General features: G+C 41.0%; 1 protein-coding gene across 3 annotated transcripts; it reads right to left on the reverse strand.

Annotated features, from left to right (window-relative positions):
* Positions 1-19,958: 19,958 nt before the first annotated feature.
* ets1 (v-ets avian erythroblastosis virus E26 oncogene homolog 1) lies at positions 19,959-57,035 on the reverse strand. Of its 3 annotated transcripts, XM_063907740.1 has the most exons (10): positions 56,979-57,035; positions 55,448-55,651; positions 51,531-51,678; positions 31,425-31,544; positions 30,587-30,787; positions 30,194-30,271; positions 29,516-29,713; positions 28,048-28,308; positions 23,521-23,639; positions 19,959-23,181 (listed from the first exon to the last, which is right to left on the reverse strand). In XM_063907740.1, the coding sequence occupies exons 2-10, from the start codon at positions 55,514-55,516 to the stop codon at positions 22,966-22,968; spliced, it is 1,410 nt and encodes a 469-aa protein (XP_063763810.1). In that variant the 5' UTR covers positions 55,517-55,651; positions 56,979-57,035; the 3' UTR covers positions 19,959-22,965. The 3 variants fall into 3 exon arrangements, with proteins under 3 accessions (XP_063763810.1, XP_063763809.1, XP_063763811.1); XM_063907739.1 differs by lacking the exon at positions 56,979-57,035 and having other exon boundaries at positions 29,516-29,761; positions 55,448-55,659; XM_063907741.1 differs by lacking the exons at positions 51,531-51,678; positions 55,448-55,651; positions 56,979-57,035 and adding an exon at positions 43,122-43,449 and having other exon boundaries at positions 29,516-29,761.
* Between the last annotated feature and the right edge of the window lie 15,054 nt (positions 57,036-72,089).

Raw genomic sequence — 72,089 nt, forward strand, 5'->3', positions numbered from 1 at the left:
AGGGGGGGAAATAAGCGTCATGTCTGTATGATGTGTCCAAATATGGTCATAATATCCTGTTGGACCAAAATGAAGTAACGTACATTACATTGAATTAGAAGTGAAATTACTAAAAACAATATAAAATCGTAACAACTCAATGGGTAAAATCTACAATTGAGATACGATAATCCTTATCCTAAACCCAACTATAACCAAATGCATGACTTCTATCATTTAAATGTATATTGCGCTATTTAGAACAATAACAAATTCACCAGCATTTACTGCAATCTACTTTACCAATCAAACCTGACAAACTTAAAATGGCAAATTGAAAAAGTCCTTTTTTTTTTTTACATTTGCTGTTGTTAACAGTTGTTGTTATGTAGACTCAAAAGGATTAACCACACATTCTAGCTTCTGCTTCAATTATATTTCCATTCTCACTCAAACCAACTTTTCTCTAACTTTTCCCTGCCACCAAGGACCCATTATTCATCAATTTAAGAAGATCCAGGCTGGTGGTGTGCAGTCGCCTCTGATTGCAGAACAATCTGTGAGTTCCACTTCAGATCTCATGTCCCAAGAGAGACCTTTTTATAGTTTAACAGAAACCAACCCTCCCATGTGGCATCTACTCATCTGTGCGAATGACATAGTTTTCTTCAGAATTTATCTCTGTTTTTTTCTCTTCTGCTTTATGTTCCTCACGCAAAGTAATCAGCAGTCATGAGGGAAAACTGAATATGTTTCTTTTTGGAAAAAGAGAGAGGCAAAGGGTTAAAACTAGGACACAATGATACTTAACAGTTTAAATTCCAAATTATAATCACATGCATTCACAGTTTTACCAGTTTTTTTCAGTCACTACGGGCTGAAGTGTTTAGATGAGCAATTGAAAATAAAAAATAGAGTTGACGCTGCAATTCAATATCAAACAATCTCCAGTACAACAATGAACTGAGGCATTGGCAATATGACTGAATGGCCTACCATTGAGACATACTTCATTTGTTGCCCAGCCGAAGTTGAAACTATGGCAGGAAATGATGTAAATGGTGACCTGGAGAAGCAAAAACATTGTATAACGGGAGTCTCATGAGAGTCTGGCTGACAATGGATCAAAATGAGACGAGGAACAATGGAACACAAGTTACTGACAACATTCGCAGCCCCGACCAGATGCGAGTGTGAGAAAAAAAACTCTGTAGTTTGATTATTTGGACCTTTGAGCTGTTGGAGCCAAGGCTACAGCCCACCTGGATGTTACAAAGTCTCATCATACAGAGATGGAAGGCTGAACTCCAACTCACAGGCTCTTATCTCATTCCGACATCTGTTTGCACTGGGTCTTCCAGATGTTTCCTGCTTGGCTTCTGCTGATTTTTTGCGGGGCCAAGGGCCTGCGCACTTGCCTCTCCTCCCAGCCCAGTGTTGGTGCTAGACCTTTGAGTCCCATCAAATGTGTTTATCTTAGGCCCCACATTGATAGTAACTTGGCGACAAGGCTAAATCATATTCCAAATGTCATCATATGTGGGAGAGACAAGTTATTTTTGATACAGTGTAATTGCTTTGGCCTTCAAGAGGCACAAATTGGGAGGAGAACTTTGTTATCCAAAGGACATTATGTAACTTTACTCTTTCTACCCGCCAAGCTAAGGCAAAGCTAATTTAGTCAATCAAATGTGATAATCAGCCAACTGCGTTTTAGTCATTTAGGCCTACGTGCCTCTATTGACTGCTCAATTCAGTACCTAATAAATCCCTTTGTTTCATTTAAGAGACAGTTTGGATGAGAGCCAAGGTCACCTTTCCGCTAAATACTTTTCCAGACTGAAAGGTAAACAATCACTTCATCATTACCTTAATATCTGATGTAATTTTTGATTAACATTCAGGATTCTAGACACGTACACAGCATTGAAGCATGAGTCAATATAGAATAATGTCTTGAGCATTCTGCTTTTGAGAAGGAAATATTTTCCACACATTGAGGGCAGTGAGAAAATGAAATGGCCGTGACTGTAAATGAGAATTTCAGGTTTTCCCATTGTCATGTTTGAAACTCCGGACAAGTAAGCGCACATAGCGGATATTGCACTTGGGATAAAAGCGTTCAACAAAATGTATCTTTTACCCATGAAGAAAAGCCTATATAGTAGATTTATTGGTGGATCACTTGGTAGTCCAACAATACATTTAGATTCATTAAGTTTATCTCATTCCCTGTGTTAGGAGCTGTTCATGAAGGTTTTGTATCTTATGAACCCATGTATGGTCTTTGATCTTCTGCTTGAACGGAGACGCTGCGATCCACTAGGTCTGTATCTGAGCAATCCAGGGATCAGTGTTTTACTGCGGCTTCATAATAGTTGGAGACAGTGTCTTAAAAGATGCTGAGTTACTCTATCATCTTTGACAGCAGTGGAGACTGCCTGCCTATCTTCTGTCTCATCCTTTTCTTCCTGATATCCTTCTTCTACACATTCCCAATCCTAAAGTCCTACTTGCTAAACCACCCTTTATCCTTATCCACCCCCTAACCCCATTTCTCCTGTACTTCCTACTTCCTGTTACCCCTCTGTCCTAATCCTCCTGCTGCCTGAACCAACATAATTGTTGCCATAGGAAAAAAGCTATAATTAAGTTAGAAATTGTACATAGTTTAAACCATAATTTCTTGCACAGAAATTAGATTAAATGTTTGTAGCTAATAACAAATTAAAAATGTTTGATTATATTTTACCAACAGTTGATTTGTGTAGCCCAAAAAACAAAAAATGTGCAAGGACATTCTTTTGAATTCTATTTTGGTGTTCTATGATACACCAAAATAACATACAACTTGTTCTATGTTCGGAAAATAACATCTGCTGAAATGCAGGGTCGGCTGCTGCGCTGCGAGCGAGACATAGTCTGAAGACGAGAAGCTGTAGCGCATATTACATCATGAAACACGCGTCTGAAGCCTGCGGACAGATCAGAGAGACATTGTTTGATGGTTTGGCAAATGCGTAAGCGCCACTTCTTTTCACCCACACATACAAACACACTGAAAACCCAAAATCACCTCAGAGACACGGTGGTTCAGTTTTATCTCTGCTGTTGCAGATCACAAACACTTTTGGGAAGGAATGAATGCCTTGAGAAGAAGTAGAAGAATACATGCTGTTTTTTCTTGTGAATCAACATTCACTAGGTTTTACTGTTTTGAATCAGGTGATAATTCAATCGGGTTTCACACTTTGTTGCTGTATATGGCATTGTGGTTTTTCATTCCTGCGTCAGTGCGACTCAACATATATGTCATTGTTCCCGCATATTCATTTGAAGCTATTTCCAGAGAACAGAGACTTAAACAACAAAGTTCAACCACCTGGAAATGTACTGACAAACACAGAACATTTAACAAACAGACAAGTATCTTGTATGTACTGTGTCTGTTGATTTAATGCGACAAAGATGTGAGATTCACTACAGTATGGATTTAGAAAGGGAAATTGTAGCCTGTCGAAGCTCTCTATGTAAATCTGTTATCAATTTTGGGTTATTTCTAGTAGGCATTTATTCCTGGTGAAGAACTGTACTCACACCACTGGCACTGATATAAAATGGCTTTCAGGCAATGGGATCTATTTAATATCCTCCTACGTTTCATTTGAATTATAAGGATCAGAGCATATTTATAGGATGTACTGCCAGAATGTGTGATTCTTTCCAGACCATTTGGCACAAAGCTTTGCAGAGTGCCCTGCAGATGGTTCTTTTATTCACCTTATCTGCCTTTTTTTTCTCATTTTCTTTCATAAAATGCCCTGGCTCAGTCTTTTTTGGAGAACGAAAGAGGAAATCCATCAGATCTGCAGTGGTGCACCGTACCTCAGGGCTCATAAATTGTACATGCCTCAAAGTAGCAGGAAGTACAGGCCTAATAGGGTGTATCCTCCAGGTTTCCTGTTAGGTTAACCCATTGGGTCTGGGGTATTCTGGCCTGCCATTGGATCATGAGACATGACCCCCTCTTGCCCTAACACTTAAAAATGAATGGGCCCATAATGCAGTCAAGCTGCAAAGTCACCACTGAATATATGTTTGTATTATATTTTTTCAGTGTGCTTTTTATGGAAACATAAACCACGAAACCGCAAGCAAATGTAATGCCATGATTATGATTGGAGAATTGGACAACCTTATTCAGAGCTGTATCAGATTATGTCTTGTTTGCATGGTAGATAATAATACAAACATGTCACACATTATTTAATTTCCATACAATAATAGGAATCACACTCAGTCAGGTGCACAAATGCAGACACTATTTCACCCCCTAATTCAATTCCCAGCTCTTCACTCAGTCTCTAGGGAATAAAGTGTGACCAGCAATGAAAGGGTTAGATCTGATCGCAAGAAAACTCCAACCGAGAGCAGACAGAAAGAGAGGCGATCAGGTGCCCCATCTGGATCCAATCCCACCTGGGCCCAGATAAAAATATAGGCTGGGTGATGGGCCATTGGCATACCAGTCCTTTTTCTTCAAAGGTGTTAGGGGAAAAGAGTGCAGTGTGCATCTATTTATGTCCTTGGTGCTGACTCACATTGTTCTCACCCTTTTTAAATAATCAAATGAGTTTTATTTTACATAACCGCTCAAATGATAAAACAAGTGTTGTAGTGCGGCTGTGAATTGCCTTCTAAATGTCTCCCTCTTGGTTTTCTCACACTTCATCTCCGTCCTTTCAATGGGTTGCAGGTGTTGGGAGTGGACTCTGCGCCACACTCGGCAGTTGAAGAGTTAGCCACAGTTTCTTCACAGAATTGAGTTAGGCCCTTGAACCGTGGGGGTCATCCCCCTTGTGACTCTTTTCACAGATAAAATGCTAAGACAGGACATGTTGAAAGGATATGTTTCCAATTTGGCTCGTGCCAACCTTATCCTTCCCAGCCTCCCCCCACCATCATCTTTCTTCCTATCTCCCTCCCCCTGTCTGCCTCCCTGTCTGCCTTGGTGCATGTGTCAGACAACTGATTAATTCCCCAGATGAGGAGAGGGGGGAGGATGTGGTGAAAGAGAGTGGGGAACACAAGAGGTGAATTGATAAATCATCTCTTTATTCATCCACAGGTAAATAAAAAAGCATGGCTGTGCTCAGAAAGACATATCTGCCCCCTGACACCCACAGATGCTCTGCATTAATGTCTTCCTGGCCTCAATGTTGTAATTTATAAACTGCTTTTACATGCAGACCCCAGGGATGACGCTTATCTCAGCCGCTCTCTTATGCATGTGTCTCTAGTTGCATCAAGGGGGATTGTGTGCATTAAGAGAATCATCTCATTTTAACATGCGTGTGTATGAATAGTAAAGTGCATGGCCACAAGCATATGGCAATAAGGACTCCCTTTAGGCCTTTACAAAATAGGTGTGAAAAAAATACAGAATCAGATTCAATGTTTCTGACTAGGCTTTTCACATTGAAGTTGTTTCCCTCCATGTGTTTGTGCATAACATTTTATATTAAAGCACTAAAATCTGTCCAGGGACTACAGATGAAAAGTAGCCTCTTGGGTAACTCTGGCACATTTACGGAAGTGGATTAATGTGCATTGTCCTTGTAAAATAAATGACATGTAATCATGTAACATGTAATCAAAATAAACAACGATCAAGTATCAACACAAATATTCATTAACGAAGGACATGTAGCTTCTTACAGACACCCTTTTTTTTACAACTGCTATCAACACATTGAATATGAAACATCACACTTTTTATAAACATTAACTTGCCAAGGTCTGGATTCACTTTGTTGCTTATTTTCCATAAAGTGAAGTATTCTGTTATTTCGATCAATGTTTTTTTATTCCCAACACCTGTTCTATCTTTTTAGCCTGGGATGTTCATTCTTTCTCGCTCACTTCACCATTTTACTCAAACACACACACACACACACACACACACACACACACACACACACACACACACACACACACACACACACACACACACACACACACACACACACACACACACACACACACACACACACACACACACACTTATTTGCACAATTCTTGGGAACTATGCATGTGCATTCTGTATATACAGTAAATGCAAGACAAGCCGGGATTTGATTGTTTGAGTCACTAACTGGAGACCATGCAATGTTGATGTCACACAACCCACCAAACAAACAGACAGTACTGGAAACTATGACCCCCGGTTGTTCCCGCTACGGTATAGGTCTCCACATGTTGCCACGATGACATATATCAACACACAAGGTGACAAAAAAAAAAAAACTTAATTGTTATTGTGAGTTATTTTGAAGAACCAGCTTATTTAATGCCTGCAGTCTACAACGCTGCAACACAATTATTAGGAAATGCCAATTCAGAAACTATAAACCACATTCACTAAGCCATCATAGGCTTACGTGAGTTATGGGGAGTTTTTATCAGTCACTTAAGTTCAATCAAAACAAAACAGGTATTGAATTTGGTTTTTTATTTCATTTCTGTGGAAACTGCTGACATTGTGGTTAAAGCGAGTTGACAGCATTCAGCTTTGCGGGTGCAGCTAAAAACATCTTCTTGGGTGGAGTTACTGATAAAGGTGGTTTCCTGAATTTGATTCTCTGAGCAAGGGAGTGTGTTTGTGTGTTTGTGTGTGTGTGTTCATGCTAGAAAGACAGCAAGAAAAATATTGGGACAAGCAGTAGAAGATTGTCAAATCAGCAGTTTGTGGTGTGGTGTCGTGTTTGTGTGTGTGTGTGTGTGTGTGTGTGTGTGTGTGTGTGTGTGCGCACGCGTGCGTGTGTGTGTGTGTGTGTGTGTGTGTGTGTGTGTGTGTGTGTGTGTGTGTTTGAATAGAGAGACATATGCGTGTTGCTATGCATGTGTGACTGCTCTGCTTCTAATGCACTATTTACAACAAAGCAAGTTGCTAATGGTTGCATGGCCAATGACCCTCAAAACAGCCCCCCCCACCTCTCCTCCTGATCATGAGGCATTATCTCTGCTGCCACCCCCGCCCACCCATTCTCATCTGCTGACAGGGAGGGGAAACTGTGCTGAAGCTGCGTTAGTTACTTTGCACACCCAATGAGTTACACTTCAAGATTTGAAATAGTAAATGTGTTCTCCTTGTGAATTTTCACAAGCATGTACTACTTTAGATGGAGTATTTTTAGCATTGAGTCACGCCACACCACCAATATTTAGTCGAGACATTCTGTTGGCCTTTTGATCATCACAGGAAACTTCTAAAGAAATCTATTTTTGAACACTGGCAATGTCTATTTCAGAGTAAATTCAGATGTGTACAGATGTGTGAACTTGATGCACATGTCTGCCTTCACTTTGACAAAAGTCAAAATGAAGGCAACTTATACACAACATTGGTTTACGTAACTCCACCAGTTGCAATAGTTCCCAAAGTATTGTTTCACAATTGTAAAATGATGAAAGATTGCTGATGTATTTACCAGTAAAAGGCAAATTGAACATGATATTGCAAGGTCGAAAAAGAGGTCAATTTAGCTGGTTCACTTCTTTGTCTGTTTGATGACATGCAGGTAGAGAAATAAATAATACAAAACCTAAGAATAATAGATAAGACACATTTTAAATTAAAAACCATATTCTTTATAAATTGCAAAGTTTATAACAAACCAAGAGTGAGATAAGGCACAAGTACTATACAGAGACATGTACGAGACCAGTCATATTTTTTGGAATACACTTTTAAGTCGATTTAAGTAACTCACTTTTTTATCAAAAAGATCAAACTAGATTGTATTCAGTTAATTGCCACTTAATCTATTTCAACCTTCAAGTAATGAATTGATTCAAATCTATTTATACCTTAGTCATCACATGCTCTCACAGCCAATACCTCGAGATTATTAAGTGCTTAAACAAAATGAAGAGCTGTGAAAAAAAAGAAAATCACTTCTCTATCAATGCGTGCAGAAATGTAAGCATGAGGTCCACATGTTGCGTAGGCACTCGGAGTTGTTAATGTTATGCAGTTGTCCGATGAGTCATTGGAAAAGGAAGGCTACAGTTTAGCTCTGGATCTGGGAACAGACATAAACACAACTTCTACGGCAGGAAAACATTGACGTTAATCTAATTTTGTTACTATCCCTTCAGGATCAAAATAAAGAGCCTACATCTAAGAGCCGTGTCACTTTTGTCAACTTTCTGCTCTGCTTTGTTGCAATACGTTATCACCTGACAGCTAGTCCCTTGTCACCACACACTCATTACTATGATTTCCTTACTACATAATTTCCTTGTGTATCTCTCTTTCTCTCTCTCCCTCTCTCTGCTGGGTTATTGACTACAGGGGGGAGATGGTGAGAACAGTGGGCCGTAGCCTTTCCCAGCCACAGCCCAGAAGATTGCTGTGGAGCGAGGAGCCCACCTCTTGCCTCAGCCCCTGGCCCCCCGGCCCCCAGTGTGGTGGGAAAAGCCTGGGAGGGTGTCCCACTGAGCATGCTCAGGCGGTCGTCCCAGGCTCCAAATCTATCACTGCGGCCCTCTCGGTCACAGTGGCATTCAGGCCCAGGCAGAGCTTGTTAAAGTCGCCTTGCTTCATGAGTTGTTTTCTTTAACGTTGTTGTTTCACCTTGCCTCAGACCAAACAGAAAGTGCCACACAAGTTGCAGTGGGATTCGGAGAGGGTGAAATGCGCCAGTGAGTCGTGACTTCTTGTTACCACTTAAAAAGATCTATGTCAACATCTGTTTGGCTTGCCTGGGACAGTCACGAGAGGGCTCTTGATTGACATAGCTTTGACAGTTCCAGCTTGAATTTTGGCTTTCTTGCTTTTTTCAAACTTGTCACAGGATTTTTTTATTTTTTAACTGCTTTTGCAACAAGCAAGTGTTGAAACAACTATAGAAAACATTAAAAGTGTTATAAATGTATCCAGCTGCGTCGCTAAAATCTGAGAGTTACACAACCTCAATGCTGAGCAAAAGGGACTGCATGATGGCTTGGTGAGTAATCTCTGGCTGGTCCTCGTGTGTTAAACTGATAAAGAGCAGGGGGATCTGTGCAGTGTCAAATCCTATAACAAGCCAAACAAACGTTCGCGCACACACATGCGCAGATAAAATAACTTTGCAGAGGATAAGAGTGCCAAAACAAGAAGAAACAAAAGAATAAAGAGAGATCATTGACCTTCATCTAGACTTAGAGAGCATCATCATCCTGCATGTCTCCAGCACCAGTTCCTGCCATGGGAATGTGTATTGTTCCACCCCGATTATTGCAATGCTTTAGATATGAGAAGAGGAGGTCAAGCAAAGCAAAACTGCTCCGAAAGTCCAGTGATTTCTTTTCTTTTTTTTTTCTTCACGAAATACACAAAAAGGCATAAATCATGACAGCTATATGTTCACATGCACACCCCTCTCTAAGTGGAGAGTTTTATACTCAACCCGATCCACTGATTCAGCGTCCATAAGTGAGGGAGCAGATCTTTTTATGGGAAACTCTGTGACCTGAAAAGCGGTCGTCTCCTCCACAGCGTGTGAACAGCCACTATCCTCCCTCTTTTTTCCCCACGCCCCCACCTTCCAACCCTTCCACCACCTCTTGCTAAACATGGTTTTATTTTTTCTCTCTTGTCGTTTTTGGGTTTTATTGTCTCTGTGAAGGGGTGTGAAGTTGGCACATTACCATCACGTACTGTTTTACGTTAGGTTTAAGTCACAAGGGGATCTTAGCTTATAGGAACACTCGGAAAGACTGCCAAGATATGACAAGTCTTATTTTCTTTTATTGGCCTCAACATTGTATCACTGTCAGAGTTGATGTGGGGTGGGGCATAGTAATAGTTTGTGGTTTTGTGAGCAAGAGCTTCTTGGCGCATCATAATACCACTTTATAGTCTCTCACGGTGAGACAAAAGGGGATCCAAACACACAGATTGTTTTATAGCATAAAAAATATTACAGTTGCAGTGTCATAGCAAACACGTGTTTACATAGTCACCACAGAAAGCTCTGAGCCAGTTTTTTGGAAATATGTGAGATACTTTTACACTTTGTGGGCTTAATATATATAGAAGGATATGTACTTTAAATTTGAAATATAGTGATGGTGTTGTCTTGTGGTCATGATTGTGCAAAACATATTCTGCTGATCTCGCTTATGGTACACCTGAAACACAAACAAAGTGTCCCACTGTGAGTTTTAATTTTGGCCTTTTTAAATTTAGAATCTTAGATGGACTTTTATTTTAAAAATGTTCAAATGTATTTTTCAAGAAATAAGACAAAACACAAAAACCCTAGTACATTTCTAGTGCATGCTTCATACCTGCTTTAAACTTTGTAACATCTATTGAAACAGACATGCAGGTAAAAATCAAAGATTGTTTTAAACTAAAAAGGAATTATATATAAAGTATATAATAATTACACAAGAACTACTAAAGTAGGACAACTTAAGGGAAATGTACTTTACTTTGAAAGGCTTTTGTGTGGAAAAAATTGTTTTACCCCACAATTGGTGTGTAAACACATGTTTAAACAATATATCATGTCATATTCTGAAACCATATATGAAATAAAATCTGGAGGCTGATGATTGTTGACAGTAATTTAAAAAGCAAAGACACAAAGTCACATATTCTACAAACAAACTAAGTAAACTCTGGCTTTTCCAAGAAAAGTTCAAATTCAATTAAAAAATATTTCATAATCAAGACTCCTCTGGGAACTCCCCTTTAAAGGAACAGTCTTCCTATATCCTCAAGCTCCTTCTGTCCCTTTCAGCTGCCCAGCAGAAACACATTTCTAGAAACAAAAACTCTTTACCACTGCAGACAAAGTTTTCCTGAACTGTATGGGGCTGACCATGGTGCTGCACAGGTAACCTCCATGACACATCGGCTTGGCTCTATCCCACCTCCAACTCCGTGGTGAAACAAAACTACAGTTATTAATTAAGTTTGTGAGTGAAGATTATTGTTTTTTCAACAAACGTAGGATATCAACCACTAGAACAGGATCAGACTGAGTCAGGATAAAACAGGCAATTTAACACAGATATTATCAGCTTGGGAAAGTTTCATATTTATTATTTTAACAGGATCTGAATGATTTAATCTCCTTATTATTGCAAATATGACTTTATGGTACTTAACCAATAAACATCAAGATCAAAGACTGAGAGTCTAGATCCACGCAAGCCATTCCCTGAGGCTGTTTGGCACAGTGGAGCTAAATGCTAATATCAGCATGCTACAATGCTTACAATGGCGAGGAAGTGAGGAACATGCTGATATTGAACACGTTTATTGTTTCCCATATTCTCCAGTTCAACATGCTGTGCTTAATCTGCTTTTCACAGCATTAAGGAAGAAAAAGGTATGGTTAATAATCAAAACTAATGTTAACCTGATTTTAGAATTGTATTTGGTTTAGGGTTAGGGTTAAGTTTGATAGATTCATCACCCTGTACTTTACTTTTCACTCATCTGTAATGCAAATACTACAGTATTTTTACATAAGGTTTTACTTTATAAAAGTATTTCAGTGTGCACCAATGAGGAGATCGAGCAGCAGACATAAGTTGTTTTTTGTTGCAACACAAAAAAAGGAGGTGCTTGAATGTATTTAACTTGTTTGATAACTAAAAGAAACTGTAATATGCATTTTACATGTTTCCTCCGTCATTGTTCTGTCAATTTAACCTCTACTGACCGTTCCATACCTCTGGAGACTCCTCCGGTCTCAGTGGCCTCTTGCCTCGGAGAAGGGAGCTGGCCTCCTCTCTCCCCTCCTCTACTCTCTGCTATCATTCTGTAGCTCGTAGCTCAAAATCGAGCAAAAGTACTTACTGTGTTATTGTTACAAAAATAGTTCATTCATGTTGTATACATATGCCTTCACACAAACCCTGGGTGTTTCTGTCCTTTCCCACAAAACTTTAACCTCTGAAGTGCCAAAGGTCAAAACAGCTTACTCCACTCACTGTGGTCTTTGCAGAAGGGGGTAAATTTCTCATGGGGACAAGATATGTAGTCATTCTAATCAGAAAGAATTTAACTGGAATTTTACCAAATCACTCAATGAATAAGGAATTTTGGTTACAATCCAAACTATCATTCCCTTATTTCCAATCCTTTCATTCAAAATTATTTGGAAAAAAATCATCGTCTAAGCTCTTCTGTTAGAAGGCAATTCATCAGCCAAAGGTAAGCCAAAAGAGAGTATGCAACATGTCAAGAAGCACATCATCAGCCAGTTCTCATGACTCACTGCAAACAGTGGGATAGCAGGTGCTGAGATTTGACTTTCCACAGCCGCCTTGTGCATCTCACTGAACCATATTTGCACTGAAAAGTTTTGTCTGAATAAGCAAGTAAAAAAGAGAGTCAACCTCGAGTGCCAGTGATAAGCCAGCCTGCAGCAGAAAAAAAGGGTAAACAAAGGCAGTGCCAGGGATGAAAAACCTTGCACAGCAGCTGGATTCTCGCCATGTCACGAGAGAATTGCAGCATCGTGAGATCACACAAAAATCCATCTTTCCGGGCCATTGGTTTGAATCAATCATCTTCTTGATAGGAACTTTTGGCAGCTACAAGCATGGTTAAGATGTACATCATGCTTTCGCTCGACTCCAGACTAACTATGCCTAAAATCCAATTTACTAATTGTCTTCGCTGGTAGTAAAGACAATGGCATCGAGGGATCGACTTGGTAGCATCGGTCTGTTATAGTCGTTGATTGACATACAGTTTATCTGATAATCTCACAAGTGTATTATTAAAAGTCCAATGTATGTTTATTTTCCAATGAAATAAACATACATGGCTCAGTGTTGCAAACCATATGCCGTGTCAGGTGATTATAAAACCAAAATATCCATGGAATCAGACCCTTGACTTACAATCAACACTGTAAAATAAGAAGTGAGAAACTTAAACAACACCATGCCATATATATTTTTTTATCCATTTATCCTCCATCATCAATCCTAATGATCTTTGAGGTTGTTGGAAAAGAAAAAGCCTGGCACAAGCTAAATGTAGTGAATATTCATAATGCACAGAAAGAGTGACAGAGTTATGTAAAGGCTGGGTGAAATATGATGTGTAATTGGTGTGATTATATGATATTCCATAAAGCAAGCACTCAGCTGGAATGAGAAAAAATGTTCCAGGCAGTGTTACAAGGTTAGATTGGCATTGATTGACACCTATTTAATACATTGGGCAATATACAACTACAACTGACATCTATATTTCTCCTTAACATCAATTGCATCATCGTCTCCGTAATATTGTATATAACATTTTGGATTTTAAAAGAGGGTCGTTCTGAAGCGCAACAAAGACTTTAAAAGCAGAAAGTGCAAGTGAAATATGTTTTGCAGATACAAAGTAGAAACAAGAATGAAGGAGAGACAGAACATCCATTTCAGAAACCGATAACCGCAGCAGTTTGAGCCTCTCCTGAAGTGACACACTACGGATTTATGATCACGGTCTGACCCGGGATTACTCTTGAAGAGCAGTCAGCACTACTGAGCTGTAAATCAGGCCTTACCCAGCAGGAGCGGGACCACTAAACCCACGGTGATGAGGGTCAAAGTTGAATGGGAAGGAAGTTTAAAATCAGGAAGCTACTGGTGATATCTTCATCTACTCTGGGGCCTGCAGTTTCTTTCATCAGGAACAGATTGTGGGTGTTTTGGAAGTTCAGAAGGGTTAAGTATTATAAGTATTATCACACAGGTAACCATGGTGTGTAGCCATTATGTTTCTTTTTGCTTTCGGTGAAAGATTAGTAAAGTTGTCGAGGAATAGCCCCAACAGAACTGTAAGTAATAACGTTGACCTACCTTATAGCCCCAATTTTTCTCCCATATTATTGTTTAACCAAGAGGGCCAAAGCCTGTTAAACAGTTCACAGGCAGAAACAACACAGTCAGCCTTACTGATAATAGCGAGCTAATGCTAAGAGCTGGAGTAACTGCTGCTTACATTGTGTGTTTCTCTTTGGCTACAGTGAATCACCACTCTTAATTCTGAATATCTGTGGAAAGTACCTGCTATAATAAGCAGATTTTGAGCAGTTTGTTGACATGTTGTAGTTGAAAGTCACGCAATACGGCTAACAGTAATGGCCACACAGGAGGGGAGAGCTGTGAATGAAAGGAAGAAAGGTGGAAGAAGAGAAAGAACAGCAGAAACTGATGCTTGTGGTCAAGGAAGTTGACCCTTACTGCTATTTTTATTTCATGAAAAGGGTGGGATGGAGTGCTTTAGGCAGCCGTTAAAAGGGTGTTCAGTGTGTGTTTGACTAAGTGCCTGTGAAAATAGTTTTTCTCTTTGCCAATGTTTGCCCCTTTTGCTCCTGATCAGTTCTGTCAGAGCTGAGTCATGCCATTATTCACGAATAAAGATGTATCATGGTTTCCAGTTGAACGTTTCTAAAGGTGTTCATATATATGCTGTAAAGCCCCATTTATTAAAGCAATTGAATAAAGTTGTTTCTGTAAGTTAACGCACATAATACATGGTGCTTAAAGTGATCCCTGACAGTTACAACAAAAAAGTTGCAAATGTGTGTGTATGTGTGTGTGTGTGTGTATGTGTGTGTGTGTGTGTGTGTGTGTGTGTGTGTGTGTGTGTGTGTGTGTGTGTCACCCAGACAGCAGGGAGAAAGAGAAGCGGCCTTTTCACTAGCGTTGATTGGAAGCAGATGTTGGCGTAAGCGAAGACAGAGGAGAAAATGTTTCGGAAAATTCTCAGGGCTCAGCCTTCTCTTTCTGGGCCCTGGCCCGGGCAGCCAATCGCTGTGCAGCAACCGCTGGTCTTAGGGGTTAAAGAAGCGCTCCTATTGGATGACGATTGAAACGTGGGCGTTGGGAGCAGATGTCCTGGGAAAGTTGCTGAATCCCAGTCGGCTCACAGTAAAATAAAAGGAAAAACATTTGCTTGTTCAACTGGACGCCGACCAAAACCTGTTTCAGTCCAGCTGCACTCTCTCTCCCTCTCTTTCTCTCTTGTGGTGCTTGAACAAACACTATTACAATGTCTCAGTATGCCACAGATATGTATGTAGACTTATACATTTCAAATCAATTGGCTTTGAAATGGTCAGTTATTCAATTGCCTTACAAAAGAAAAACTAAGCATAATCTTTTGTTATAATAGAAAGCTGACTCAAAGACCTCTTTCTTTTCTGCTCTTTTCTTTTGTTTGGTTTAGAGCCGATGTTTGAAATAAATGCAGTTGAGAGCTTTCACACCTTTGCCGTCTCCCACCACTCATCTCCCCATGCCTTTGTACCTCAAGAAACTCCACTCCTCATAACCTTCACCCTCCTTTTTTCAACCTTCCATTCCCTTTCTTATATATCTTCATCTCCATCCCTTAACCCCCCTCTTCTCTCTTCTCACCTCTCCTCTCCCTCCATCATCGGCACCATGATTCAGTCACACTCTAGTTCACACAAGGCCTCACCTGCACACAAAGCCCCATCTCACTCTTTTATTGTGCCAGTCTATTGCCTATTCACAGCAACAGCACAGCACAAATCAATCATCTTTCCTAATGGAAAGTCCACATTAACATGAGAGGACACTCCATTTCCGTCCCAGAATGCCAGGTCGACTGGTACCTGAGCTTCAGCCAATGCAGATCCGAGGGCCAGGAGGCACTCTCATTTCAGGTGGGATAGCAGGGTGAGGCCGTCGGGTCCAGGGGTGGCTCGGGAAGTCAATGGTGTATTAACTGAGGATGCGACAACAGCAATAAAAATGCAAATTACAAGCCAAAGCAGGGGATGGCCTGGATCTGCCCTTCATAAGCCGGGATAATACAGTCACCACACCTGCCAAGACATGCGGTTCAACACATCTCAGATACAACAATACAATGAATGAAAGGAGGGAGGAACAGGAGGGGTACTGAGTGAGTGACATCCAAACCATAGGTGCTAAGGGGGGTGCAATTTAATCTGTGACAGCCATTATAAGTTTATCAAATAGCCTGTTTAATTTGTATTCTATTTAATAAGAAAGTTAATGTATGCTGTCATTTTCATTAAACAGAATTCTCAAACCACAAGTGTGCACCATTATTAGAAGTGTAAAACAGTGTGCTGGTGTTTCTTGATAACAAACAGGCAGAAAAAAGTGTTATGAAGCAAAAGCCAAGGACAAACCACAGTCTAGGACAGCCTATACAATGCTCCTGATGTTATAAAACAAACATGACTGAAAACACTAGCTGCTTTTAATGATTTTTACAGAGTTTTTAAAAATGTGTTTAATTGGATTCACAGTCATCCAAAAAGGCTCATAAGAAGGTTTTAATATCAGTCAAGATACTTTAAAAGCACTTGGATGTGACTATGATAATACTATAAAAACTCATTCTCTGCTTGAGCGTGACGATTGAAACCGCAGTGCCGCAGCCCAGTCTGCTCTGATTGGTTAGCTGACCGGCTCTGTTGTGAGTGGTCAGCTGATTTGGAATGTCCTTTCACGTTCAATGCTTTGGAGCGCTAGCCAACAAAAGTGTAACATAGTGATGACATTATGTTAAGGAAGTGAACAAAGGAGTCTAATAAAGGCGTTTCAGGCATGGGGGAGTGTGTGGGAGAGAAACTCGCTATGGTTTGAACTTAGGGATTTAAGCATTTACAGACCATTTACATGCACTTAGCTAAACAACACAGTACAGAAAAGGTAAACCCATAAAAGGATGATAGTGCCCCTTTAAGCCAAATGTATTAATGTCCCGAGAGTCATGAAATTAGACCGAAGACCTCGATCAACTCTCTGCCTATCTGTTTGTTTCTCTGTCCCGGAAATCCATGAGAAGGGTCATATTTGAGAGGACACGGCAGATCTAACTCTGTTTATGTTCGTCCCTGGACAATCCTAATCAGCCCGACCATGAAGGACAGTAGGACACAAATACATCCCAAGACCACTGGGTCTTAAGTAGGCCCATCAAGGCCCTTGGGGACACATTGGTCATATTTTACAACTTCTCTGCGTAATGGAACCACTGAGTTGGTCTTTTCTGCGTCACAGGGATTCTCTTTGAGAAGACGTTTATTCAAGGCAATGAGAATAGATGTAGTTGTTCCTATACATAGCAGAAGGTCCATTAGGTCTTAAATCCCCAAAAATGTATTCTGTTATAGCATTATGGCTAAATATATGGCTAAAGCTGATTGACATGTTGCTGTTATAGTCTGTATACTGCATGATAGAATAGTAGCTTTTAATGTCCTTCAAATCCACAATTTCCTTTGGAGCTAGAGAGAGGTCAAGCTTGAATCATTGTCGTTTAAATACCAGTTGTGTTGTGCTAATCTTCACAATTAATTTGGATGTACCTTTTCATTATTATCCAGATCTTTGTGTTACTGTCTTTGGAGATTAATGGTTAACACACACTGTACTACAAAACATTGTGCTGCTAGCTGTGTGCCTTATTTTTTAATTAAATGTTTAATTTTTAACATAACAACAGTGAATATTGTGTCTTTAAATGTTAGGCTGCTAATTAAGACTTGAACCAAGGACACATGCACGTCTGAAAGCAATGGAGCACAACTAAAAGATGTGCTGAGCTTGACATAATTAGTTTCAGAGACTGCTCTCGGTTAGACACAAAGTAAGTTATTTAACAAAAAGAATATTTAATTACTGGTGATTCCATCCCCTTTTGTATTTTGCACTCACAGTATGTGATGAATTGACTCATTATCATCTCAAAAGTGCTTACTAGGGAACCCGATGATTTATTTCTGTTTCAAAAACCCCAATAGTAAAGTAGTCACTTAAAAAGTATACTTGACATTGCAAACCCAAATCTCTCCTTTAATGATAAAAAAAACTAAAAACAACTTTATTGATTTGAGAGTGGGTTGTCTAGAGTCGCAACAGAGAAGCAGGTACAGAAAAGCTAAAAATGACTTGCATGCAGTGTTAAAATGGTAATTACCACAGCCAAAAATGGGGTTGTGTGCCAGTATGGGGAATCCTACGACACCAGTAGCATTTAATTGAAGTGCTAGGCAAGAAACATCCTCCAATGCTACAGACTGAAATGTTGAATTCAGAGGGCAGATGTGATGACGTGTTTTTATTTTATTTTTGCAATAGAGCCAGTATTTCAAATCTTCATAGATTTACTAAATCTACACAAGAATCATTTAGTACTTCATCTTTCTCCATCATGTTAAGACTACATGCAGGAGACAGATGTAGCTTGGTAAGCCCCCTTAGATAAATATTTAGATTTGAAATCTGAAAAACGGGCTGCATTCCAGTGTCAAGAGAGCTGTAAGCTGCTGGTCATACTTTTTATCAGGAGAAGCAGAAATCTACTGACATCTCTCTTGCGACTGCCAGGTGTGACAGTTCTCGCTTTCTGCATAGACTTCCTCTTCTCCTTATGTCTCTCTCTGCTGTCTTTTACTTTTAAACACCTCTTTAAATCAGTGGAAGCTTTCTTTCAAGGATGCACAAAGGAATAAAAAGGGGGTAAAGTGTGTCTGCAGGAGCCAGCTTTGTGTCTGGGATACGGCATGAGTGGTATCATAATGGTTTGGATTTTGTTCCAGGTCTGTTGTAACATGCACCGTCCTGGCAAGTATTTAAAAACCTACCTAGCGATCACGTCTGGTCTGGATCATCAGCCCAGTCGGAGCAAAGGGAGGTGGAACAGGAGAAGAACCACCTGTGTAACCTCTGCCTGCCCTCTGCCAAGAACACCACCCACAGGTCCAACAGGACAATATGGGTCTGATTTAGACAGGGGAGGGATCTATCCTGTTTTCTTTGGGTCACATGTTTAGTGTGTAAAAAGTCAGTCATGTATGTACATTCTGTTCCATGCAATCTATGCAGTATGTGTATCTTATTTGATCAGCATTATTGTCATTTCTGCATAGATTTGGATATTGCGAATGTGTCATTCAAGTAAATGTATGAATCCCAAATAAAATGGACATTTCTTAAATTGCAAAAGGCTTGCAATTATAAAGCACTTACCGAGAATAGCGAGTGTCCTAGCGACCCTCTAATCAGTTAAGACTAACATTCAAATCCCATTAGGAGCCATTTGTGCTTCAGTATCTTGCACAAAGACATTACTGCAAACTGAATTAATGGAGCTGGGGATCGAACTACCAACCTTCCAATTAGTAGCCAACGCTCTATCTCGTGAGCCACAGCCGAAATACTTCAAGATCTTGTACATTTTGTTTAACGCTTCATTCAGATTTTGTATGACTGAAAGACAGCCTATTGAACCTGTCTTTTGGCCTTTTTGCTAGACTGTTGCAGTGGGGCCAAACAGCTGTGCTGTTTGGGGCAGCAGGCCATGGCCCTGTATGTTTTCTATCTACAGTGGAATTTATATGAGCCCAGGGTTATAAGCACATGAATGGGCCCCAGTGTGTTGGCTGTTTTGACGTCACCTCATCAGTGCGCATTGGATACACTCGTTAAAACTGGGACACTCCACGGCTAGCATGTATTTCAAAGAGAACTTGGCCCCCTTTGAAGGGCCACTGTGGTGGTTTAAACAATAGACAGATTTGTTTGACTGAATTGTGCCACTTTTAGGTAAGGAACATTCCAGAATCCTCTGTTCATTTTAACCATGTATCGCTATGATCAATAAGTGTATTGTCTCTGTCCAGAGATCCACTTGTTCTTTGGACACTTCTGATTACCTAACGTTGAACTACATCAAACAGCAAATGCTTTGGGAACAGTTTAAGGAGTCAAATCCCATTTCATACAACATCATTTTCTGTACACAGTAACACAAACTGTTACATTTAAGTAGTTGCTAAATGTTTATAATATGTATAGTTTTGTATATGATAAGGATGTTGGATAAGTGTTCATGTTGAATAACATAGTATAGTAATAATGTGCATTCATCAATCAGTAACACCACACACACAAGTAGGGAATCTTTGTTCACATATATTTTATAACATTTTGAAGTACATTAAGTACATTTTAGAAATAGAAGCTACAGTTTATAAAACCTTTCCAGCAGAAATCATTGATGGGCCAGCATCAGCCTTTTTTTTTTTTTAGGTCTGTTTTCTATATATAAAAAAAGAATAAAAATAAAAACAAAAGAAAACGCTACATTATTTTGTCCTGCGCTACCTTTAAATTCCCATGAAAGCACCAGCTGTCTGCATCTCTTGTCTTTTATAAAATATAAATTATTGAAAAATATTCAAATGTTTGTGAACTAAATACAATAAAAATGATCTCATAACAAAAATACAAAGACACTATAAAATATACAAAAAACAACATCCAAAAAAAAAGGTTTCCTTCTGAATCCATTCTGGGATATGCATATGCCACAAACTAATGGTGTGTATACACTTGCCCAACTAAGGTTCATTAATATATAAGACCTGCAGTAGATTGTAATCTGTGACATTTAACAATAGTATATTTTTCCGACAAAATCATTTTTAAAAATACTAACATTTAAGGTAACGTAATGTCTTCTTTAAGCACATTTTGTGAAGCCAACCATAATGATATTATGACCTTTAGTGGGGAAAAAGAGGAGCTATTTCAAGGGCACTGACATACATTACAATTATGTTTAGAAATCTGTAAAGCTCTCTGACATAAAACACTGACATTGGAAACTAACCTGAACAAAACAGTCTTTTGAAACCTTGACATCAACATGCAGAGAAGAATGAAAGCGCAGTGCAGCTTGTTACTAATTAATTTGTTGAATTACTCGTGTCAGATGATGAGCATGGGTGAGGGTTTTATGAGTCAGTGCTTGGCGGACAACCGTGTTACCGATTAAACAGTATGCACATATCCAGCAACTCTTTTCTACACTCAGTGGGAACCCATATCAGCAAAGGCATTTCACTATGTCCTAAAGCTTGTGTGCTTTCCATCATATTAACAAAAGATAAAAGAAAAGTCAACACTTTCAAAAAGTGTGAGAGAATTCTGGTCCCTGTCTTCCGACATTGTGGAGGATACCCGAAGCACCGTGACCAAAGACCTCACAAGGGTTTTGGTTATTATTCCTGCTTTGTATCTTGCTTATTTGTGTAATCTGGGTCTCAATAAAGCATTATGAAATACAATCTGTACAAATAGACATCTCAAAAGCTATTTTCATCCATATGGGTAACATTCAGCCACTGTAAACAATAACATTGTATTCTAAGATGATGTTCCACTTTGGCATTTCCCATAAGGCCAGTGTACAGCCACTGTTCCCACTGTTGGGAGAAAACAACCGTTTGCTGAAATATAACCATTTAATCTTTATTATGTACTGACTTTTGTTTTGCTTGTACATAAGTAAGCACAGATCTAGAAATTAAATACAAATGTATGCCATTAGTCATCAGCTGTAACCCTAACCCTAACCCTAACCCTAACCCTAACTGCAATGAAGTTAAAGCTGTAGATGTGCATCAAACCTCAACCACAGTGGAAAGTACTCTACCAATGTAATGCCAACTACCAAGCAACTAGCAACTTGCGTCATTTATGTCAGTCTTTCTCTAGCAGACCTTACAAGTGATCATCACCTGCAGTATCCGCAGTTTCCTTTTCAGTCACCTTCATCTATCCCGCACAAATTCAGAACCTTTTCTGTCAACATCTATTGCCTGTCCCTTTTTCCTACACTATACCTTCACATACTGCAGCTGCTTCCTAATGGTCAAAATGTATTGCATAACAAAAGAAAAAAATTATAATCTGACATTTTTTTCAGGATTTGGAAAACCACTCTCAAATATTTCACTTGTGATTTCATTTTATAGACAGTCAGAAGAATATTCAAACACTTCAAAAGCAACACTAACATGGACAGTGAACCGACAAAGTATGCAACTAATCTGCACATTAAACAACTCTTCTTACTAAAGACTCCTGAATTTCCCCACATAGATTGTCTACAGTTTGCTAATACTGGTGGTATATGCAAAAATGCATAAGTTTCAGTCATAATATGTGTCCCCAACGATGTGGCAAACATGAATGTAAAGGCGAAAGCGTCAGTTTCAAGAGCAACGGCTACTTTCATATGTCTGTCTGTCAGACTCTCTTGCAATGAGTAATCTCAACAGGTCCTAAAACCCTACAAAGCACAGGGCCAGTGTCTATAGTGTCGTCTGATTACAAATCAGCACATTTCAGTTAAAGGCTCACCTAGAGAACAGAACAGATACACTTTCATCTAATGTTTGGTTCCACTGTAATACCTTAATTGACAAAAAAAAATGAATAAAACTCTCCAATATATGTCTGGTTTACATTGGGTGTTCTCAACATCAATAATATAATACTGGCACAAGCATACGCTCCTCAAATCACGATTTGGAAACGACACTTTTTGGTCCAAGTGGAAAGTCCTCTCTTTGTCAAAGAGAACTTTGGGCATTTATGTAACTGCCATTATACCTTTCTGAGTTTGGTATTTATGTTTTGGCAACCATTTTTTTTTTTTTTGTTAACAGGAACCTTCTGCCTGCTCTTCCTCCAATATTTAATTATTCTGCATTACTTCTCTTGGTTTCCTCAGACTTTCTGTCTTTATACTTTAATCTCCAACACTGTGATACTTAGGCTGGAGGGAGCCTGAACTATACCCGAAAGCGTTCCCTCGGCCTTGAGCTGCTAAATAATACCGGTACATAATCATACATACGCACGCTCACACACACATGCGCACACACATCTCAAATGCAACAGGGTATGAATACAGGCGTTCGGCTTGTGCCTTCTTTTAAAACATGGTCTGAGAGGCAGGAGGTTGAAGTTAACCAAGACCATGGTAAGTCATTTAAAACATTTTTGGTCCCCAAAAATCGGTTTACCAACTCTATCAAAACAGTTAAGACCACTTTATGATCCCCAGTCCTTGTGTCTCCTGAACTTTTGTCTTCACTTCCCGTTTCTTCTTTACTTTCACTCGTCCGTATCGGGCTTTACGTCCAACATTGCATGGAGCTCCTCAGGAGTGTATCCCAGCAAGCTTTTTAAGTCACAGACAAAGCGGTAGACGTAACGTTTCCCCGATGTCTTGTGGATGATGTTCTTGTCATAGTAGTAGCGCAGGCCACGGCTCAGCTTCTCGTAGTTCATCTTGGGCTTGTTTTTTCTCCTGCCCCACCTCCGAGCAACCTAAAACAATGCAGAAAATAAGCGTGTTAAGATGTGTCATACCAAATGACTTCAAGTGAAAGCCATTATTGTTTGTTTTTTAAATCTGGTTAGCTCCGAAAATGTAATAATCTACATTTTAAGTTCTAAAAAATAAACGGTTTCTTTTGTTTGTGGTCATTTTAAAATGAAATACGACTGATGCAAAACTAGACGCACGTCCAAAAAGAAAAAGATTGATGGAGCCCAACAAGGCATGCAAACATTTTCACACAGGCAGAATACATCTTGTTCATCTGGCTAACTACTTGGGACCTCCCAGTAGGTGTACAAGTGGCCAGCAGGGTCACAGCCTCTCACCTCATCTGGGTCAGAAAGCTTGAACTCCCAGCCGTCGCCTGTCCAGCTGATGAAGGACTGGCAAGACTTGTCGGTCAGCAGCTCCAGGAGAAACTGCCAAAGCTGGATAGGGCCGCTGCCTGCACAACAGATAAGAGAGGGAGAGAAAGTGTTAGTTTAAAAAAGTCATTTACACTGAGGATGCATATTGTTGTTGTGTAGACACTGGTTGGTGTGTGGTTTTAATTAGGTTTAGGAAAGATATCAAGATCGAGACTCAGGGTATAATCTCAAATGATATAGTCCTATTTTAACAATGCTTTAAATACTGTTTCTGTTCATTATATACACACAGTATGTTGATGCCTACCCCGAATATCCAGTATTGGAGTTTATAAAACATTGCATAAAACTATGCAAAATGTATATCCTGTTAATGCAAAGCATGGATAAGTACAACAATCCTTAAAAAGTGAAGTCCTCTCGAGATCAAAAGTAGGAATTTATTATGTCTCTACAGCCTATACGTCTGTGCTATGTATGATGGTGTTAAATATGCATGCCATTTATTCACTTATGTCTGAAGAGGGACAAAGTAAACCTTCTAATGTGGGTCAGACTGAAGTACAGCAAATGGACCAAATGTCTTCATAAATACAACAGCCCCATTCATCAAGCAGCCCCTTGTCTGGCATTTGCTCTGTGCAGTATGTGAATCTAGAGTCTGTGTCTGTATGAGTTCCATACTGATGAAATCACTAGTTTCAAAAAAGAAGGGGTGCATTTCGACTTGGGCTTCATCTTGACATGAACGCAGAGTGTGCTCCAGTCAGCTATAATGTAATGATGGATAAAGAATATAATAACCTGTAAATTCAGCGCTAGAATAACGGCTTATTACATCTCATGGAAAATGGAGGGAAAGCAGAAAGAAGATAACCAAAAAAAGTCTGATCTTTGAACTAGATTCACTGCATTGCACTTTGATCTTGTGGTTTTTTTCAGCACATACTCTCACCCACCTTCTTTTGAGGCTTGCATGCTGAAATCACACCTGCCTATGCAGCACACGGCCTCAGCAAAACTGAAGCTACGCAAAAGTCACCTCTTACGAGTGCCTAAGAAAACCAAATGTGACTTTTTGCTACACAAACAAAAGCTTTCAGGGAAACAACGGTGTGGGTTGAATTGTTGAAATTGTGCTTGTGAGCTCCCGTTGCTCCCACACGGATTGGAATAAGGTGCATGACAATGGCCACCAAGTTTTGGGAAAATGAGTGGCTGTGCAACACTGACTCTCTTTCAGACTTGGCTTTCACTCACATTCTCAAAGTCTGCTACTGTAATAGCGAGCCCACATAAGGGTGATACAGTGCCCGTTTATGAGCCCAATGTGCTCTCACGCCAGAATGTACTAGGCGACCCTTTGACAAAAAAAAAAAAAAAGTTTCCAAAAATATTTTACAAGTCTCCATGCACAATGGGCCTCAGTGAAAAAAGCAGTGTGGCAAAAGGTGGGGTGGGGGCTTGAATTCACAGTGGAGTTAAATATCTGACCCAAGCTTAGCTAAATGAGTCTGGAGTATATGGTTATGGCAAGAAAGTTGGGTGGGGATGGGGCTGCAACTAAAGACACATTTTTAGTAAGTGTTTGGAAATGAAAAAAGGTAAGATAAACAAATCATGGTTTCCAAATTCAAAAAGGTAGAACCCTTTGTGTTTAATCTTAACTTAAACAAATAATATACACTATTTAACTTATTCTTATCAACTTTAACTTGACCTTTAAGTTGAAATGAATTGTAATATTATACTTTTCATGATTTATGTGCTGGTATTCATGTTTGATAGATACGTTGATGTTCCTGTTTCTGTGGTAATGTGATAGAGACTCAGTAATGTTAGTAGTGAATGTTATATGTGTACATACCCAGAGACAGCAGATAAAAAAATATCTCATAGCTGTATACTTTTTTTATGTTTAATGTATTTCTATGCTTGATCCTTGTTTATTACAGAGATAATAACAGTTACTATATTTTCCACTTTACTTAATCGAAAGGCAGCGCAAATTAAAAGGCAAATATATAGTGCAACAGATCCAGAGTTTACCATGTGCAATGTGACTTAAGAGTGAGGTGTAAATGGCAAATTGTCACAGGAAACCACTGAGATCACAACTAGAGCTTAACTTATCACTGTTTCAAACTTATCGGACAACCTGTAAAGTGTCACCTGTCACCCTGTGACTGGGACAGGAAGCTGAACAGATCAAACTGTCATTAACATCAATTTAGAATCTTAAAAAATAAAACATTTGAGGTTTCTCTCTTGCTCATCCTTTTCATCAACCCAAACATTTGCACATTGGCAAAGACACACACAGACACTCACACACACACACAAATACATCTTTGAAGGACTACTCTCTCCCTTCAGTGCTCTTAATAACAGATGGACTGCAGGCAGCTCGACATTTTTCCCTTTCAGAAAAATTGGGGTATATTAAAATGATTTTTTTGTCTTCGTATAAAAGCTTAGAGGAAGCACCTTCCCCTCAGCCGAGTACAGTACTATACATTAGGCTGGAAACACTCACCAGTCTTTCACACATGTGCTTTTCGGAGACATTTATCCTGTCGTAATAACTGATACATGTGAGACGTCAAGACCGAAACAATAAATGGAGTGAGAAAGCTGTGGTGAACATTTGAAAAAGGTTTTGAAAGAAGATATTTCCACATGCTAGGGTTTACATTTTGATCTTTTACAGATTTTGGCCAAAGCTTCTTTCATAAAGTCAGACGTCATAGGTTGTTGAATAAAAAAAACGTACAAAAAGCTTATCTGGTTTCAGCTTATTTTTTAAAAATGTATATTTAGTTTCTTGGTTCAAATAGGGTGCATGCAGCAACTCAGCCTAATGGTCACTAGAGGGGCTTTTAGACAGTGTCTGCGCTTCATTATTTGATTATATGTGCATTACGACATCTTTCCGACATCATTATGAATGAATGACTCACTGTTCTATAAGCAGCTTTTGAACTAATAGCCATACAGATGACCAATTAACTTGTGCATACCAACTTTAGAACAGTCTGTTCAGAATCTGATGTATGCATTGTTAGTGACGTTCAAAAATGTGTTCGGATTTCCCCTTTTTGAATGCTGGCAATCTCACAGCCTTGTGACTATCATTTAAACTCAACCGTCTGAAAAAGTCCCAAACACTTTGACCCTAAGATATGATCTTCAAAATGTAATTCATAACTCAACCATCCTACAAAGGTTCAAAATGCATTTTTCTTGTGCACCATGATTTGGAAAGTGTTTCACGTGCTTACATGCACATACTACAAATAACAAAGTAGTAACAGTGGTTATTTTCTTTGCACCTTTTGAGACCAACAACCCTGACAGATGCTAAAATAGTGCATTTGCTTCAAAAGAGTGTGCAGTTATCTTCACATCTTACTGAAGTTTGAGAGCATATATAGGCCTGCTCTTAGAGCATGTACGAGTATGAAAATGCCTCATGTGATGAAGAGATAATGTTACTCCGGTGCTATGTGCAGGAGCAGGCATAATTTGTATGTTTCACCAGCGTTGCCAGGACGACTTCGGAAAAATAGGTTGAGATGTGGGCTGCAGATAACAAGGAGGCACATGAGAAGTGAAGACAGAACAAAAGAGTGTGAGACAAAGTGAAAGAAGAAGAAGAAGAAGACTCAGAAGAAGAAGAAGAAGAAGAAGAAGAAGAAGAAGAAGAAGAAGAAGAAGAAGAAGAAGAAGAAGAAGAACAACAACAACAACAACAACAACAACAACAACAACAACAAGAACAAGAAGAACAAGAAGAACAAGAAGAACAAGAAGAACAAGAAGAACAAGAAGAACAAGAAGAACAAGAAGAACAAGAAGAAAAAGAATAGAGTGGCAGAGGCAGAAGCAAAATCTATTTTGCTTCCTGCAATGTGCATGACTCGGGTTGACAGGGTAAATAGGTGTTGTTATTGTTTTCTCTTCTGGTCTAAACGTGGTGCATTTAGGCACCCCCACATCTGGGGCTTTTGCAGAGCAACAAAAAAAGTGTTACAGCTGCACAACGTCTTATATAACCTCCCAACATTTCATGCAATGACATGTGGTTTGTATGGTTTTGTACAATAAAGAAAGTTTAAGAAGTGTGAATGTCAACAATAGGATCTTCTACAACTAGAGTAAAATTACTTAACTGATACTGATGGCATTCAAATTCTATCAGAAATAACAATATTATCTGGACTAACCAAGTATAGTTAATCTATCACACATGATATAGCTTTACATTATTTGTATGTGGACTAGTGTCAGTACTGGGATTGTGCATTGTGGCCAACCTATCAAACCTCAATGGAGCTGAACTATGACTAATGTTCCTGGTTACCTTGTGATTTCAAAAGAGAAATAAACATTTCAGCTGAGAAAATGTTCTTTGAAAAACTGCCCTTTTCAAGATAAGGCTTTCTGAAATCGAAATGTTTAAACCATGACCTCGTGCCACCTTACCTGTGTATCCTGCCAGAGCTGCCGCAGGGATGACGGGTTTATCCTTGCTGAGGTCCGAGCGCTCCCTCACATAGTCTTTGAAAGTGCCCTTGGGCTTGTGGCTATGCAGTGCAGTGGGGTAGTCTTCTGAGTCGAAGCTGTCGTACGAAGGTACCCGCTGCAGGCTGCTGAATGAGGACTGGCTGCTCCATGACTGGGTCAACCGGTCGCAGCTCTCAAAGCTCTCGATGCTCTCAAAGGAGTCCTGGCCTCCGAGTTTACCTGAGAGAAATAAATCAAATATTTAGTTCTAACTCCACTTTTCGTATAAAAATGCCTACAAATGGATGAGTAACTTTTTTAATGTGAAACTCCAATGCATAATAGTGCTAATAGTTAGAGTAGTTTACTGCAGCAATAGGAATGAAAGTCACATAAGCAACACCTTAGAAGTAACTTGTATATTATTCTGTACAGTGTCACATCTCTGTCCATTTCACACCTCATTTCACTTTTACAACCACCATTTGGGTTTGATTTTAAATGGAAGACAATCACACAAATTGCCTTGCTATTTCTGGCCTTGGAAAAGATAAGAAGAGCCTTTGAACTGCAAGCTATTATCAAATGACAGCTAATGCAAGTCCTCGATTGATGCTGAAATGTTCTACTGCTGAAATTGAAGACACATGTGGATATCAGTTGGGCTACAAAAATACTTTCCCACGTTTGGAGAGCACCATTCAACGCTCAAAAGCTTTGAATGTGTGATGCGTAAGGATCAGACCACATACCTTGCAGGCAAATGCTTAGAGCACTAGCAGGAGGCTTGCATGCATGGTGTACAAGACTGATGCTATTCATTTATACAGCTGGGATTTGTGTGCAAAAATAAAATCCTAGGTTTATGGCTTTAAATGTAAACCATGCTGCTAATTCTTCTGTAAACTATCACCGGGAGAGAAAACAAGCATGCGCATTGAAAAAAGCAAACAGTTGCATGAGAAAACCCCACGCTCGCTTGCTGAGGATGACACCTCTATCTCCTTACTCGGAAGTCGAGGAAAGGAGGCCAACAGAAACACGAAAAGACGTTCTTGAAGGTTACACCACTTGAACTGTTTTACATAAAGGACGGGCGGCAAGAAGAGAACACATTGTGGCTTCGGTTTGTGTATCACAGAGACAAAAACAATAGAGCTTTTTCTTTTTCTCCCAACCAAGTAGAGTGAGTGAGGCGGGTTTGCATGAACCACAAACCAAGCAGAGGGCCTGCTTTTCTTCTCTTCTAATACTTGCAAGCTGATGTGGCATGACAAGATTCTGGTGGCCTCAGCACAATGTCACGCACTCACACACCCACACAAAAAAAAAGTACCTGCAATTTTATTGGACATATTCATCAAAACACATCTGTTGAAAGCACCGAAATGCAGCACATTTTCACTGCTTAAAATCTAAACTACGTATCTGGTGTGTGACCCCTCACCTCTGCTGAGTCGTCCCACACACATGTTGTCATGGGATACCACCTCCTGTTTGACAGTGAAGTAGTCCCCCTGCAGCGGGTTGAGGGGTGTGTCCCGTAGGATGACAGCAGGATATTCACTCTCATACTTGAGCGTCAGCAATTCCTCCGAGCTGATGGGATGAAGTGTCTGGTAGGACTCCGTGATGAAGCCGGGCTCTGAGTATTCAGAAGGAGGGACACATTGGGCATGTTCAATTCCGTAGCCTGGAGACATAAAGGGAAATGAGTGTGGATAGAAAGCAGAGATGGAAGGCACGGAGCACAGCAGAGGAGGAAGATCAATCATAGAGTGGAGTCATTATCTATGCTCAAATGCTGCCCAATTGCTTAGTGTTTGAAATGCTCATAACAGAAACAGCCCTGAGTGCACAAGATGAGCCTTTTCCATTTGAGGAAAGAATATTGATTTGTCATACACCCATCTTTAGCAGAACTTACATTCATGCCATATTGTTTCCTGTAACATTTCATCAATAAACACCTAAAGCTTATCAGGTTGTTTACTTGGATATAAATCTAAAAGTTCATTTTTTCCTAACACTAACTCTTATTCACTACGCACAACCGCTCCTATTTTTCTATTTATGTTTCAGGCTCACGTCTTATGCTATTACTCAGAGTGATTTTAGTACTTACTGACAAAGTAGTCTGAGGTAAAACGGGATTCCTGGAAGTTGGAGGTCAGACCATTGATGGGGTAATGCTTTGCATCCTCTTCATGAAAAATAGATAGAGAATGAGCGTCAGTGACCTGGCCATTGATTTCTTGTATCGTGTAACTGCATCCAGCATTATCAAAAATTAATGACCAGAGCTAAATTGTGTCTTCCTGTTTGGCTCCTGTTACTAAAGCAAATGTCAACAGTGTCCTAAATTGGTGAGAGAAGTGATACCACCCTGCTTGAGAGGTTTCCACACATACTGTATGTGATATATAAAGATGTTGTCTTAAACCGATCTAATAAAAGTGGCAGTGACAATTTAAAAGGAACACTGTTATGACCTAGCATCAGACAAATGTGTCCTTACCTTTCTGAAGCATTTCTAAATGTTCCCAAAGGATGTCACCCACAAAGTCAGGTGCTAAGTCTAAGAAGCGATCCTTCCCCATCGCACAAAGGCTGGCTCCGTTCATGCAGAATTTTTCAAAGTCGACATTCTTCAGACTGAACTCGTTCACTGTCCAATTTAGCCACTCAGCCACATTGTTGTCTGTCCACTGTCTGGGATCTGAAGAGGAGCACAATTGATAATTGTAATATACAGTTGGAAAAAGCCCTTAAGTACATGTGCCATTCATTGAATCCTACTCCTCATGTCTATACAGATTACGATGGTGCAAATCACATATTCTCTCTGAACTACAGAACATTCAGTTTTATTCTTTGAAGATATCAAAGATTAGGTAACCAACTTTCACACTGCTTCTGTGGTCAATGTATCTAACCATGACAAGTCAAACAAAAACAAACAGGGAGGTAAGGGTGAATGTAAACAGAAGTGGTAATGACAAGCTAAAACCAAAAATTGCACATATAGTAAGATTACATGTTGAGAGTCCCGCCACTTCAAAACAGCTTGAAGAGGCTCTGTGGTTGACTTCCATTTAAGAAACTAAGTCATTATTTGTATGTCTGTCTCGAGATTCTCTGGAAGCTGCAGTCAGACAGTCTGCCTGTACTGAGATATATGTAATGTATGGCCATTTCTGGAATAACTGGGTGTCTCCTTATGTTCAGTCTTGGTAAGAGCCTTCACAGAATGATCTAAAGCTGGCTATATTGTGAATCGTCATGTGAATGCCTGACACTTTGAGATTGTTTGAAAATGTTATGACGGGATCATAAAAAAAAGCTGAAAGTCTTACCTTTGGGAATACCCAGCCGCTGCTGTTCCTTTGTGAAGCCGCTGAAGGTGGCCTTGAGAGCCTGGGACATCATCTCTTTACTTCCTGGAGTGAGAAGGGGGACGTCTCCACACTCCGGATCTGCCATTCACAAAGATTATGATAATATTTTGAGTTATACATCTCCTTTATTTGAGATTGAAATTACTAATATGCTTTAATTATTATTGACAACCCAAGATATGAGAATGCATCCTATATTGTATTTCATGCCAATAACTTTCCTGAATGAAAAATTAATTTAAATCAGAAAAGAGGGCGGGAAGGGAAAGCGTGACTTGTGAATGTAGTTCAGTTACTTGTTCTCACACACACACACACACACACACACACACACACACACACACACACACACACACACACACACACACACACACACACACACACACACACACACACACACACACACACACACACACACACACACACACACACACACACACACACACACACACACACACAAAATCGACACAGTTGTATCTGACCGTGATGAACAGCAAGGCTCAACAATTACATTCCGTCTAGACAGACACATCTGATCCAATCTATTTTAAACAAGAGCTGTCTACAAACGGCGGTAATACTGCATGTGTCCTTTATTTTGCACATGTGCATCGTTTTCATGCCAAATAGTACAAAATAACCTTAGTGCATGGTCATTATCGATAGTTCATAGGAAGTCTTTCAACCACTTTTCTTTTTGACTCTTGTCTACAGTTTCTGCTTTTTCAGGTGGATTCCTGAGGCAAATCCCCCTCACCTGGCATGCAACCTTAGAATAAACACACACATTTATTTACAAGTACTACAAACACTAACCTCTCACCCAGCCACACATTCTGGGAATGGGTGCACTGCGTGGTGCCCATAAGTGACACCCTGACCCCTTTAAGCCCTCCTACCATGTCGCCCTGACACAGTGGGCCTACTGTCACCCAACCAAGCATGGGGTCAAACATTCTGAGCGGTCAAAGGTCAAGGGATGAGGTGATGATGTCACCATGGCTGCTGGTGGGTGGCTTATAGAGTTTGGGGGTGGACTGTCTTGAGGGTCTTGGTCACACACACTAGGGTTACTGTTCTCTGATCACAGCCAGTGGGTACCCATTGTGGAACACAGCTCCCTTTGATGGCTTTAAACAGTGCCTGATGACTCGCACTCATCTAATTAGATTGACTAGGCTGCAGAAGTGTGGGATGAGGGGGCAAAGCAGGGGAGATGGTGAGGGGAGAAGGGGAAAGACCCCCAGGCCACTAACACAAGAATAGACTCCTAAAAAAGTAATCTGGCCAACACTCAACACATTACTTGTAAATAGACAATAAAGGCCTTATAGAGTTCCAATTAACTGACATGTCTTTATCAAAGCACCCACCCTCATTTACACAACAAAGAAAGACATATATCATAATCAAGCATATCTGCAGAACATAATAAAATGATCTTGTCTGATCAACTTGTGAAAGTAAAGCGTGTGAAGCAAACCTTGGGCAGGGTTAAGGTGCACGCAAAATGAAGGGTTCAGCAGGCTTTGATTTGTGCAGCATGTCTTTCTCTTTAGCTCATCCCTTTTGTCCGTCTCTATTGTGCGTCAATTAAAATCATTAAAAACCAGATCAAAAAAGGCCTAGCCTGAAGGCAAAACTGTGATGAGGAAGAGTTGTGTCACTGCTCTCTTCAAACCCAGATGTTCTGGCATCTCCACTGGCTGGTGGTTTTATTTGCCAGTCGAACACTGGGGCAACATACAGTTCATGCTTGTGTTCACCACTCGTTGACGTCTCGACCTTGTCTGGAATGCACAGCAGCTGCTTCATCCATGTAACCAATGTCTGTCTGGCTGTTTGTAAAACTAGGACTCCTTATTTATTTTTTCTGTCTATTTTCTCCCTCTAAAGAACAAAGCCTCATAACAGGTCAGACACAGAAGACACACAACAGCTCTTTGCTATTTCAGGTAATTCAATTAGGGCTTGTTTTAATATATTGCTCTTTGTTGCACTGATGAACACAGAACGTTATTGATTCAAGTCTGAAGTAAAAGCAAGGCATTAAAGATGAGAACAACAATCTTACATAAGACCCCAGTAAACTATTGTCAGTTTGCAGATCAAAACAAACCATGCAGTTTCACGACCAGAGCCAGTCTTTGTGTACATGTCATAGGAAGGTTGTCTAGGCCTCTGCTGAGCTCATTTTTCTTTAAAGTAGTGTTGGTAGTGCTAAAAGGAGGGTACTGCAAATGGCTGCAAGCTGAGATGGGACGGGGGCTCAGACAGTCTGCGCTTTGATGTGAAGGCAGGGCCGAAATGTGGCCGTTTATTTAAGCTGGATCTAGTGGAGTTTGTCTGCACTTTCGAACTGTTTTCCCCCTCCCGCTTCATCACTTTTATCACCCTAGCCCCAGTGTGCCTGCCCACACAGACTTGAATCCACTTCAACACTAAATCCTCCATCGAAGACACTCAACACCACTGTGCATGAGGACTACCATTTGACCCTCCAAAGAGGGAAATATGTGAACCATGATTATAGAGCAAAATACAATGTGAACTGCAATGTGTGTGATTTCTTTTATCTTTAAATGTAAATGACTTGTTACTCAGTTCAAGTGGGATTTCTGTTTATCATTTTGCAGATGTTCAAAGCACAACATTTCTTTTTTAGTTTGTACGGTTAGGTGATACTTCAACAGTCTCTTAAAGATACATTCCCCCTTCAACTAAATCATTTTTAAAAGTACATTTTATGAAGTTGCATTTCTTTTTTTGTTGTCTCAACATAATACAAAGTACAAAACAAGGCTCAGAGGCTAACAAAAGACTTAAAAGTGCAAGGATAATGGCAGCCTTCATGGAGAGTTATCCATATGAAAGTTATCTGCGGCAGAGCTAATGTACAGTGTGCATCCATTAGCGAAAGAGGCAAGCTTGGATCTAGACAATCTCTAGTAAATGATGAAGTCCTGATAGGATTTCAATGCCTGTGAGTCCCATTAGAGGCAGAATGGTCAGTATGTACTGAGAGTTAGAGCATCACCAAGTCATCACTTTCCACATTAGACCGTGTGGGTCTGTCCGCAGAATGAGTCCCATCCACTTAGCTCACGAAATGTCGGAGTGGGTGTAAATCACAGGCAACATTATGGTGGTTCACTAACAGCTAACGAAAGTAAAAAGAGCATCTGGAGTGAAAAGTATGAAATGCAACCAATTTCTCCTAATGATGTAGAGGGAATTATAATAAGTATATCTATTCTAAGAATCGCTGATGAAGTGAGACTTGAGTCTGGAATTCACAGTAAGAGGTATTGATTAGCCACTCCCATCTTCCCATGATATCAGTAATGTACAGGCTGCTGAGTGCGACAACCATACTTCTCCAAGGGATTCTCCATGACATACTGTGCCCCAGTGGCCAAGCCCTAACTCAAGCCCTGCATAGGTTATGTATTGCATCATAGGCTGTTAAACTGACACACATTTATATACACACACATGAACCAAATTAGCAGCCTTCTTCGCCTGTGCGCCAGAGCGTGGGCGTGAAATTGGGATTTTTTGTGACTGGGGCCGAAGTCTATGGGGCTGGAACAGACATGGCTGGGCAGGGCAGGGTAGGGCTGGGGAAGATAGCAAGGGAGCATCCCAGGTGGGTGAGGGGTGAATGAGCAAGGGGGATGACTCACCGGCCTGTAATATGAGCCCATCACAGGACAAGAGAACCGGGGGTGGGCAGAGTGGGGAGAGAGAGAGGCAGGAGAATGAATGGGAGGTCTCATAATGCTCTCTCTCTTCTCCTGGCCTCTGGAGTGACATCACAGTGGGATCAATGCCATCTCCCAGCCTCTGGTGGAGACTCAGTTCATTCATAAAGCCTGGACTGCTGCCTCCACTCAGAATGATGCAACGATACAAGGAGAGCAGGCTACCAGACCCAACAAATAAAGGACAATATGGTTTCTGTCATGCGATTGAGCTATAAATAGCCCCATAGAGTTTATCTAAAGAGTGGGTGTGGGATGGCGTGAGGAAAGAGAGTCGGCTGTGAAAGAAATTGAAACAAATTACAATGAGGAGGACTTTTGAAAGGCCATTCAGAGATGTTAGGGTCAGGCAGAATGTTAAGGTCAAATAGTCATTTATTTATATCGGCGTCAAAGCATGTGGTAATTCATGCCTCCATCTCTATGCCCATCTGCAGTGAATGGTGGGGTTTATTTAAAAAATGCAAAAAAAGACCATTTCCTGTGGCTAAGTTGCCACTTCCTGTGGGAAGTGAGGTGAGTTGTGGGTTCAGTTGGGGGTCATATCCCTACATGCATGCAGGTATATATCAGCACAACACTGCAGGGAAAATGAGAGGAGGTCTTGGATACTTGCCAAGGGTTCATAATCGACTCTTTAAGGCAGACCAGTCTGACCACAGCAGACCAGAGGTGGCACTGGTATCTGAGAGAGCCTTTGATGGAAATTCGTATCTGGACCCCTGATCTGAGAACCGGGGGTCATAAATCCGACCAACATGAAGGGTCCCATTCAGCGCTACGGGGTGATAAAGTGGTGGCTGAGGGTTGCAGTGGAGCAAGAGGAGGAGGACGGGGTGGCAGCCTGACTTTGAGAGGACCGCTTGTTAAGCCAGCCGCTCCGCTGTTTTGATTTCAATCTCAATGCCAAGGTCCAGGAATAGATATATAGGCCAGGCCCAAGCCAAAGTTGAGAAACCAAACCAAGCTTAAACCCTAGTCTGCTCAAGCACAGGACAGTGATGACCAGAAAATATCTTACGGACAACCCAGGACCAACCCACTATCACAGAAAACCGTGCTGAAACACTAGTTTTATTCTTAGGTCACCGCTGGCTTCTGGCTGCACTCCTAAAGCACAAGCCTGTGGTGGTGTTAAACAGCTGTACACAGCGAGGCCACTGCTGCTGACATCTGTCTTTGACCATGAAACTAGAGTGGTCCAGGATCATCAACACCACAGACATACCGGCTACTGAAGCAGACAATAATCCAGACTAATACCCTGAAGCTGCTTTGCTGTCTTTCTCTCTTCCACTCTGTCCATCTCTGAAATCATATTAGCTTATGATTTGAAAGTGCATTACCTCTACTGTTCATGCCAAAGTCTCAGCGCTTGATATGACATTACCTCTAGATGGTATGCGCCATTGCTAACAGAAGCTAAATATGATTTTTCACTAAAAGCTTGATGGAAAGAACGAGGCATTCAGAGGCACTTTTTAGTAGGATTAAGGCTCCTTGCTTATAATATTGCCTACAAGCTTTGTTTCTCTGTAATCTTTAAAGGTGTCCAAAGGCACGTTTTTATGTATGCCTAAAGTATTTTGTTGAGCAACAGTACCATACTTCTCACATCAGCTTATTGCACAACCTTCAAGTTCTCTATTACTTGTAGAAGAAAAACAAAATTGGGAATAAGCTAAAAGCCAGCATACACTAAAGTAATACGCAAACAGAAGAGACATGACAAACCTCACACAACCTGATAGTTTTCCATGACCTCTTCATATGCTAAATATTTAGAATGAAAGCTCTACTTAATAAAAAAGAAGGTGACTGTATTTTTTATCAACAAGTTTTGGGTATAGCAGTGAGAAAGGGGATCTGACAGAGGAGCGCTATACTGGAGAGTGCAGGTGGTGTTAGCCTAGCTGTATTCAGGCTAGCTGCCCTCCCAGGCTCCGTGGCTTTGTAAACAGACAGGGGATGCTCTGAGGGAACTGTTTAGGCATTAAACCAAACACACAGCATATCTGACAAACAGTTTACTCTCTGTGTTGCATTTTTTCCACAAAACATGGTGCCTGTCGCTTTTTTGTCCAAACTGATACATTCCACAACCAGGTTCCTGATATAAGTGTAAAAGATGAGGGACGACATGCTGGCACACATTTGCACACATCGATGAATTGTTCTCCCTGCTCGACCATTCTTTCGTGCAACACATATGCATATAAGTCTGGTAGTGGCTGGCTCTAATTATACATCACACATATATAAGAGCTTGTTGCTTGTTTGAAGGCAAGCTATGGGCGACAGATGGATTCTTGATAAATAAATTCCCCCCCCAGACCACAGTGTTTTCATGTTGCATGCCTTAAATTCCACCTCTGTTTTACAATCGCTTATGTGCTTCTCACAGCTTTCTTGTTTTCCTCTAATGCGACCAAAAATTACTTGTGGTCCAAGTGGCAAAATGGTTTCAGCTCAGGATGATAAATGGTGCTTCTATTTTAAGCTTGGTGTAGGCTCCATGGCTAATAGGAGCATTAAACATCAAGCGTCTGGCCATATCTCTTCTTCCTTATCTTATTTAAAAGTACGGGTGTTTTTTTTTCATTACGCTTTGAAACACCTCAGCTTTGGCTGACTTTGCTGCCGAAAAAAGATGTAAACTGCGATTTAACTGGAAAGTTACAACTTAGTGTTTTGCAATAAGAGATAGAAGTGATATCCAAAACATGCGCATTTCTTTGCAGATGTGGAAACTCATGATCACCTTGTCATCCATCAAACTCTCTCTCTCTGTTTCTCTTTTTCTGCCTTAAGACACACACACACACACACACACACACACACACACACACACACACACACACACACACACACACACACACACACACACACACACACACACACACACACACACACACACACACACACACACACACACAGGCACAGGCAGACTGTGACTCATTCTATCAAATAATGACTGGACTTCAAGGGATACCGTGCTGTTTCATCTGAAAATGTGACTGGTCATGATGAAAGCATTGACCATATCTTGTAAAATTCCTGCTCAATGACTCAAACTCGAAATGTGTCACAGTTACCCTGTAACTATGCATACAAACACATGTTTTAGGAAGCAAACAGAGCATATCAAATATGCATGTGTTAGTAGCCAGAATATGATTTTCCACTTAGATAATGGCATTATTGAAACTGAAAAAGTCATGTTCTTATAATGTTTTGGCTTTTCGGGCCTACAGCGTAGGAAAGGCAACTCATTTCAATAAGTAAAACATGCAGATACCAGGGAGGTCAGGCTAGGCAGACAATGGAATCCAGCTGTTTTTACTCTCATAGCTAAACTCCAGAGGCAGTCTGAAAATGTACACGATGAGTCCCATTCCTCGACCTCCTCCCTGGCTGCCAGAACACATGTGCCTCCCATTTGACTGCGTCACTGAGGCCTAGCTCATCATGAGCGCCACAATGTCGCACCTACACAGCAGAGCCAGCAACCCACACAAACACATCCTTTTTCATCTTCATTTGCTTTGGTAGGCTAATAAACCAATACAAGTGTATGATGCTGGAGGTCTTATACACAAAAAGTATCTGGCTATGGCCCATTTATGCTTTTGATTACAATAGCAGCGATCTGACTCCAAAAACAGGTGGTGCGCAGAAAACACAGACAAATCAGAACTACCCTGGTTTCCACCCCAGTATAAGAAACACAGGTACTAAATGTGGAATCATAAAACAGAAACGGTGGACAAAAAAAGTTCACTTGGGATGATGTTGAGATGTGTGGGAAGTTGTGGAGCCATTTGGGTGCAGCGTCAGGCCAGTCAGGGTTCACAGTCAGAGTGGTAGTGTAGGGAGGGGGAGGCCTGTGGTAGCAAAAACCAGTTAACAGGCCAAGCAGACACACAGTCGGACGGCCAGTGGCGTGTGGTGCAGCAGGCGTCTAGTGTGATGACTCAGGGATTACAAGCAAGGAATGATTGGGGATTGGACAAAGTGCACAAGGAACTCACTACACACCACATCAAGGTGAAGTTATAGAGAAACCCATGTGGCCAACAGAGAGACTTTGTGAACAGAGGAAGAAAGGGAAAGGAGGGGGAGGAACACTTGAGAAGGAATTGTGTGAGTGGGTGGGTGAATGATTGAAAAAGACCAGTCTGTTACCAAAAAAGCTTGTTAATGCTTTATTTTCCCAGCCATGGAACATGTTGTCCTATGTTTTTGTTGTTGTTCTTTTTGTGAAATGGGAGTAAAAAGAGAAGCTGTTAAAGAGCGGAGAAGCGACAAATTGTTTTGATCCCTTGTTATTTTTTTTACTATAACGAGGACTATTCACTACCATCAAATCGGCCACACCTTGGAAGGCCTTTCTTTCTCCATCCCTCAAACACCCAACCCCTTCTCTCACTCACACCATGTGCTTACTATTTAGCAGACTGCTGTATCTAGTACTAACACGCCTTGCTTTATGACTAAACTTTATAAGGAAAGATTAAGGCGTCTAGTCACCAGGGAAGCATCCAGATAAGACACACGTGGTATTATGTTTTATGTTTATATGGGCAACACATAAATGACGGGCTGTATGATGGAGCAATGAATGAAACACCGACCGAATTGGAGGGATAACCCATTTGATGTAACACAGTGGCTTACTGAATATTGTGGGGATGAAAGAAAGACAGGGTCATTGTGGAAACTCACAGATAGCTACTTCACTTCTATCCGCCCAGTCTGTTGACAAGTCTGACCAGCACAGGGAGGCCCATTGAGGAAGCTGGTATCAGTTGCCCTCTAGGCACATTCATGGCTTGGTCAAACACTACCCAGTGACATTTAGGTGATGCACTGAGCATTGGGCTGACTAATTAAGTTTTGATCCTGCAAATCATATCGTCCTCAATTTGACATGGCGCACATGAGATGTGAAACCGACCGGTTTTGCTCTGTTTGGCCCGATTCATTGACAGACCACATCAAGAGGAACCTGGATCACCCAAACAGTGTTTGCACAGCTGCCAGGCAGCCACGCACACTCAAACATTGGCATATATTACACAGCGCTACTGAAGGAGTGCTGACACAAACACACCAAAGCACAAACCTGATCTTATGTAACAAACTCCCTTCTGACACAAGCTACGGACTCCTCTCCACAACCATACCAAACATAGGAGGCACCTTGGAAAAGCAATTCAGTGAACCCTTTCGGAAGGTTTTTCGTGTGGCATGTATGTGCTTGTGTGCATAGTGTATGTGGCGGGCGTGGAACAAGATGCCTTATAAGGGCTCTCAGAAGAAGCATCAGGCATGCCAGTTATAACAAACATCAGCGTTTTGATCAGATAAAAGTGAGACTCCCACTCAAGCTCCTGCTATGCCTCCATACATGCCACCCAGCGGGGCATGCTCACAAACATTCCTGTCAGTCACTGAACCTCAACCTTCAGGCCTGACGAACAGAGAAGGAAAGTAAAAGAGGGACGACTCACTCAAATCTAAAGTGGACAACTCCTTGTACTGTAAATGATCGACAGCTCTCTTGAGTAATAAATCTATTCTCGGTTAACCTCAGAACAATGTTACTTGAGTATACTTTAACACTTGTAAAAACTTCAGCAATAGAAGAGCCCTTGCACTTTCCTGTCAGTCGTTTTTCACAATCCAACACCTTCCCTGTTAAGTAATACCCTCTCCTATCTGTAAACCTTGTCTCTGTAGAGCTGAGAGTTTTGTTATGGCTATATGATGCTTTCAATAATAAGCTACCATGGTCTGGGTTACATTGAAGTAAGTGTGCTGTGTCAGGAATTGACTGCAATAACTGAACAGAGGAATAAAAGCTTTGTGAAATTTAAGATGGCTTTTTTGGGGGCACCTATGACCCTGGCACAGTGTGAGCGATTTAAAAGGAATTACCTCCGCTGCACAGAGAGAGGACAGGCCTTGGGTAAGCTGACACTGACTTCACTTCCGTCGCAGAGGAAAACAAACAAAGTAGTAAGGTGGGTTAAGCTACTTAAGCCGGTTAGTGGGGTATGAGTGTATGTACAGTATGTGGTTGCAGGTGTTTGGAGAGAAATAAAAAAAGACAGCATTTCAAGTTCCCACAATGCCATAGCTCTGCTCCTGTAAAAAGCTGAACTACCATGTCCAATGCTGCTATCACAAATCCAACAAATGCACTTTGGCTTTGTGGGGAGCACTTATCTCTCACAGCAAGTTTTAGGCAAAGAGCCTGTCATGGTCCTTGACAAGCCTGCAACACTGAACACTGAACACTGTTTTGTCTTATTAAGATCAAGAATAGCCTTGGACATTGGTAGAACACTTATCTAATGAGCATGGAAACACCAAGGAGTGAACAGAACAGCGTGTGTCTGTGTGTGAGAGAGAGGTGGGGAGAAGAAGTGTTTGTGTGAAGTTGTGATCTGCTCCTTGGCAGCCTCGGCCTGACCCAAGTAAGAGTACGGAGCGAGCATTGCGAAATGGTTTTGCAAGATAGCACTACGCTTTTGGCAACTTAAAAAGCGCCTGTTGGCACTTTTGAGTTCGTGAGAAGTGTATGTGCAAGACTACTCTCTGCAGGTATTGACAGTAAAGAGAACATGGTTAATGTGGTGAGTCACAGCCCCCTTAGTGGGTCAACACAAGCAATTAGTATCAAATGTCCATGATGCACCAATGCTGATTACTGACCTACTGAAAGGCTTAACGCCACCTGAGCTGCAAAAACACAGGGGATTTTTTTAAATGTAAAAACAGCTGCTAAATGCAAATACACAAACATGCCACCATGTGTAACATCACTTGGACAAAAAAAAGAGAAGTGAAACCACACAATGGATCGAAGCCAAACACTGCTTACAGTTGTGGGCTTCCCTGTATGTGCCTTGGACTATCCCTGGAGCAAGCCAAGTCTTCCTGGCAGCAGGGTCAGAGAGGCAAGCCTCAGCACTGCAGATTCATCACCTCAGCCTGCCTCTCCTTCTCTCTGGAAAGTCAACCACAATGGAAGAGGTGGTGGAAAAGGAGGGAGGGAGGTAGAGGAGATAGTGGGAATGGTGGGGAGTGCAGTGATTAGGCAAGATCGCCTGTCTCCCAGGCCGGCTGGGCAAAATGCCCCGGCTCTCCAAATATGGCACTGAATATAGTGTCATAGATACTGTAGGTGTTAAAATGGGAGAGAGGGAGATGAAGAAAAATCCCCAGTGAGATCAAAGCAGGAAGAGTGTAAATCAAAACTACAGAGCATACACTGATAGTCAATTTGAGCAACGTACGTTCTGGATAAAATATGACAACTTAACTTATTAAATAAATAAAATAAATAAATAAAATAACCTGTATAAGCCAATCTTGAGTAAATCATTAAGAGTGTGTGCACGTATCAGTTACCAGATAAGTAATGTTTTAGTATTACATTAAACATTGTTGGAACTAGGACACAATTGTGACATTTCACACTTGTGTCATACGAGACAACATCAAGGCTAGTATTGTGATGTGTCAACACAAAATTATACTTCGTTGCCCTCGTTTCCCACACATCATCAGATTTAATTATAAAGGCACGCCGGTAAGAGTCTGATTCATTCAATAAGAAACACACACGCTTGTTAGGCTATTGCGTGACTGTAGAGCCTCCGTCGCGATTGCAATGTCTGTGTGGCGTATTGTCCGATATTGAGCAACCAACATGGTCTTCACAATGAAATACGTTCAGGACGTTATGTCCCTCTGAGCGCATCTATTACTGAGAATATCAACGTAATCTGTCAGCAGCCGGCTACGTTACAACGAAACATTCAGGAGTAGTGTTAGTCTTGTGTTAACTGTCAAGCTCTCACAGAAGAGTTGTATTACTCACCATCCATTTTTTCAGTCTTTATGATTGTTAACGTCGGTTTCATATCGACAGCTGCCGTCATGACCATCAGTTCAGTGTGATTTAATAACGCCGCGTCCCTTTTTTATTCTAACAGCTCCAAAAAACCCAATATAAAGGAAACTCTTCTCTTCCTTTGGCGCCCCGGTCAATTCTACCTGCCGCTATTTTTCTCCTTTTCTCTGTCACAAAAAAAAAACCGATTCCGTTTCTTTAACTCCTAACTTCTCTTTCCCTCTCTCCGCTACTTGTACACACACTCCCTCTTTTCCTCGTTCTTTCTTACTCAAACACTCACTCACTTCTTCCTCTCTATCACTATGGGCGTTACATTGCTGAGAGCCAGAGAGCGACGACAGCTGAAGGGGGCGGTGTTTCGGGCTGACTTGCCAGTTGATTCACAATTCAATTACAGAGCCCCCCACACCCCTCCTTCAAACACACACACAAAAACACACACACACACACACACACACACACACACACACACACACACACACACACACACACACACACACACACACACAAATTATTACCACTTCCCCCTTGTGTCTGTGAACCTACTCGTACCAAGACCCCTTCACGTCATCAGACGCAGTTAAGAGTCTACATGTTCCTGCAAATTGCTCGCGTTTTACAAGGATGACAAAACACCCTGGAGATGCGAGGTCTCCCCAGAATCATGGGAACTAACTGAAGTATTGCTTAACCAGATTATTTTCCAAATACGAAAGCAAACGGTTCATTATAAAAACTCCATCATACCAACTTTGATGCCTAAAAATAATAGAGTATCAAATACAATATTATTATAAATAACACCATCGATTCCTAAATTATATATCCACTTCAAATTATGTTAGACTGCACATTTCATGTTTTATTTACTTATTGTACTTATATGTTTTGCATATTTATAAATATATTTTTATTTATTTATTTAAAACATTTTTTAATGTTTTTTATGAATTTATATATTTATTTAAAAAAGTTATTTGTTTGTCCTTTTTTTTCAACCTAATTCCTCTCACTGTACTTATGCACTGTGTGTGCCATTAACCACTCGAGCAAAGTCCATGAGAACCTACTTGGCAATGATTGGGATTGGGATTCTGAAACTGGAATAGCACAGCAATGTCATATTATAGCCTAAAGAAACGTTTTGAAAGTATTGTGTTAAATGAGGGTTAGTATTAAAGCAATATCTCTTTGGAGATGTTTTTACATCCTAAAATAGCTGCATACAAACAATTTAGCAAGGGACAACTGTTAACTAAAAAGGAGATAAAAGGAAAGTCCGGCCTGTCTGTGTCCTAGCTTCTGCCGGTCCAGGCTTCCTCATAACTTGTAACTCACCCTCATAAACACCTCGGAGTATTTCCTGTTCACCTTGTGCTAATCAATAAAAAAGCATGTATTTTTTCTTAACTCAGCTGCATCAGTAAAGTAAATCTTTAAAATTGTTACGTCACAAGTATTGTTAAATGAAAATTAGGCAGGTTAAAAATAGGATAGTAATACTGTTATTAAAATAAATCAAAGTGGGTCTGTCACTAAAGCAATCAATACAAATTGAGTTTGAACCGGGCAAACTGTCTGTTCTAACTCTCAGTTTGCTTTGCTTTTCTTTTTACTTGTGTTCTTTCTTATCTTCAGTAATCAGGGACAATGGCCATGCCTTACTGGAAATTGAATCAAGAATGTGTTCTGCCCATGGAAAAAAACAAAGACAGTAGAAAGACTGGGAGTTTTTGCAGAAGTAAGGCTCCACTCTGAGCAAACCATTGCCAACAGGGAACACCTCCCTTGGCAACACAAAAACCGTAATAACAGATTATAATAGTAAATCTCACTTAAATTCCACTGAAACCTGCTGCTTGCATTCATTCAAAGGCAGCAGGAATAACTGTGGTGATAGTCTTTTGTTCATTAATCAGACAATGCCAATGGTTTTCTCTAAAGCTTCAGCCCCCTTTTCCTGTAAATCCAACTACATCATAAGCAATCCTGTTAGAGTAAGTCAAATAGCACAACCCATGATGCACGCCAATGTGATATATCTGTATGAACTGTATGCATGTATGTGTGGAGGCTGGGGAGCCAGGAATATTGATCACGCATGGATTTTTCAACCGGTGGTACTTCGCCGGCTCCATTAGCAGCCCTGGATCAGGTTTCATTGGCCTGATAGGAGCCTCGTCTGGGAAGAGTGCTGGTGGGTTCTGTGGTGAAAGGGGCTGCCGCACCAGGGGCAAAGTAGAGGGGGTGATGGAGGATAAGAATTGGGGGGGGGGGGGGGGGAACCTCTCACTTCATCTCAGTCAGTCTCTCACCCTCTCTGACTGGACCTCTTTGTTTTCTGTTAATGAACTCCCTCGTATCTGTTCTTAAAAGGACATCTCGGGTACTTTCGTGCCTAGGGGCAGCCATTAGGGGTTTAATGGTGTTGCTGACTAATATCTGGCCTGGCGTCACTGTAGCCCATTTTAGTAGGGGTTTTCTTTTGCCTGTCTGTATTTCTTTACATCAGACTATGTTAGTATTGCAAGACATTTTTCTTTTTTACTGGTTATTCTCAGAAAACAGTAAGCTATTGAAATACAATTTCAATTGGAAATGGGGTGTATGAGGAGGAACAAAGTAGTTTTAAATTCCTGTTGCAGGAAAAGTTCTTGTTTTCGTATATCAAAACAGTGTGATAAATGTCTCCCAGAGCAATGACCAGTTCTAGACAGCTTGGGGTACAATGACCTTGAATACAAACACATTTCCACGAACACCACACTGAAATGTTTATTATAGTGATTTCAATAATAACTGTCGGAATGTTTGTCAAAGTTTTGCACAATTAAATACTATACTATTTACACAAAGGGATTGTTAATTCTCTCACACTGATAATACAACCAGTAGGAGTCATTGTAAGTACACTTTACATGTCCCCGATCAAACACTTTTCGGTTTAAATGTTTCTGTTCTTCACCTGGCAAATGCTGTTGCCATGGTTTTGACAGTTAGCTGGCTTCAGTCATTTTGCATTGCAACATAGCACCCCTTTCTAAAGCAGCTCTCTCTCTCTCTCTCTCACTCTCTCTCACTCCTGCTCGCTGTCTGTGTCTCGCTGGCACATCTGTGTTGTCTGCCTGTCTATAATCCCTAGATGTAACCGTTGCACCTGCTACTTTTCACAGAGTTAACTGAAAGGTTATTCGATTTAGAGCAATCCATACAGCTGTCAAGTGATGTCGGTCTTTGATGTCTGTGCCCTTGCAGCAAGTCACAAGAGTATTTCCATATCAGCCTTATACTTTCCTTCTCTCCATTTACAAACCTAAAACCTGAAATGATGACCTAGCTGACATGAAGTTTAAAACATCTCAGAAGGTGGATATGGCGGGTTAGGTATGTGTGAATTCAGCATGTAATCTCTCAGTCACTCATTTACAGACACTTAAAGTAAACGCTCAGATGGCTGATTGACACGCTCACACACGCACACACACTGAAAGAGAGACAGAGAGAGCAGACAGTAAAACAGTAAAACAGTGGGGTCCAATGTGGCCCCTGTCTAGTAGCGCAGTCTCAGCTCTATCTGTGGTGGAAGCAGCCTGAAGGTGCCACAGGCTGGATGCACTCCTGCTGAGATCAGAGAGTAGGCTGGGACAGGAGTATCTCTAAGTATGTGTGTGCTCATGTTCATCTTTCTCTTTTTCCTTACATTCCGAAGTCTAATCTGAGAGCATGTGTGTGTGTGTGTGCGTGTGCGTGTGTGTGTGTGTGTGTGTGTGTGTGTGTGTGTGTGTGTGTGTGTGTGTGTGTGTGTGTGTGTGTGTGTGTGTGTGTGTGTGTGTGTGTGTGTGCGTGTGTGTGTGGGTGTGTGTGTGTGTGTGTGTGTGGGTGTATCAGTGAGTGCAAGTGGCTTTTGCGTGCACGCTCTCTAAATTGTGTGCATGTAAGTGCACCGGGAATGTAGCAGGGCCTCCCTGAACAAAGGCTCAGCTCTTTTCTGAACAATTAGCTCCGCTAAAAAGGACATCTCTTCCTCCATTAGCGGCACCACGTGCCCCCCATCACTCCATTGTGCAGATAATTCAATTATCCCCACCCCCCTCCGAGTCTCTCTGCCTCCCAGACCTACCTCTTCTTGTCTTGCCCTCCCTCCTCTCTGTTACCACCACGCTCTCAGATAAAGCTCCACTAGTACTGACACTGAGGGGAAAACACATCCGTCTGCAGTTTAGATTACTTTCTCATTGAAAATATGAAGGGTATACATCAAAATAAGTAGAACAGTACACTGTGAAAGTATGAATGATATAGTTGTGATTATACAGCTGCAGTTTGTTGTGTTTTGGTGAATAAATGTGTATTATTTTGAGTATTTTTCGGGAAATAATGACCTTTACTTACAATAGGATGGACTCAACTATGTTCATGAATTCAACTATGAACGCACTTCACCCACGGTAAGAGGTATTCACTCGTTCCATCACCGGTGTACACTCATTACAGCTAATAGTCTGTGACTACTGCTATTGTCATGATATAAACATTAAAACAATGGGAGGCCTCTCATAGGATTCATTAAAGCGCCACCTTTCCTGATGAGCTGGCATCTGTTGCATCATCACCCGTCAGTGATTGCATGCGTTGCAGAACGGTTTGTTCTCAAACTGAAGTGGTTTGTAATTAGTCACCACGCTATCAAGAGGAACTTACCACACACTATCACTTGCTCGAAATAAAACTCATTGAACTCTGGGAAATGGAAGTTTAAGTGTCGAAAATGTTGGATGCTTTGGAGCAGAGCATCTTATAAGATCGTTAAAAAGGGCAACAGGAAAATGAGCGGTCTTTCTTGAAGCAAAGAAAGACTTCTGGTAAAGGAAAACTCTTAGATAGGTCAGGAGTATCTTTTTGGAAAACACTCAAAATAAGGACTCATCAAAATAAGACTTTATTCATCAGGACTCAGGAATTTCTCAAATCAGTGTTACGATTTTGGGGTCGAAAGAGTTACTTAACAGTAAACACTGATTTCACTACGCAATGCAACCACTTCTCAGAAGTTAGTGTTGAAACTCCAAGTCCAGATATCTAAAAATACTTCATCATGAACAAATGTGCCAGTTAGTATTAACAGATTGCTTTTTCCCTCTGTTTATTGACTAACACCCCTTGCTTCAGAACTGTCATCACACTATGCAGTTCAAATCTAGGACTATGGCAGCGTTAAAGCCCATTCCTCCAAAGTTGTCTGTCGCTTTTCCGTGTTTCCCCTCTTGTTTTGTTTTATTGTTGGAGGGGGAAGTGTGCGCCGGCCTGATTAGCATCACTATTTCCTCTTTCCCATAACCCCCCAGACCCCCGCAGGCTGCCTGTTTACTTTTAGAAATAAAAAATGGGCCTGCGCCCGTGAGGACGTGCCCCTCATCAGAGGCAAAACCCCCCGTCTCCCACCCCTCAAGGCTCCACATCCCAGATCCTCCTTCCCTCGTCTCGTCTCCCCTTCTCCCACCAACCCCAGTCCTGCGACTTATCCGTCTTCTCTCTTCAAACTGTATTCCACCCACTCGTTGCTGCTTTCCACCCCATCCCCTCCTCTTCCAACTGTCCAGCTGTCAAATCACATCAAATAAAACACAGGCCAATGGTCCCTGAGTGCCAGATCACAGCTGTGTCTGCGTGTACTGAATGGAAGGGCATGTTTAAATGTACAGTGAACTCATGAGTGCCTGGGAGTGTGTGTGTGTGTGTGTGTGTGTGTGTGTGTGTGTGTGTGTGTGTGTGTGTGTGTGTGTGTGTGTGTGTGTGTGTGTGTGTGTGTGTGTGTGTGTGTGTGTGCGTGTGTGTGTGTGTGTGCCTGCTTAACTCTGAATGGGAGGATGCTGTAACACAATACACACCAGAGTGCAGGGTGTGAATTTAATGAATGAATATGTGGAGTGTGCATCACTGCAGGATGTTTGTGGAGTGTGTATGCATGTGTGTGATACCTGCGCCTGGTTTTCAATGAGATTGCACAGAAATACCCCCCGATACCGTTTTTCCCACACGTACACACATGGATTTCCACAATGGGAGTTTACAACAGGCTGTGCGGTGTGAGTGTTGGATAGTGAAGAGTAGAGCGGGGATAGTGTAAACATCACCGTGGCATGGCTGTTGTCAGGAAGCAGTGTGTGTGACATTGGGCTCAGGGCCAAACATGCGATGGTCCTTTAACATCCAAAATCCCCGCCTCACATCTGCTCTGTACTCTTTCTTTCTCACACGAACACATTTCATTTTAACAACACCCAATCCATTTCCAAGAAGTGACTGGAGCTGTAAAATCCTATGTAACCTACCCAGTTTAGAAGTTAAATAAAATATATCGGCTCGTATACTGATGACAGTGGATTTAGTGTGTGAGAAAGTTAGACATGTCAACTGAAGATGTACATACGGTGCTATTTAAGAAAGGTAATGGGTTTTATGTTTATATTATCTTGATGGAATTGTACTGAACTTATGTATTGAGCTTTTGTGCTTGTAAAATATTTTGATATCATTTTAATTTTAGTCTGGTTTCATTAAAAAAGACAAAAACAGAGAAAATATTGGACTTGCAATCAGGTGGCCACAAAATGATTCCATTTGAATAATAACTACTAGTGTGTTAGAAATAATTGCAGATTCATCATTACAGGTGACAAAATGTCCACAAACCTTGTGTTGTTTCCACTGACCCAAATCAGGCCAAAAAATCAGTTATTGTAGGTTTAATGAATAGGATGACATAAGTTTAAAATTAGACATATTTCTTTATATAATTCAATATATTATAGCCAATCTTCAGTTGATTGGTTAAGATGCTTCATGTTTTTTTTAATGAAACTCACTGTTAATGAGAAACTATTCATAATTAAAAACTGGCACAACGTCTTCGGTTAATTAAATAATGGTTTGCTCTTGTAACTTCTAAGTAGAAATCTCTGACTTGCCAAATTACTTTCACAGCAAGCGGAAAGCTAAAATAGTGTGTGCCCCATGTTATAATAATATACAAACTGAATGGCTCTGCTAAAATGGCAAGTGCAGAACCTTTGAGGTGAAGCTGTGTTTTCAGTTTGAGAGGAATGAGTCAAAGCAACGGCTGCAGGGTGTGAAGACTGTCAGAGGTTATTCGGTTGCTTTTAAGGTTAGCTCAGACTCATACTGGCATACCGGTTGCACAAAAAACTTCAACAGACCTATATAAGACACCACCAACAGGAGCTAAATGACTCTAACAAAATCTCCAGGTGGATAGAACCATCTTAGACCTGTTGTCTGCACAGTGTACGATTTAGGAGAAGGATGAGAAAGAAAAAAAAGGTCAGTGCTCGGTCATTTTTTTCCACTCAGCAATGTTTATGTCAACGGTTTAGCGCTGGGAGCAATGAAGTGAGGGCTCCAAAGGAGTGTGTCTCTGGCAACAAACATCAGCAAATCCCATCAAATCCTGACTCCCTCTCGCACACACACACACACACACACACACACACACACACACACACACACACACACACACACACACACACACACACACACACATACACACACACACACACACACACACACATGCACACACGCACGCACACACACACACACACACACACACACACACACACACACACACACACACACACACACACACACACACACTCACACACACACACACACACACACAGGCCCCCTCCATCTCTCCAGAGACCAAACCAGAAGCTTGGGAAAAAGATGGCCGCCCTTTGGCCCCCTGTCTTGCCCCCTGCGTCCAGCTCAGGGAGGTGACGGAAGAAAGCCTGTGCCCCCCAGCACCCCTACCCTACTCCCGTGGCGTGCGTCCCAGTCCGCAATCATCAATCACTTTTGAGGACAAGAAGGGGCCAGAGTCAAACACAGGCAATGCACCAGAAGGAATGTTCCAGTTTAAAATAAAACTCATATGAAAAAAATGAAAGAAAAAATAAAGGATTGAATAAGAAAAATGTGCGGCATGTGGTTGTCCTTAGCAGAAAAGATAGGGAGGGGGCAGAGAGAAAACAAGAGAGAGGGGGTATCTGGTAAAGGCATTGCCCTCAGGGTCAGCATCACCAACCCCCCCCCTATGCAGCAGATGCAGAACAACAGGTCGACATGAGACCGTGTGTGTCTCTCTAAAAACTAAATGAAGTTGATATGTGGTTGTCAACATAACAGCCACATCAAGTCGTTTGAAAAGAGACTTTGTTCATTTAAAGGTAAAAGTATATGATATGTTTTAAAATATGGTAACCACTTTTAATTTCCTTACAAATGAAGCATTTGGCTTTACTACTAGTACCTTGTAGTATATTGGAGGTCAGGCTGTCTGTCTGCATCTCTTACCTGTAGGACCCACGTCGTGTCCGTTGGGCACCTCCTGCAGGGGGATATCCTGGATGTAAAGGGGTTGTGATGGGTGGTACTGATGCTGGGGGTGAACCACACCTGGGGAGTGGATCTGAGGGCCCACTGCCAGCCCGCCACTATGCCTCTGAAAAAAACAACACCCAGTATGCATAAGCCAAAATAAACTGTAATAGATACTGCTTGTTTGTCTAAATCGACATCTCCACAGATCATATGAAAATAATAATGTTTTTTTTTCTATTGTTATTGTTGAATTCTTAAACCCTTATGTGATGAATAAATGAGGGCCTGTTCTTTTATAAATATTATGCACATCTCTTGAGCATGAAAAATATGGGCTCAGTAAGTGCTTCGGACAGTAACCGATGGTGTCTTCCTAACTCTTACTTTAGTTATGACAAGGATCCAGCTCAACTTAAATAAAGCATTTGAGTTTTGGATGGAGTCCAAGCTATAAAATAACGATTTAAATAGCATGAACAGCTCGAATAAAGTTAAATAAAGTTGAATCGAAATTCCAAGCACATCAATCATACTTGAACCAGTGCATGGGCTTGTGTTTTACTGCGCTGAAACTAAATCTGTGGGTTTTTATGTAAGAAATGCTTAGTTGTATCTCTTAATCAATGAAAAAAAGGCGTTCATGTGCGGAGGGATGTATTGAAAAAGATTAAGCTGAAAACAACTGATCAAACTACACAGTGGCTTTGACCGTCAGCAGTAACCTTGGATTTTGAAAACATTGTTTTCCTGCACAGATAACCCTAGCTGCTAAATTTGACTCATTCAGTTTATCTTTTGCTTTGTTGATTTATCCTGCTTATCATAGAAATGTTCACGTAAGAGGTTGCACCGAAAGGGGAAGTCTAAAGTCAACACTTGACACAGGAGCAAGAAGGGATATGAAACTCTATGCGTATACAAGAGATAGTGGGGTAGAAGATAGCCACTTGGCCATTTTTAGCATATCCATGCCCTTATTTGACAATAAACTAAAATAACTCAATAGATATTGTTGGATGTTTGAGTTTAATAGTGATGAGAACAGGAGAATAACATATTTCTCACAAGAGTGTCTCACTAGCTCTTTTAAAACATGTTTAAAAGTTTTCAAAAGTAGTTTTCTGTCATAACATTTGTAATATTTATATAAAGTCTTTGTTATATTCTTCACATTTACCATCAGCTTCTTTTTTTCATTTTACAAGACAAAAAATATATAATTGTATATTTGTCATTTGTAAAAAAGACACTAAAAGCTATGGTTCAGCTTGCCAAATATAGCCTAGTATAAGATGGTGTTTGACTGTCATATTCTATACGTCATAAGTATAACTGACAGTCTGTCTGACCGAGTGACTGCCGATCTGATAAGCGGCCCAGTTTAAGCACTGTGGCATTTATCAGTAGTCGGCCAGCTTTATGGATGGCAAACATGAGCAGATGATCGGCATGGGGGGGGGGGGGGTTATGAGGTTCTCTTCAGAGGTTTGCGTGGGACGCTGCCTTCTCGTATCAGTGCAGTCAGCAAAGGGGGGGAAAGTTAGATAGGCGTGCAGGGAGCCTCATGGAAGATTTATGGATTTGACGGACAGACTGACACAGATAAGAGTGGAGATAACATCAACACCATAATACTTTTTGATCAGTGCGAGAACAACTTTAGATCAATCTGAAATACGTCATAGTATAAATATAAGTACTGAACACATTGCATACACATCAATTTTTGATATGTACTTCCAGTCTATAAATAAATATTTCAATTTTGGAAGACATATTTCTGGCCTTTATCTGACACTCATCAGTCAGTCATCGTTTTGTAATTATTTTATTGGCTCGCTTTTTCTTTTTTCCACTTTTAATGTTGGTTCTTTGTTTCTCCCAGTAGTGGGGAAAAAAAGCAAGTCCCAGACACCAGCATGGTCTGCAATACGCCTTAGGCTTCAATTGATTTTACATACAAATACAATGATTATAAATGGGAGCGTATAAAACAGACTTGATATTTGAACTGAAAACACAATAAAAGTACTGGAAACAGTTTTTCATTATGGGAAAATAATCCTACATGAGTAGAAACAACATGTTTATGAAAGTGATTAACTATGATGACGTTTAATTTAAGATCATTAATTCATTGCAACATTTGTTTGGTTTCTCTGTACATCTAGTGGTTCTTCAAGGAATTGCAGTCTCTTCAGTCATCGGACAGATGTTATTTAATGCTCTGTGTGATTAACAACAATTATAACAGGCTGCTGTTCCAGGGGGATGCTCATGTTGTGCAATTTGGCTCATTTAAAGTCATCTTTATTAGTTAATTAGTCTCTAATGTTCGGAGTGACATCTGCCCTTTTACTTGAATCACACATTTATATATCTGCCATGAAGAAGTCCTAGGCTGTGATGGAAAATCGCTTACAATTTATCATCTAGTATTATTTGCATTACTTTGGGTGTGACATTATATAGCATTATAAGTAAAGGACCCTAACTCCCACTACACATTACCATGTTTCATATTCTATTAATACTTGACAGTTTGCGCAACACCAGTTGGTAATGACTCAAAACAATGCTGATTCATAAATGCCTGAAATCTTAATGTCCTACTCCCTTAGCATCTGGCATACACTGCCCTACTGAAGCTGTGCTGCTTATTTCAAATGCACCATACCCTAAAGCTATGTTGTATGATTTCAAAGATCACCTTTACAGAACACTTCTGGTATTTTCATTTGTATTTCTTCTGGCTGCTTGAAAGCCCTATTTTCCCTTACACGTATCGGCATACAATCTTCTTGAAACATATAAGACACTGTAAATGACTGTACTTACTGAGCCTATATAAGTGTAAACATAGAAAATAAAACACACCATGTCCTGCGGCTGTTTGCCGATAATTCATGTAAATTCAACAAAATAGAGCTACCGAGGTGATCCTGGTTCACCTTTTGGCCAAGTCTGCCCTGGTATACATAGTCTCAATTTCAAAGGCAAGCCCCACCACCTGAGCCAATTAGGACCCGGGGAGCTGTATCTTTCTATGTTCTCCATCAGGCCAGGGTGGGGTTGCCATTTGCATATAACCTCAGTCTCTTATCCTAATGTGCCGGCGCTCTGCATACAAATGGAGGCATTTATTTTGATGCTCCTTGGCCTTCACCCTTCAAATGCTCATCTGACAGGAATCCCAATGTTCCCGGCTAGCATCGTCTCTGACTCTGTCTTCAGCTCTCTCATTTGGAAAGCGTTAACAGCCTTGGTGTTCTTGCAAACAGAATGCTGCAAAGCGCTGTGCAGGTGGCTGAGAAAAGTATTATTCATCGGGGATGGTCTGACTCCAATTTGATTTGTTAGTGGCAAAGTTGGAGGCCTACAGGTCTCAATATTTACCGTTTTACTCGCTAAAGAGAAGTACATCTTGCTGCAGGGTGGTTGTGCAACACAGAGAAGTTCATTAGGGCGATTTCCCAGCCTTGTGTTGTTCAACAGCTCTGTTTCCTAACTTTTGACAAATCATAAGGAACAGCATGTACAGATACAGGCCCTATTAGCGCAACTCTGCTGGACTCAACTCAACAGGAACATTTCTCATATAGACTCTGTTCCTGTGAGGTGATGGAATCCAGAGTTGCAAACGGTGCTCATCTGCTGCTGCACACATACCAGCTAACACACACACACACACACACACACACACACACACACACACACACACACACACACACACACACACACACACACACACACACACACACACACACACACACACACACATACACACACACACATGCTCCTTCCCTCACACTGCCGGCCGGCTGTGTGGCATGTAGCTGAGGAAGCCTTAACACAGAGGTAATTTATGAGGGGTGGGGGGGGGGTCTTACCATTGCGCCCAGACGGTCACAGGGGTGAAGGGCCGGGTAGGAAGAAACTGGATCCATGTAGTAACTCATCACTGACGCTGCGGACAGGAGAAGCAGGGCCTGCTGAAGGGATCAACACGCAAACAGACGGGGCCGTGTGGAGTCGACCTATCTATCACAAGCTGTTTACACTTTGTGTGAAAGATTGTATGTGTGGGGTATATACTATGTGTGTGTGTGTGTGTGTGTGTGTGTGTGTGTGTGTGTGTGTGTGTGTGTGTGTGTGTGTGTGTGTGTGTGTGTGTGTGTGTGTGTGTGTGTGTGTGTGTGTGTGTGTGTGTGTGTGGAGGTGAGTGAGAGAGGAAAAGGGGAAAAGAAGTGCAAAAAAAGAAATAAAGGAAAGAGTGAGACATTTGAGCTGGGTTTCAATTACCTGTAACATCATTTCCAAAGTTAGGAAGGATATGGTTTTAGGCTTTTTTTTCCCTTTTTTTTAAACAGCCATCATATTTTTATTTAATTTAGTTTTAATGGTTTAGGAGTATCATACTGTATGTATTTATTTAGAATCAAATACTGCAAATGTGTATGTGGAAGAGAGGGTATTTCAGCTTAAACAAATCCATCATACCAGAGGCTTATTAACTTCATCCATCTCTTCTCTATCACTCTCTTCTCCTCTGATCTGCATCACCTCTTCCTCCTCCCTTTTCTCCTCCTCTTCTCCTTCCTCTTCCTCTCCTTCCTATTCCTCTCTTTCCTCCCCTCCCACACACTTTGCTTATCACTTAACATTGTTGACTTGAAGCAGCATCAACAAAAGAGACTGGAAACTGAGCTAAGGGATTACATTAGAGGAGGAATGGTGTACATGGGCAGTGGCAGGTCCCATCCTCTCACATTCATATGTTAAGCAATTTGGCATATTTAGTTTGAGGCAGCTGCTGACAGACTGAGGCAAGATGTGCCACTGCTCAATGCTTGCAGATGTTCCTCAGCTCAAAAAGACTCAGATGCGCTTGTTTCAGAAAAGAAAGTACCCATACACAAAGTGAATACTGTGCAAATCAGTTATGCCATTCAAATGCATGCACCTCCTTTAGGTTTTACTTACATGTCAATGATTTGGTATGGAAAAAACAAAACATAAAAACCAATGCTAAATAAGAGTTAAGCATTCATATTAACCCCGTTTTCATTTTTGTATAGGCTATAAATATATACAGTGTATGATTAGAGTGATCTTTGAATGCAGTTAAAGCCCACAAAGTGTAGGAAATAACAGAAAAAATGCTAAAAGTTGTACAAATCATATAAAAATGTTCGTGCAACGTTGCTTTTTGAGCGCTACTGCAACGTCACAATAATAAACCGAGATAAGCGAGCGCGTCCTAATTAAGAAGAAACGGTCCAACAGAATTCCTATCGGGAGAAACCGAAACTTTAAAGCCTCACACACTTTCACCCTAACGCGTGAAAAGGAGCTCCGAGCGACGATGTAATCATATTAGCGCATGTGCAGTTAATTGTGGTAATAAAACTTTGCACTTACCGACTGCGGTGTGAGAAGTTTCCTGTGGAGTAGACGCGCTGGGCAGCTGAGTGTGACAGCTGAGCGGTGGACTGCAGAGATGCTGCACCTGCTTGCAGCGAGTCCTACAGAGGAAGGCATATGCACACTTTTAGTCCCTCCCTCAATCGCACGGTGATCCTCCAAATTATCTTCTCCCCTTTGTGTTGTCTTTGGACTTCACAGTACAGGTGTAAACTTGCAGAGAGTCTCTGATGGTCTATTTAGTTTGATATTCCCTGTCTATCCTGCGGGTTAATATTTATCCAATATCAAGTCAGTTTGGAAGTGCTTTAAAGAAGACTCATCTATAACCAGATCTTAAATCTTACATCTATTCCTGTTTCAAAACAAGTGGCTTATTTTCATTAAAGCTAAATTTGAATTACGTTTGTTTACCTGGTTGATTGTTTTCCTCTCACAGAAATTGTCCTGGGGAAAATAGCAGGAAAGAGGCAGGAACACATAGGAACACAGAGAAGGGGGTGTGATGATAATGACAATGGCTGATCTTCCTGTCATGTTGTCATCTTGAAAAAAAAAAAAAACAACAACATCTGTGCATGTACTGTATGTGTGTCACCTATATGTGTCACATCAGCTAGAGGCTTGTTTTAAACATATTGTACCTGCATAAAAGCAGGCTAAAAAAGCACCGGCTAAAAGAACCATTTGAAGACGTGTTGCCGTCAAATCAATTTGTTTCAGGTCTCGCCAGAAAGCACCTGAGAAGCATCTGCTTCTTGAATATTTATTTTCTGTACATCACTGACTATCATATCATCCTCCAGCTCGTTCCTCCTGAGCCCGACCACCAGCCAATGCATGTGGGACACTGATTAAAGCTGTAGCAGAACTGTTGACCAGTCTTCTGCGAAATGAGAAGTTTCTCACATACAAAAAAAGATCTACATCCACCTGCTCTGATACAGGTTGGTGATAGTGAAGGTTTATCTATTTGCTTATTTATCGCAATATTTGTTTATTTTTTTCCACGCTGCGAGGATGCAAGCTCTCTGCTGCATTGCAACCGGAGTGCAGTCTCCCTCTCTCTATCAGCTTAACACTCAACACTTGCGAGTCATCTGAAACACCTTGTGACTCCATGATAATTCCGTGACCCTAGTGCAGCATTTGTTTGAATTAGAAAGTGCACGGTTCAACCCTCCTGACAGCCACTGCTCTTAACAGTAAATCTTAAAAGTCTTGTGTTAAGAAGGCGTGTGTGTGTGTGTGTGTGTGTGTGTGTGTGTGTGTGTGTGTGTGTGTGTGTGTGTGTGTGTGTGTGTGTGTGTGTGTGTGTGTGTGTGTGAAACGTAGAGGAGGAAGATGGAGGGGTCAAGTCCAAGGTGAGAGGCGTGAAGAAGTACCATAAGGGGCTCAGTGGCAGGCAGCCTGCATTTTCTCAAGAGCTGGTCTGAATCCCTCTGCTTTTCTGTGGGCCTCAGATCCCCGTGGCCCCCAGGGGACACAGATGGGCAACACGTCGGGGGCAAAAGGCGAGGGTATGACTTATTGCCATGTGGAGAGAAAAGCACGGAGCCTCGAATCTGCGATGGGACTAAAATTGAATAAAAGTGGGGATGAATGCGATCCAGATCTTCAGCCGGTGCCCCGCCAATGCTGTTTCAATTAGCTGGCTCACCAGTTCAAAGGCGAGGCTCCCGATGCACTTCTGCTCCGCATGAAGCCACTATCATCATGTTGCCCCCTCGCCTTTCACCTCCACATTATGATACCACCTTTTTCCGATCAGAGCGTCCATCTATGCGCCGGCTTGTGCTCATGTTTTGCATTAAACAGATAGTGAACGCCCTGCCATCACCGGCAGTAAAAGCCATTAGTCAAAAGACCTGCAGGGGTTTATGGCCCTCAAAATCACGAGTGTAGAAAAGTCTTACAGTGTTCTTGTTTCCAGATCAGATTTCGATTAAACAAATATGGGTCCATTTCTACATTAAATAAATCAAATGCTTTGATAAAAAAATCCGCTATACTTCTATTGTGTCATAAAGTATAGCGCTCAATACCAAATTCCTCACTTAAAACAAGGAGTTTGAAATCTTGACTGTATATTTAACTAAAATGTGAAGGAAAGGTTCTCGTGACACGTTGATTCTCTACCTTGGAAGATACAGTGTCTGGAGTCAAGTACAGGTCATATTGTTGATCATTACCATCTGTTCAGAAGTGACAATCCCACTATGCATTCCAGAACATCGACTGGAACCTCTCTAAGAAAACATTTAAGAAAAGATAAATAATTTGAACTGATAGGGTCCAACCAAGACATTAATTACACATCCCAACTGTTTTGTATTTGAGACATCAGCAAACATTAATGGGACAGTCCTGTGGCTCTAAGATTTGGGAACTCGATTGATTTCTGTCATCTCTTGCTTTATTTAATTCAGAACACCTAACCACACTGCTGTCTGTCTTCCACTGGTTTCCTGTGTTTTAGTGCGCAGCTGCAGACTGTGAATCCTTTTGTCTCATTTTCTCATTTTGGATCTTCCAAAGATAGCGCTGACAGGTGATATTAATGGTCTTTTATTAGCATCATTCTGATTGCCACAGATTTTTGGAAGAAAGAAAGAGCAAGAGAAAGTACAAAAAAAGAAAAGAGAGAGGGAGAATATGGAAGTCCTCCGCCCACCGCTTCTCACAGGAGATCGCCTCTCTCTTTGATAGCCTGCCCGAATCTGTTCCCCCCATAGAAACTGCCCTGCAGATGTTGTTGCTGTATGCTGACTACAAAGAAGGAGCCCTTTATGAGAAGAACATCTATTTTGGGCCTCAGTGTTTCCGAGCTGCGGTGCTCAGTGAGAGACGCACAGGCCTAATCTATGTGCCGCTGAAAACTCTGTTTTATTCCCTGCCCGTGATATTTTTAGATTAAAGACAAGTTCTAATGAATAAAGTGAGGATGTAATATTTTATGACAGTATCAATATGCCATCACCGCAGTGGGCTTGGCCCTAAAAAAAGCCTGCGTTGCTATTGGCATCGACAGAGAGAAAGGGGGGATATGGGGCAGGAACCTCAGTGAAATAAAGAACATGGAGAGGCCTTTGTGTCGAACCTGACTTGATTCATTTAGAAGTGGTGAAGAATCTCACCCTCACCCACAGAACCGTGACTTTGTTGCACTGTTGACTGTGAGGCAAAGGTCTTGGGGGCAATATTGGCTTTTGATATTATCTTTAATTAAAGCAGCAATCCCTCAGCCAAGTTGTCCAAACAGTCCTAAATGAGCCCTGTAAGTCAGACAAACATCCTCAATATTTGATGGGTTGAGAGTGTGCACTATAGCCTCCAGATGGTCTGTGTTTCTCAAGCGTTTCACAAGGGATGGTACAGGACAGCAATCTTCTGTTCCGAGTGTTCCTCTTGACAGAACGAGTTCCTCCAAACCACACGCTGAGTTGTTGGATTTCTGCCTAGGTCGCTGTCTTTCTTTTCTTTTCTTTGTCTGAGGGTTTATCTGTAGGCTCTGTGTGTGCATATACTGTAGCCTTTGTCAGTAAATGTTGAGTTTAATTAACAGCATGCCCATGACCAACTGATTGAGGCTATTGAAACCAACACTGCGCATTTAGCTTTTGATGCAGAAAGCCAACACAACACACCAAGATCAGGGATTTGCATGTCTTTCTTCAAAGACTGGGAGAATAAGTGTTCTCTTTAAACCATCTTAAATAAGGGTAACATTAATGTTGCTTTACAAAAATAACACATTTATGCTGATCTTTCATGAGAAAAATAAAGATGTGTGTAGTTAGATGAAAAGAAAAGAAAAAATCAGGACTAGGAGGGAGGGAGAGAACGAGATCCTGAGTCCAACATGCCCCGGTTGATAAGCTTCGGGACTGGTGCCAGAATACTCCCACCCAACACACATACACAAACACCAGTGACCAGCTTGACCCCTGTTCTCTCTCTCTCTCTCTCACACACACACACACACACAACTCCAGTGGCGTCCACTACTCCTCTTCATTAGTGTTCCAGAACGAGATGCTTGTCATGTAATTAGCAGAGGAGGTTTTTCTAAATGCCTGGGTAACACACACTCTCATTAGAGGAGTGAGAGAGGAGAGGTGTAGGCCAGGGAGGCGACTAGAGGGAGACCAATCAGTGAGATAGAAGGGGGAGAGATAGACAGGGGACAGAGAGGGAGCATGCCAGAAAAAAGTGTTGATAGCACCAAGAGAAATGGAAACTGACACGATGAGGGGCGAGACTTTTTGACTTGAGTGAGTAAAATACTAACAACCACTTATATGGACTAAATTATAAGGATCATCATTCTACTTGGCTTGAGTTAATAAAATCAATGACAAGCATTTAAATAAACTTCTGCCTCAAATTGTATTGCAATGACAACCCCTCAGTAGGACCAACTCCCATCGCTCTAGCAGCTCCGCTTACACTCAAAATATGTAATCCTGAAATGTTATCATCTCTATTCTTAACCCTCATGTTGGATTCTCATATTAAATCTGGAAGCAACATATGGAATCACCCCAGGAAGTAAACACAAGGCAATACTTTACCTTTTACCAAAAAACCTCGATTTCAATTAGGACACACGTATGTTAACTGAGGGGCAGAGATGTGTTTCAAAATAAAGTCATTTTTATTAAATGTAAGGACAAAATAGGAAACTCAGGAAGTGTTGCTGCAAGATACATTCAGTTAAAATGATCTTTATTACAGAATGTAATGTGATGTAATATTAAAAGTATGTGTGCGAAAAGAAACTACAACTAAGGTTGGCTGAGGCCAGTCAATGGGGTGGCAGGGTACTTCGAGTGGAACTACGGTGCCACCAAATACTCACCAGGTGCAGCCACAGCAAGCCACACACACACAGCAAATAGTGCTCTTTACCACAGCAAACTGAGGAAAAAGGCAAAGAACTAAATGCAAAACAAGTATGCACAAATAAACACTAAGCAAAACCTTAAACTATATCTTTGGACAAATGCAAGTAGGCAAAACTAATCAAAACACAGCAAAAAGTAAAACAAAAAAACACTACAAGACAAAAATAGCAAAGACAAAATATTGAACAAGCAAAAACAGCAGCAGGTAAACCTAAAAGCAATGGATAAATGTAGGTTAAAAAAGGCTCACCATGCGGCATACAAACAATTAATGTGTTCTGGCCCTACTCCCCACAGAAATTAGGTAACCTACTGATGTGGAAGCTGGACAAAATGTAAGGAAGCAGCAAGTGAGCATGACATAGCAGAAATGAGACCAATTTACCCATGAATTAAAAAAGGCAGCCCACCTGTTCGACCGACAATGACAGACAAAGGAAAGGAGGCCAGCAGGTGCCTTTCATGCACAGCTCAAATAAAGGGAGTGGTTGGGGGAGGAGTCAGGCCTTGAGCTGGATTCAAGAGCATTACCCACTACAACTGCAACATAGAATAAATAGAATAAAACATAAAAAACAAAAGACATAAAAAAGTGCAATACTAAGCTGCAGAAATAAGAAGAACATGTACATATAAAATAGAATAAGATCAAATACAGTATACAATTAAATAATGTGGAATAGAATACATAGTGTATACTGTATAATTCCTTTATAGTCATTGCATCAGGTACAATGATTTTTGATAATAAACAATCCTGACAGTGCATTTCAAACATACATTTTGGTGGCATGAACCTTTTACATACAACATTAGGAATGATTTCACACTATGTGTACATAATTAAGGAGCTGGTTGTGCCACAGTGTTTCAGTAGTCCCCCGGTTGTTGTGAGAAAGAGGTATCATTAGTTCCACTACATCCCTGTTGAGTTCACACTGATAACAACATCAACGCGCTAGTAGACCTGTCGGCTTTGTTCAGGTCATCTAGCCGGTGATGAGGTGTGTGGTTCAGGCAGCAGAGGAGGCCTTATCAGCGCGATGAGAGGGAAGAAGGAGCTGCTTGTCAGTGGCTGCTTTCAACTGAGTCTGTCTAATGTCCTGTGTCTGGTCTCCTTCCCTGTCTTGTATACTTCTGTTTCAACATCCCCTCACTACTACCAGGCATGGGTCATTAAAACAATGGATATATGCTTTGTTTTATTAACCCAGGTGACAAGTAAGTAGTGATACATTTTAGTACACCTAAAAAAAAACTATACTTTTCTGTAATACAGTTTGGTTTCCTTTGTTTGATGAAGATATAACCATTAAACACAAACTTAAATTAGCAGATTCTGGTTAAATTATTACCCACATGCAACTCTTTCTCAAAGATCAAGACACTATTTACAATTCTATAGAGATTTTTATAAAAATGTGATGCTTACAGGCCATTACAATAATTACTGAATCTACCTGTGTTTTTTCTCACTTTCACCTTTCAGCCTGAGAGCACCTAGCTTCTGATTGGTTAGCTCAATCACATGTAAATCAGAAACCAGGAAGTGCTCTGGTTGGGAAGCTAATCAAGCATGGAGCCCACTCAAGAAAGTTATCTATCTCAATCCTGCTGTTTCCTCTCATTAGGAGTGATCCAAGCACAACATATCATGCGTCATACAAACATACTCTTGCAGAGGAAATATGTTCGGAGCAAAACCATGGTAACCCATCTTGGATATATCTCTCATAAACTAATAACGTTACACAACAAACAAATGACATTTAATTATTGAGAAAGGGTTCCTGGGAGGCGGACACCACTGGATTTATGGTAAGTGGAATCACTTAACACAGTTACTGATACATGTACTACTCATGATACAACTATTTGGTTAATTCTTGGAAACTGAGTGGCTATATTGTTTTACAAGGCTTTCAAGTCTAGCTTATTGTATGAAGGCCTGTTTGGGACCATAACTACAAGGAGTGTGCTTTAGATGTTTGACATACAGTTTTTACTGCTGGTTTTGGGCAATCTATGAAGGCTGACTGATGTTTCTTGGTCAACTAAGCAACATAGTCTTCAGGAAAAACATAGATTAGATGCTAGCTAGCTAGCTGACCTGAGGAAAGTGATTGAGTGCATAAATATGGCCTAGTTGTTTTTGGGTGAGGACATACATCTTTTAATATATTTAGAGTTTTGTATAAAATATCAAGCAAGTGTGTTATTATGACTTGAGTTGTGAAGATCTAAACTCAGAGCACACAAATCACCTCTGTTAGCTTTGGCGCTCCCCTAATGGGGCCTGGACCCTAGGTTAGGAAAAATTGACGTAGAGGAACACATTGAGTCTCACAATGGAGTCAATAGAGCTAAAGTATTGGTTTTGACATTAGAAGTTAAGGATAATCAAAGCTAACTGTCCAAAATGTTGAGTGTGTGTAGAAATTGTTGCTTGGGGTTGCTTTAAGTTATTTGCAGCAATCCCATGAAGATTTGACTGTAGGGTTGGGTCGAGGCAGGCAACAAGGCCTACTAGTACATTGTGGTCGATGTTGGGAAATGCTTCTAGCACAACATGAGTGATGTCTTTCTTCTTACACATTGTTAGAAATAATCGATATATTGGAGCGGAACATTAAAAGATAATTCACTGTTTCTGGACGGATCATATTTGTCCAATTCCGGTAGTATTACCGGATGTTGTTTTAGCCTCAGTTAGCATATAGCTAATATTGTATTGTATATATGAGTGGAGGGAGAAGGACGCGTGGGGTTACATACTAAACACACCGCCTCTACCTCTCACTCATTGATGCTGCAATGATACTGTTGCGTGTTTAATAACTGATCAACTTCAGAAGGATTGCATAATAGAATATCGTAGGTGAGAGCTTCAGGACATCACTAACAAGATGCCGACGGTGACGTCTTAAGAGGACACGCCCCCGACGACGTCAGCCTATAGAAGAATCCGGAGAACCCCATGTGACAAGCGGCCAACAGGATCCAGCCCCCGCTACCAACCTATTAGAGCATGAGACCGGAGCACGTCTTATTTTGAAGTTGTTTATTGTATGGCCGGAAAGGGGTGGTTTTATAAAACATGTTTGTATTGTGAAATCGAGCCCTCTTTTGTTCCGGACCGCCACACAGTAACTACTGATGAGCTCCACTCAGTCAGCGGCCTGTGGACGCGTGTACCGGGCTATTGAGCCACAGCTGTGAAACGTTTGTAAAACCTACTGCTGCATCCTTTTATTAAATACTCCTTTAAAACGTATAAGTGGGGGTTCACTTCGTTTCTTTTGAATCGACTCCTGGGCTTCGAATAAATGAACATTTCCTACAATTTGGTGCCCCTGGACGTGTACACATCCAATATTTCACTTGTTTTACAAGGGCGAGAATTCATTTGAGTTTTGAGATGGCAGGGAGTAATTTGGCCAAAAATCTACTCAGAGTAAATCCTTCACTAAATCACAGTCTCTCTGGGAGGCTATCCCAATAGAAATATGCATCCTCAGCTAGGGAAGGACGGAGGATGGAAGCCATTACTGTAGATTATGTTCTGCTTCAGGTGAAGTCATAGACCACAACGTCAAAGAGTCGAAACAAACGTATTCCATATTCTTTAAAAGACGGACGATCAATTTTCAGGGTCTGAAGACGATACTGGGGGCTAAATGAGGAACACTTGCCTTTGTCGCGTGTGCTAACATCTGTTGTTGTGTGGGAGCGGGCTGCAGCTCATTATATATTGTGTAAGAGAATTCTGAATCTGCATTAAAACTAGTAACTGCAACAAATTGCTTTCCTCTGCCTCCATCAAATTGAATTAAATGTCCAAGAATAGAAAAATAGTACTTCCATAAGGGTTTGTGAAACTACTGTGATGTTTTACTCCGTGGGGTCTATATTTGGGGTCTACCTCCACTTTCACTATCTTACTCCTACTCTCTCCTCTATGTTAGTCACTCTCTCATACACATGCAGCCAGGCAATCTCTGTCCAATCTCTCATCACCACTGTCTGGCAGGTTAGTGTTTCTTTGTTTCTCTTCAACTTCTCACTCCCAATCGCATGTGCTGAGTCCCATTTCCAACCGCCGGCCTCCCCCACTCACCCACACCTATACTCACCCCTACTCCCACCTCTTACTGTGCAGAAACAGGGGCTATTTTTAGAGCTCTGTTGATGGTTTAAGGATGTTAAGTCCATAGTGTGCCATGGATTTTCAGAGAGGAAACAGGCTGTTTCTCTTGTTGCCCCCTAACCTCCATTTCATTTCCTTCTCTGCATCCTCTCCTTCCTTCTTAGAAAACCTCTCTCCAAAACACCCCCTTACACACTTTCTTTTTCTCCCATACCCGAGCCTCAGCTTCTCTCTAACCACCCGATTGTCAACAAAACACCACCAGCACCTCACACCTACACATTTCTCTCATTCTCGTCTTCTTTCTCTCTCTTCCTATCAGTGAGCTGTTTCTCTCCCTGTACTTGTAATCTGGGGCTGTCATCATTCAGACTGTTACCCAATCTGCTGTATGTCTGTGGATGGAAGATGCTTTGAGTACAGAGCCTCACCCTTAAACAGCTTGTGTTTGTGATGTATGGATCAATACAAAAAAATCGATTCAACAATTGTTTTGTACACTTTTGTACAGTTTTTTTTTTTATTGTAAGGAATTTTAACTTAAAATACATTAGCTTCCTTCATGGGAAACACATTTCCTTTGACTTGTCCAAACTACAGTAATGGGAGACAATTATGCTGTAATTTGTAGTTAATGGTGCAAGATATCAGCATTGTTTTTTTCAAAGGTTTGTAACTCCTTTACGAAAAGTTTAGAGCAGAAGCCTGACATGCCTTAGTCGTTTCACAGCTCAACTCTGCCCTCTGTCATTGGATATCTGTATTGCAGACACAGTACACCAACTTTTTAACCAGTAGCATCACACAAGTGAAGAATACATGTCTCTTAGCTTTATCTCCTATTTGAAATGTAGATTTTTTTTTGTTGGTACATTTGATACATTTTTGTCCGTTTTCCTTAAGGGAAACACAAATCTATATAGCTACTTTTTTTCCAAAACATGTTGAGAGCTGGCACGGCCACCTACTAGCTTCTGTGCATCTAACCAGCCGTCTCAAATAGCCCTCACCATATGTTAACACTTTACTCCCCAAATACCCATGATGACAGCGTCGCTCTGTCTCTTTAAGACCCGGTGTGGAATGCTGTGGTTTTGCCTAGGCGTTTGGGGTAGTGCCCTCACCCACACATAAACACAACCCTAAAAGTGACTGTGACTCACTCTCCTTCTCCCTGTCCCCTTACCTCCCGCCTTCTCACATGCCTCCTTCTCCTGGCCCCTGTGTGAGGATGATTTTTTTTGTGTTGTTTGGCTTTGCGGCCTTTGCTTCCATTCTGCTTTATTTAAAAGTGTAAGAAACAATGTCCTGCTCTGATCTGGCTGGCACTGTGTCAGAGCACCTGCAGCGTCTGTTTCCTGCTTCACTTGTTTGTTTGTGCCACAGGTGAAAAGGGAGGGTTCCATTGTTGTCTTTGGACTCAACAATAATGGAATAGTAAACATGCCATATACCATCTTGTACATATTTGCACACATTATGTTTATTTTGGATAAAATCTATGGATATTATGTCTCTTTATGATTAATGCAAACATATTTTCTTTGGGGGAAAAAATAGTTAACTTATAACCTAAACATTTTTTTTAATAATGAATGGACTAATTTGCAGTAATCATTTAATAGTCTCTGATGGTTTATAATGTCTCCCATTCTGAACCAAAGGGCACTAAAGTCCTCAATGAGCTGCTTCAAGCTTGAGCCAGAGAGCCCTCCAGTGGTTGCAGTTGGCAGTGGCTTTCCCCATGAATAGGATCAATAGACGAGTTCCCTTTATTAGATCCAGATTTGACCGTCTGAAGGCACAGATGAATGATTTTTGTAGTCTGGTGAGCAGCCCACATCGAGTTCAGCCTGTCAGACATGTCTGGGGGGACGTGGGGGAGGAAAGAGAGACGCGGGCCTCAAAAGCCTTGAGAATGCGGGACAGGGGTAAACCCTAAACCTGAGAGCTCAGCCTGGGCTAGCAGCCTTCCAGGGAACAACACTTTTCTTATTGAGCCAGCGGGCCAGACCCAAATGAGAGGTGACAGCATATTCATTTCACTCCATGTTTTTCTTTAAGGGCTTTTTAAAATGCTGCTGAATGATGAGCGGTCAGTGGATTTATAGTTCAGGGGATGATTTAGGCTTTGTAAATGGCACTGCCTTCCTCCTGCTCCTGCTCACCCTGCTTTTTTCCGCAGAAGCAGTCATTTTCAAAAGCTTTATTTCAGCCTTATGTTAAGGTAGGGATGACTCTCCCTGGCAACAAAGATTGATTTAAAATGTAAAGCGAGCACCTTGTTTCCCATGCCCAGTCTGGAGTTAGAGGCAGGGTGTGTCCACTTTTACAGCTGAATTGACACAAGATAAGTCGTCTGGGAAATCCATGTCTACACCCTCAGAAAAATAGAGATACACAGTATTTTGTGGTGTTGAAAAAACGTATTACAGTGTAGATGCATAAAGCACAGACACACGCCAGACACTGACCTAAATACACCCTCTTTTCTTTTGATTAAGTGCATACCAGAACATATTATATGTCATAATAACATGCATTTTGTCTCGACACCACATGTCCTTCCACAAATATCCACTCTCCCAAGCTCTCATCTCAGCACAACCCCCAGGGGCAAGAATACCGAGACTGAACATATGAGGTCACATAACGGACCTATCAGGGGTTGGCTCTGGACCTGATGAGTGGCAACACATCAGGAGGCATTGGGAGGTCGTTAATTTATAGGGATGCTATTACCTTCATAAATGCTTGCCTCATAAAATGACTGGCTTGCTTTAATTTAATACTTCCCGTTGCTAATTATCACCGCACACACTAGTGGGCTGCAGTCTGCACTCTGTGCGAGAAATGTTAAGAGTTTTGATAAGTTTATTTGAATGTTGTTGTTGGGTAATGTGTTGTTAATTTGGGAATAGCATTTCAAATCTTTTCCACATGACAAAAGAAGCTGTAGCCAATGCAGTTTGTGTCAAGAGAGGTGTTAACGTTGTTAACATACATATTAGGTTTAATCTTAGAAACCCTAATTCAATAGAAGTATAAAGAACGTCCACTGTTTTGAGCTTACATGCTCTGTGTGAGATGTTTAAAATGGACGATCGATGTGCGTTTATTTAAATGTTGTTGTTGTTGGGTTAAGTCTTGTACATTTGGGCAAAACATCATAAATGTTTTATAGTCTTTTGCACATGACAAAAGAAACCGGAGCCATTCCAGTTTGTGTCAAGAGAGGGGTCAAAGTTGTTGAAGTACATCTCCTGTCTCATTTTCCTTTAGGGTAAATCTTGCAAACTGTAATGCAGTAGAAATATAAAGAACCTTCACTCTTCTGAACAAGACTGCTGAGCTTGGGCTCTGTGTGAGATGTTTCAGACGGACAGGCGGGGTAAAAGACTTGATTTTGATTTGGGTGTTGGGTAATATCTTGTTCATTTGGGCAAACTAAGTATTTTCCTTGTGAGAGAAAAAGCTGTTTTCCTGTCAAAGTTGTGGGAATTATTCTCCTCTTTGCTGTCTCTCAATTCAATCTCTCAAACTGTAATGTAATAACTAAAAATCATACAAATTTTACAAATTTCCAGTCTAAGCTTGCATGCTGCTCCACGTCTGGCCTGGATGCTTGTGTGAAAAGATTTGATACTATGCCCTGCCTTCCCTGGTGCCACACTGCCATTTTCTCTTTCCCCATGGAGCAAAAAGAAACATGGGACCAGTCTCCATCTCCAGATCATCTCTCAGTAGCCCCTTTAACTAAATAAATAACTCATTACAGTTCAGAGTAAGGAGCTTCATTTACTCGAGGAGATGTAATCGCTGATGTAGCCCGCATCATCTAAAATACACATGTTTTCAGTGGAATCCCAGGAGAAGGAGCACTGAAATGTTAAGTGAGGAAAGACTTGCTGTGGACTGTATATATGAAACTGTTGATGGTAGATTGTTTGGTCTCCCTGCACAGTAGGATTTAAGTCTGCTATAAAAGTACACAAGGACATTTAGTTTTAAACCATATCAAAGTGAATGTATGCTAAATAATTAGTGGAGGGCAATTGAAAGGGAGTTTTGTGTAAGCCGTCCACAAGAGGCACAATCACCCTACAGCCACATTCCACATTTAATGTCAATACCATGGCAGAAAACAAGAAGTCATGGATGGTGCAAGGCTTGATGAAACAACCAGACAGAGGACCTGAGGCACTTTGCAAAAAAAGAACAAGAAAAACATTTTTCTTCAGCTCTTTAAAAACACAAGAAGAGTGTTGCAACATTGGACAAAGAGAACAGTGTCAGAAACTTTACACGGTTACAGTCGATCAATTCAACAACTTTTCTGAAAACGCACAATTTGAAATTCCATTATGCTTGCTTTTGCCATTTAAGGTTAAATAAAAGCCAATGATTAACCAGAAATAGTAACTAACCTTTGCTCAGTGTGTCTAGTAATAGCTTGGGGATTGGTTCTCATTTTTAAACTGTATTTTTCAAACAGCTTTAAGTAATTTGACTTAATGTATTTTCATTTACAATGATAACAACCTATCCCTTTATTCTAAGTTGGGATGTTTTTTTTTGAAAGCTGGTGGCACTGTTAAGAGTGAGTTTTGAAGTGTAGCAAAAGTTGTTTTAGGTTAAATTGGGACTCTTTACTTTGTCTGCTGTCCCATGTAAACATGTCTCTACATTGTATTAATGTTAGCATTAATATCAGCTCATATCAGACCACAAAATATGTATTCTTTTTCTTTTTCCTGAGAATTTAATAGTTGTTGTTTAAATGTGTTAGAAAACTGCCCCTACTGTATCCTGAGGAAGGCAACACAGCAAGCACATGAATGCAATTTTTCAGCAAAACGGATGCTGGGATTTCCTTCCATTGTTTCGTTCTGGGAACATTATTATCAGTGCTGTTGTTTTTAATCATTGCATTAGGAAGCGGTGCCACAAACAGACGGTCTAGCCGGTGATGAAAGGCGAACCATTTACCAGATGACCGCCAACACTGTAAAAAATCCAATATTTTATTTTAGGATTGTAGTGTTTTGCATAAAGCAGTGTCGTTCCCTCTTTAAAACGTTTCCAGACTTTTTTGTCACGTCATTACCTCGCTATTTGTCGGATCACATGATATAAAGTAATTATGTGCACGGGAAATTATGATTTTCAGTGATGGTTGCTTGTTGCAGTGAAGACATTGTCTAGGTCTTAATTACAGCAACAGATCCCACATGTCACACTCATTTTGTCATTTTTTTAAGGCCCCCCAATTCAATCCAGAAAGGCGACTTCTAGGTTGCACTTTGGTTGCTCCGCGTGAATTATAGCGACCTTGATGAGGCTATAAAACGCCATGGTTGGGTGACTTTCCTCGCCGTGAATTGCCCCACATCCTTTGGGGGACTCCTGGTCCAAGATGAGGGCAGCAATGTGAAGGAAATGAAGTTAGTGAACTGAGTGGGGTCAACTGAGCAGGAAGAGTAAACCCACTGCAGAGGAACTGCTGCTGGTTGTATTCCTGCGGGAACTGTCAGCATGAGGACAAACATGAACATGAATGAAGATCCTGAGTGGATGCTGCTGATGGTTGATTATTAAAATACACTTTACTGAATCAAGATATATTACTGAATTGTCAGCCTTACTGAAGGATTTCATTTGTCTAGAAAATTCTGTATTTGGACTTATTGTTTGATACTTATGATTGATGCTTTATTAAACATTTGTCAACAACTAATGCCTAATTTCGATGTTTGTTTTTTTTGCAAAAGAAAGGTGGAAACACACAATTAGATTTTTGGAAAAGATAATGTTTTCACATTGACACTTCTAAAGTTGTCTGAGCAGTTTCCGGAGATCCACCGTGTTTTGCAGTGTCTTTGTATGCACTTGGTAACAAATCAATACAAAAAATACCTATTGCTTTTTTTGACGCTGTCTATTACTGAAAGACTGTATAAAGCAAATTTATGAAGCTCTTTCGCTGTCTGCTTTTCCCTTATTTCATGGTTCAGTGGCCTCACACTGCAGGCAAGGGGAGGTTTTCTCTCGCTG

The sequence above is a fragment of the Eleginops maclovinus genome, chromosome 18, assembly GCF_036324505.1.
Source record: "Eleginops maclovinus isolate JMC-PN-2008 ecotype Puerto Natales chromosome 18, JC_Emac_rtc_rv5, whole genome shotgun sequence".
NCBI classification, from domain to species: Eukaryota; Metazoa; Chordata; class Actinopteri; order Perciformes; family Eleginopidae; genus Eleginops; species Eleginops maclovinus.

What these genes read in the sequence shown, in the direction of transcription:
- ets1 (XM_063907739.1), bottom strand. Translation starts at nt 55,516, where the DNA reads ATGAGTTACTACATGGATCCAGTTTCTTCCTACCCGGCCCTTCACCCC. An exon ending in GCGGCTGGGTATTCCCAAAG is followed by an intron (nt 30,788 to 31,424) that starts GTAAGACTTTCA and finishes GCTCCTCTTCAG; the next exon opens with ATCCCAGACAGTGGACAGAC. An exon ending in AGCTCTGGCAGGATACACAG is followed by an intron (nt 23,640 to 28,047) that starts GTAAGGTGGCAC and finishes TCTGTTGTGCAG; the next exon opens with GCAGCGGCCCTATCCAGCTT.